This window comes from Momordica charantia (assembly GCF_013281855.1).
Source record: "Momordica charantia cultivar OHB3-1 chromosome 9 unlocalized genomic scaffold, Mcharantia_2.0 BLBB01000009.1, whole genome shotgun sequence".
In the NCBI taxonomy this organism is placed as follows: Eukaryota; Viridiplantae; Streptophyta; class Magnoliopsida; order Cucurbitales; family Cucurbitaceae; genus Momordica; species Momordica charantia.
In genome coordinates, this window is record NW_028275167.1 from 24,023,579 (window position 1) to 24,095,667 (window position 72,089).

Consider the following 72,089-nt stretch of genomic DNA (forward strand, 5'->3'; position numbering starts at 1 on the left):
AAGGACCATGGCCATCTCATTAGCTTTCCGTGGTGCGTTTACGACAAACTCGTCCGTATCAAGAAGCAAAAAATCAGTGCTAGAAACGCTCGCCGTCGGTGAACTCTTTCTATCTTGAATCTTTCAACAAGTTTAAGTAGAAATCTAGAAATTTAGAAGTTATATATGAATTGGAGAAAGCCATTCCTTTGGTTTCTCCAAGAATGTACATAGAGCACTGAGTTGTGAACTACAATCAACCTTGGTAGATTAGATTAGTGATAAAGATCTGGTTGATTTTTCTTTATCACTTTAAGTCATTCCCCGTCAACTGTAGAGGGGGTTTGATTTCTGTTATACGCTATGTGGCAAAAAAGACTGGTTCAACGATGTATGCCTTACTTGTATCGAAATTTCAAGCTTGTCATCTGCTTTTAAGAAATGTATTACTAAGTTGGATCATTCAATATTGAAATTTCTTGTACATTTTAAAAAAAGATTGAACATGTGGGAGGATCCGAACGAATTCTGCTTACTCTGCCGCATAAGATCTTCGAACCTACCACGACCCCCCTTGCTAAAGGCCGATCTCTCGTCTTGAAGGCAAGTTGAATGGCGGTGGCTGGTGGAGCACTCGTCTTGACCAGCGAAGGACCCTCTAGTAGCAAAGGAAAAGGGAAGGTGTATTTGTCGTCAAATTGAGATTATTTCGTGATCTATGTATAAAAGATTAAGACTCAGACTTGTTAAATAGGGAGAGTTAATTAGTCTGAAGTTGTTAATTTATATTCAAGTTGTAAAGTTTTTTAATCTGGGGTAAATCTGTGTTGTGTTCAAACTGCAGCATTATTATATCTTGAGTTGTGTAAATTGGATTTATGTTAGCTTTTTCTTTTCTCTTTTGTTAAAATTACCATTAGAGTTAGATTTTAATAAATTTTTATTTAAAATTTGTTTATGTTAATTTTAAAATTTAAATGTTAAAGTTATATTATTTTATGATAATTTTTTAAAATTAAATGGATTATGATTACAATTATATATTGTTTATTTCATTTATTTCTATGGCATGTAATCTTAAATTTTTATTTAAGCAATGATAAAATAACTTTATTTTTTCATACTTCTTGTTATTTTAATTTTATTACCTTGAAAATAAAAGAGATTTTCTAACTCTTTTAAATTCACATTATTAAAAATAAAATCATATATATTTATATTATTTTAATAGCTGAAAATGAATATCATACATCTATATTTGTTATTTTGATTATGCTTAAAAATTAAACATTTTTTTAATAAGTTAAAATACAATACAATTTATTTTGTTATTTTAAAAATTTCTAGTTTTAAAAATAAATATTTTATTTTATTTTAATATTTATTTTCTAGAAATTAAGTATCTTTATAAATTCAAAATAAATTATTATTCATATTTTAAGGCACTTGTTTAAAATTATATATTTTTACAAACAATAATTATTTAAACATGTACCAGAAAGAAAATGAATTAAGATTATCTAAGTAACTTCATATTTTAAGGCACTTATTTAAAATTATATATTTTTACAAACTATAATTATTTAAACATGTACAAGAAAGAAAATGAATTAAGATTATTTAAGTAACTTAATTAATTTGATTTCATCAAATGTTTAAATTTAATTATTTAAATTTGACATTTTAAAATTTCTTTTATATCAATACATAACTACATATACATATTTTTAAAAAATGACGTATACAAAAAATTGAATTTTAATTCATATAATTTATAATAATTGAAAATTATATATATCTATGAATTAAAAAATATATTTGCATTACAATTTAGAAAACTTTAATATGTGTAATGTATGGAGGGGAGTGAAATCGAAGCAATCAAATTGTTAAAAAAAATTAATAATTGGAAATTAGAATAAGAAAAATGAAAGAAAGTAATGGCAGTAAAAAAAATCTAGTAAATAGAAATGGTATAACCCATCAAAATTTAAAAAATGAAAAAAGAAATGGTGGGACCCACCAAATTTGAGATGATGTAGCCATATCGTGCGAAGAGAGATAAGAAAAAAAATGTATGATTTGATGTAGACTACTAACGAAATAGAAAATAGATAGAATAAAATAAAGTAAGGAGAATAATAATTTGAGAAATTTGAATAGCAAGTTGGATGACATAAATATTAGAGGAGTTGAATAGTAATTTACTTCAAATTTGGAATGTTTTTAAATCTTCACTTGAATAAGGAATGGAATTTCTTACTCAACTTTATTTTTAAAGGCCTTAGCGTGTGAATTTGTTATTTTAAATTTGAAAAAACAAGCTATGTTTGGTAAATTAGTACTAAATTTAGTATAAGATAATCGTAGACTCTCAAATTTGTCCGGTATTCAATTCATCATTCTTTTTTATTTGATTTGTAGTAGTTTTCTTGTAAAACTTTTGTTTTTATTTTATGGTCAATATTTTCACTTTTTTGTGTGTTTTATAAAAAAAATAATATAACAAAAAGTATTTGATTTCAATATTGATTTACTTTTGAAAATCAAATCATTTAAATAAAATAAAATAAGTAATAAAATCAAAAGGATTTTTTTGGATTAAAGGTGAATTTCCATATTTTCTCAAAATAAAATCTTTCAATAAAAATGAAATAAAATCTTACTATTTAGCATCATTTGGGTAAAAATCAAAATTTGAAATAAAATCATAAGATTTGATTGATGGTATATTGAATGAAAATATATTTTCCATTTGTAAATTAGGATTTTGAAACACTAGAGCTAAGTGACTAGGTTGAGGAGGAGGAGAAACACATCACAAGCTACTACTCTCATTTTTTGCTCTCTCTCAAGGTTTGCTTCTTTTTTTTTTCTTTACTTTATCATTCTCTCAAATTCTCTCTCACCACTTCCTACTCGTTTCTATCACACGGTATCTCACTTGCTCTTTACTTTTTCTTCTTTTTCTCTTCTACTCACCTAACTTTTTATCTTCTTCCATTCCATTTGGTTACTTTTGTTTTATTTTCTTCATTTTTTGTCTCCTTATTCATTTTATCATTATTTTCACCACAATTTTCCTCTTCATCATTTGACTCGCGATAAGAAGGCAAAAACTGGAGTTTTGTTCTCGGTAATTAGTTTTCCATGTTTAAAGTAGATTGATAAACTTCCTCATATATTGTTTTGCCAACCTATGTTCCAAGTGCAAGTTTAATTTGACATTATTTTCAGGATATGTTTCTTCCCTTATTTTATTTCGCCTTGTTCTTAATATTGTACATAAATGTTATTTTTCTTAATTTTATTAAATATCTTCAACTAAAAATTTGGTAAACGAAAACCCAACGATGGAACCTTGAAATGTTTGGGAGCCGATGTTCTCAAATTCTTGAGGAAAAAGATCAATATCTATGTGTAATTTTAATCAATATAGTTTAAAAAAAACATTTATCTGAGAATATCTTTTATAAATGCATCTCCTCAAGCCCGAGACTTTTAAAAGTATTTATGATGTTTCTAAAAAATGACAAATAAAATCTTTGTCATTAATATTTTTCCTAAAATTGAGGAATTCGAAAGGTCGATTCCTAATGATGAATCTATTTTGGGAGGCCGAATTAAATTCAAATAAACAAAATTTTCTTAATGACTTTAGGCCACCCATAATTATTGTCCGCAATTTTCTTGAAAATAATATGAAAATAAATTATTGTTGATTGAAGGAGTGTTGTGGGGTGCTAATACCTTCCTCATATACAAAAGACCCCCGAACCGGTGGCGACTCTATTTTTCTCGGACAATAACTATCCAAAATTTTATACAATTTAAACTATAAGTTATATTTTCTTCGTCTTTAATCTAATAAAGATTACGAATAACAATTTTTTTTAATAAAACCTGTGGGACTTGACAATCGAACTCACAACCTCTTGAAATTACCGCTAAATTATTACCGCTTTGATTATTAAAAATAGTAAAAAGTATAACACAAGGTATCAAACAAAATAAACAAAGAAAGGTGTTGCAATTAGTCCTAAAAGGGCAACAAAACGAAGCTTCTTCTCTCTCTTTTTCCAATTCTTTTTTATTTTGACTGTATAAATAATTTTAAAAAATAATTATTTAATTAAAATAAATTAATAAATAATATACTTAATTAGATTTTACGGATAATAATTTACTAAATGAATGTAATTACCTATTTAATGAAATTGTTAATTAATTAATTTAATATATCTTAAATATATGTAATTAATTTATTTAAATTAGCCAAACTAATTTTGGTATAAACCATTGGTTTTCAATAATTTTATTTAATTATTTATAGATTATCTATAATTAATTAATTTATATATATTTTTAAGATCAATTTTGATTCATTCATTAATTGATAAATCATAAACATAATAAATTTTGAGATTAATTTCATAAATATACATAAACACTATTTATCCTCATTGAAGTCTGACAACATTTCTATGCATAACCAAGCACAATAATCTTTGATTTTCAACAATTTGATCCTATTTTGTTGGGGGGAAAAATATTACTTGTCACCTAGATAGCTAGGAACAATCGGTATGCTAGAAAACAATCAGTATGCTAGATCTTTCCCCATGATAATCTTGAAAATACAATGTGGGTTGACCTTTAAAGCTCAACCAACTATGACGTGAAAGCTCAGTAAAACACTCGTTGGTTGAAGGCAACACCATGACACTAATAAGAGGATTACCACTCTAACTTCAGGTACTTCTTCAACTTGAGACCTAAGATCAACTTCTTACTGACTTGAGCATATTGCTTTATTTGTGTAGGTATTTCCTTACCAAGTTCACTCCAAAAACTCAATCATATACGATACTTATCAGTTCTCAAATCAGATCAAAATTTTACTATAAATATTTGATGCCGTCGATAGGAAGACTAGAAATTAAGTCATATATCTTGCCGCAACTATGACTCGCACTAGGTTCACATCCTCCTCCATGTGTTGTACTAGATATTAGATGCCATGCTCAACAAGTATTAAGGATGAGTATGCATTTTAGAAAATTATATTACTATGCACTAAACCTAACAAGTCTGATGAGAAATCATTCTTACCTTAACCCACTCATCAAACAATTATTTCTCATGCTCAATTCATTTGAATTCCTCTGAACCCACCACAAGATGGCCTATCATCTTGGCAATTGCATTGTACTGTTTCTTCCAATTCTTTACACTCTACAATCTATTTGCATTATTGCTTTAATTATACGGTTTGCCAATATAAGTTCTCAGTGATAATTAGCACCTATTTCTGACTAAGATGTTATGAGTTCGAATCTCTTACCTCCACTTATTGTACTAAGAGAAGAAGAGACTGTACAATCCGATATTTTCTCATGTGCCATTATCTCCTCTCCTCCAATATACATACCAATTACAATTTAATAACCTATAATAATAATAATGATTAAGTTATAATTTGATACAAAATTTTAATCAAACTTACAAGTTTAGTCCATCAACCTAATTGGATGTAATAGGCTTTTGAACTATTAAAAGTGTTGTCAAAGCGAGCATAACTCATCGATAATTGGCATATATTTCCAACCAAGAGATTGTGAGTTCAATCACCCACTCCTACTACTCAAAAAAAGAAAAAAAAAACTATTAAGAGTGTTCCTTGAAATTAAAATTCTGCACAATAGATACTTTTTAGAATTCATTGATGAAGTATTTGACACAATCCTAAAATTTTAAGGACTAAACTCATTAGAAAAATAAAAAAAAAAAGATAAAGTGAAGTTTGAATAATATGGTCCCAAGGATCCCTTGGGGAATATCATTGAAGTCTTGAGTTCAAGTCACATAGAACGCAACTCTACCCAAAAATAATCGTTTGAATAATTTACAATTATTGAATTATTTACACAAAAAATGGCCAACATATTTGTTGCAGCTTGTTTTTCCCTTTTGATTATCGAATCATATACCAATGTAAGGTAAAAACGAGTTCACCATCATATCTAGTCAAATAAACCCCTTCTTGTTTGGCACTCCAAATACAGACTGAGACATCGTTTGATTCATGGATGGGGTCTTTGCCACAATAGTTAGTTATGAAATCAGCATTGTTATAAAATGCATCAAAATCTATAAATCCTCTTTCCCACTCCAATCTACAATGGAAATCCGTTGTCCCAATCCAATTCCCTTTGAACGACCAATCTTGTTTATCGTCCGGGAACAACACGTGCAACCCTAAATCATCGCCTTTCGAGTAGCAATGGCTATCCAACAAATACATATGTAACTCGTTGTGAATCTCAACGCGAAATTTTTTGAAGGCGACCAGGGATTCGTGTGGTTCCGGTAGGTGACTCCTTCCTAGTTTGTACTTTTTTTTGGCGCTGACCATTGATATGTTGGAGAAGGCGACGAGCAAGAGCGCTAGCAATAATATACGTCGATTCATCGCCATTACCGAACTCAATACGGAATTACTTGGGGAAAAAGTGGATCTTGTACAGATCCTATAAAGGGATTTGTACCTGTTTGTGTTTTATTTTTCTTTTTTTGTGAGGGCTTTTGTAATGGATAGAGTGTTGGATTAGTATTAGCTATTTGAATAATTCGAGGTTGTGTTTTATTTTTCTTTTTTTGTGAGGGCTTTTGTAATGGATAGAGTGTTGGATTAGTATTAGCTATTTGAATAATTCGAGGTTGTAAGAGGAATGCCAAAAATGGTAGTGTTTGAATTTGTCGAAGTGTTCGATGGTCGCAGGTTTTTTTAGAGAAAATCAAGAATGAATTTACGATGATAGGTTTGTGTCCTCATTATTGGTCATATATCATTTAATAATGTGTTAAATTGTAAATAGAAGTAAGTATACCATCTAGTACTACAAATTTTCTTGTGTTTTATGAAGGATTTTTTTTTTCTTTTCTTTTTATGAAGTTATCAACAAGGCTGAAAATAAGTGGTCAATTATTATTAATTTGTTGTTCTTTTAAAACATTATGTATTTGGTTATGTTAGTGATATGAAATCCTAGAAAATTGCACATAAAAACCCTTCCACTTGAGTAGGATCTCTAACTGTCGATTCTTAAAATCCCAAATCAAATATCACAATCCCAATGAAAGATTAGACGAAGGATTACCTTGATGATCGAAGACGAAGAGGTAAGGAGAAATGGTTTCCTACCCAACCTTAAATACTCCACAAGAAGATTGATCAAACAGATTGATCAAACCTAGCTTGAATATTTCAGGCTTGCAACCTAGATCAATAATTGCAAAGTTGATCAACCCTTAGTCATCACGCTAAAACACCCCAAAATGATCATTCTATCCCTGATTCTTTTGTTCACAAGATTAAATCCCTAATCTCAAAAGGAGGCTAAAAGACTATACTACACCGAATAAAGTGACATAGTTAATTTTAAAAAACACCTAAAATTAATAAATTCAATGTCACATCATTGGCTAAAAATATAAAGGCCTAAAATAAGATAAACAACAATTTTAAAAATAATTAACTTTGCTAATACAAAGTTTCTTCATCTTCTTCTCGTACCTTCATTTGGCACAATGAATAAAGTTTTTTCTCATCTTTATCCTCTTGATGTCCATTAGTGGAGCTCACTACTCTTTGAATGTAAGAATCAAATGCTAGCGGCAACTGTTTGGCCCTTGAACGAGTGATTGGTCCTAGTGGCAAGGCTAAAGCATCTTGGTTCATATCAGTTAGTCTTTGGAATATTTAATTTGTGACTTACAAGGTTAAATTAAAAGTATAGTGTGCTTGTCGGGTATCTATTTAGTGTATGTAATTTTAAAAAGTATTGAATGGATTTTTGTTGAGACTACAATAAAAGTCTCGTATTTGCTAGATAGGGGAAGATCGGGCAAGATTCTTGTTCAAATTTGATTAACAACGATGATGAGAGTAAATGAAAAAGATGGAATTACGTACAAAAATAGCACAAAAAGAATATGTATTTATACATTTTAAAAAAACAAAAAGTAATGATATTTATTGGAATAGAAGTAAGAATTTAGATCAAAATGATTGTTGTGTCGTGGATGAACCACTACCTTGAAAGAAATTTCGACACGACTACGGTGGTAAATCGTATATGCACCCATTACTCCCTAAGGTTAACACAACTTCAAACTCAAGCATGCACTTGTCGGAGCCAAATAGAATCGAAAAAACATACTCATGAAATTGTGTCCAAAGTTTTTCATCTTCTATCTCTTAAAAGAATAAGACTCGATTTGGTTTTAAAAGGTAAACCTGAAAAAAAAAAAACTTTTACCTGAATTAATTAATTAAAACATTACAAAATAAAATAATTTAATTAATTATAATGTTAAATAATTAATTCAGTAATGTTTATATAAACTATTAAAACATAAATAAAACGTTTTCATTAAAACTTTAAAATGTAAGTAATAGTAAAAATATTACTTATTTTCCTCTCTTCCCAACAATATTTTTATAAATACTTTTTTTAGTACAACATGTGGAGGTTGGGGATATATATTAATAGCTATGCTCGTTTTGGCTTTATAAATTTATAAAGAATTTTATTTTTTGGTGACGGAACTTTTGTCGACGCATTGAAATTTCGTCGTAGGGTACTTTTAGCAATGAAATGTAATTCTGTCGTCGCCGAAAGTACCCTATGGCAACAGAATTTCTATTCGTCGCCAAAAGTTCCATCTAATTTGAAATTTTTATGGCTACATTAAAAGGGGTGAGTTTGTGACATTGTATCGTATTTTTGCCACTAAAATAACAATTTAGGTTGTTTAAGTTCAATTGGGGGGAAGTTGTGTGTTTTGAGATCATTTTGGATTCTTTGGCATTACCTATGCATTACGCTTCAAGTTAATTTTTTATTTACTTTACTGCTAGCTTGTTTAAAGTTATGTTTTTTTTTTTAACATTGTTTAAAGTTAAGTTTGTTTAGCTAAAATGTAGTGGAATGAGTTAAAATATATACAACTCTTTGTTCACATCGGTTTATTTTTCCTTTATTGTTTCAGGTTATTTTGATTGTTCTCTCGGAAGCTTTGAAAATTAGAGAAGGTTATATAAAGCCAAAAGAAGATGGACTTTCTATAATAAGTTTAGATTTATGTTCTAATCGAAATTTAGCTTATATTGTGTTTGACCTGTATTAGACTATGGTAAAATCACTTTTTGTTTAATATAAATCTAAGTTTATATGATAATTTTGAATACGTGTTTATGGTGTTTCATTTAAATTTGAAGAAATATTTAGGTAACAAGATTATAATAGAGAAAAGAGAAAGAAAAAGAAAAAAGATGTGTATGAAGATTTTAGACAAAATTGAACCTTTGGCGACGAAATTTCATCATAGATCTTCGGTGACAAAAATCATAGTTAGTCGCCAAAGACGTTTCGCGACGGGGCTATAGCGACAATATTGACGACGATTTATTTCGTCGACAAATCTAAAAATTATTGTAGTAAATATAAATTTATTTTATGTCATTTAATATAATATCCTATAAAATAACTCCCCTTTGACAAATAATTATGGAGAAAATATATTTTTGTTTCCAAGAGGTCAAAATCAAGAAAAACATAAAATAACCATATAAATTGATGGTTTATGATAGGAGTTATGCATAGATATGACCAAATCTTGAAGTTGTTATTATTTTTTTAAGGAAGATAATAGCTTCTCACAAATTAGGCACTAAGGTGGATCATGGAATATTGAATTTAATTAATTCTTTGTCTGTTCTTGTTGTTAGCCAAGAGTATATTCATTCTGGTTAGTAGGGTGTTAGTCGGTTTGAGTTATGGTGGTATTTTTAACCAATCCAAAAATTTGAGTTTGATCAGTTCATGTACCGGATGGAACCAAAGCTAATGGCCAACTTAATCCAACCCAACCCAATAATTTTTAGTTGGATTGGGTTGGATCACCCGATTGGAAACGACCTATGATGACATTCGATCTGTGGCGACGGACAATGACCTTACGACCTGCAGTGACAAGCGAACCTGCGACTTGCAGCGACGAGCGAATATATACGATGACCTACGACCTGTAGTAACGGATGATAAGTGACAGCCTATGACAAACGTCGAAGGGCGTATATTGAGAGACGAGATTGAGAGAGACGTTTGATGATGGTAAAGATATGAGATGGAAGTAGATGAGATGGAGCAAGGGAGAAAAGAAATAGGAAACCTAAACTTAAAAGTGATAACCCGTTTTGTGAAATTGATTTTTATATAGTTATTTTAACGTTTGGTGATATATTTTTCCAAATAATTTTTATATAATTAAAAGTGATGTTGAATGAGGACCGATATTTGATGTTTGAAGAGCCCATTTGACAAAAAAAATTTAGAGAGAGAAAATTTAGAAAGGAAAAAAAAATGAGAGAAATTTTAAAGATTGAGAGACAAACATTTTAAACATACAAATAAATTTAGAAAATAGATGAAACTATAAAATTTAGAGAGATATTATAAAAATTTTAGAGAAAAAAAATCAGAGAGAATAAACCAAATTAAAGATCAAAAAAATTAGAAATGAAAAAAAAAATGGCACAATAACTATTTTAAAAACTTTCTTTTTACCAAAAATCACTTAAACTAATTTTGGATTTTTCCAAAACCACTTAGAATTGTTGTCAAACATGTCATTTTAAAATGGTAATGATTTTAACATTGGTCATGCTAAAATCACTCTGAAACATGTCATAATTATTTAAAATTAACTCAGGTAAATTAATTGTCGGAAGTTAATTTTGATTAACGATAATGCTCTATAATTAACTAATAGCAATTAATAATTTATTCCTATGAAATTCTGATAACATTCTCGTATATAATCGAACTCAGCTATCTTTGATTTTCACCTATTTTATTTTCAAATATCTTATTCTCAACCATCTTATTTCCAAGGATATCAAACCTTAAACCAAACGATCCAAAAGAGTTAAAACTTTTCTCTAATAACTTTTAACCCCTCCAAAATCAGCTCTAGAAGAGAGCAAAAATATACGATAGATCAAGCCTATGAAAATATCAATATCTAATAACTTTGTCCATTGAGATGTTAATGTCTTGAAAATATTAAAATCGATAGAATGTTGATGTTGTTGAAAAATTAAAAATATAAAAAATCCGTAGTAAATATTTAAATTAACAAATAAACTTTTCAAAGTAGGTTAAAAATTATTAATATTAACATTATGTTTATATTAGTGTTATTATATTGATTTCTTTTATATTTTATTTTTTACAATATTATAGAAATGTTGATTCACCCTCGTAGCAATTTCAAAACTCATCGGGACACCATGTGCTTCATCTCCATCTTTCCCTTTCTTCCTCTTTATGGGACACCTACTACTTTCAACTTTTGTTTTTATACGTCTCCTTCATGTGTGACAAGAACATAACATATTATTTTATAAGTGCTTGATTTTATCCCTTTGTTAATGAGCTTTGCTTCTTTGTGAAGTGAGACATAGGAAGATTCTCAAACCACTATGTTTTTTTTTTTTTTTATGTTATGTGTACGTTGAGTTTTCATTGTCATATTGCATTAACTCATTTTGGGGTATGCAACTATAGAATAATATTTCTATAAATATGTAACTATAGAATAGTGTTGAATTTACCAAATTATTCCTGAGCTACAAGGATTGTTATAATTGTAATTTTGAACTTTCTACCCCTTTAAACAGATTGATAATATAGGGCCTAAGACCAGGTTTTTCTTTTATGGGCCTAAGATAATTGAATTTTATATACACACACACACAGTTGATTTTAAGTATAATTTAATTAATTTTAGCTTTGAATTTTTTTAGATATTGTTAATTTTACTAGTATTTTATAATCACTGTACAATGAATTATTGTTAAAAATATTTCATAAGCTAGAGAAAAAAAAGGAGAAAGTTTTATGTAACCGAGGAATGATTCCTCGAGTCAAAAGTGTAGCATAATTTTTTTTAGTAATACAAGTTTTTATCATTGAATTTATCGGACATATATAAAATATTAATGTTTAAATCTCATTTAGTCTACGTACTTTTAACTCTCTATTTTGGTTTCTTTTGGAAATGGATCAATTTAGTCCATGTTTACAAAATTCTAACACAAACTTCGTAGACAAAAACTGAAGAATCCCTTAAACACAAAGCTATGACAAAGATAATGATAAATAATTTACCAACCGACAAAAGTTGAAACTACATCGACCACAAAAAACTCATACACATTCTACACCTTATCAGAAATGTGTAAGAACAAAATAGCAACAATCCTTTCCCAGATTCACAAGCATGTTCATTTCCTAATAACTAACAAGCTCTCATATCAGCAATATTTACATCTCACTTGCTGCAAACAGGAGCCAAAACTAGAAGTAATCACATTTCGGAACTTAGTTCAGCACTTCAAACTTCAAAGAACAGGAACAAGAATATTCACAAAAACTAGAAATAAGATGTTAAAAATATAGTTCTTCAATGTCCAAGATTCAATGCATTCCTGAATCTGCTGTCAAGAGCTGCTAGTCTCGAAGCTCTCTGTTTTCTCCTCACATTATTCTCCTTAATCTGCATCAGCTTGTCATAAACACACCATGGAAAGCTCAGATAATGATCACGGTTCATATCCTCATTATAGCTTCCCCAATAACTCGGATGATAAGTGACATGGTACCAGGCTGAAGCTTTGGCAAATAAATCATCCAAGCCCGAAACTGAATCTGAATCGGGACCGCTTTCTCTCTCATTGAACCAAGTCCTAGCCTCCTTTCTCAGAGACCTGATAGCCAAGTTGATGGCTTCTGCATCTCTTTTTTTGGTGAAAGACTTGGACATAGTCATTATATTTCCACTAAGGATCTCAGCCTCAGACTTGATCCCGTAATAATCGAGCAAATTCCCCAACTTATAATCATAATTGTTTTTATGATAGATGGCATCATCGACGTAATCTTCATAGCCTTCAATTTCCATATCAGAATCGTAACACTGCCTTGCTACCTCTCGAGTAAACAAACTGATATGGCTTGTTGTTGGTGCAATGTCTTTCACTGCCCGAAAAAGCTTTCCGATCACATTCTTCGATTCGTAGGAGGGTTTGTCGGGCTTCTCCATGAAGTCGGGAAACTCTTTGACATATAACTCGGGAGGTATTATAGCTGGTACTCCAGTTTTTGGGAAGTCCACAGCAATGGAAAAGAGCTTTGCAAGGTTTATACAAGGAGAACTTCTTGCTTTAAAGAGCTCTTTATCAGCAAAGGCAGTGTGGGCATTGGCAATGATGCCAAGACTGTCGTTAACCATGTAGTTCACAAAATATTCTTGCACATCCTGGTGTTAAAGAGGAGCAGAGTTTCAAATTAGGACAAACAACATACAAACATGAGTGGTTTCTCTTCTAGTCAGACATAACGTACAAAGTGAATATATTCTTTCTTTTTTTTATATCCGTGAGTGTCTGGGACAGTTTGCATACATCTCGATGCATACATCTCGACTATTCTCACGGGACAACTGCCTGAACTACTACATTTGGTTGCCAAAGTAACTAGTGAGATATTTAATCCGATGTAGGTGGCTACCATGATTTGAACTCATTCCCTCTACTAAGACTTTACTATAAACATTTGCTCTTATTGACTACTGGACCAAAATCATAATGGTTTACAAAGTGAATATATTCTTTACAGTAGGCATTGAGGTAAAACACTGAAAAAAGAAAAGGAAATCCGAATGGGTTTTCAAGTTATCGAAACATGCCATTGGTTTGAGAGGAAATACCTCGATTGTGACGTCGCGATCCAACTGAGTAGGTGGTGCAGGAGTATAATCCATCGGTGGAATTTGTCGAGGCGGGATCAGCTCAGTGTCCCAACAGACAAAGTATATATCCCCATCCAAATCACTACCCGAGCATTCATTCGGATGAGGTCTAGATTAACAATGCAACATCTGGTTAGTAATGTATATTGGCAAGGAAAATCTTTGTAACAAAACTATGCCAAAAAATTAGTTTTTCTTGCATTTAAAGTTGAAAACAGATGTTATTTTTCAAATAAAAAAAGAACTAGTATAGATGAATATGCTAACCTTGATCCTTTTTGTGGAAAAACTACACAATCAACCATATGATACAACCGAGGCACATTCACAGCCTTTAATACACGAACGTCCCCAGGGTGCAGGCACGGATTTTTTGCAACAACTACATTTCCCTCGATGGCGACACGCTGTTCCGAACTACTTATATTGAATGCGGAGGTCGTGACGGATAAAATGCTTTGCTTAGCGCCTGAGACTTGCACAAATACTTGTCCATATTCCAAGCTCCCAGTCTCGTCAAGACATCCCATCATCGCTCTCCCATTTGGAATAAACATTCTTGATTTGGTGCGTAAATCTAGCAACTTTGATGCCCGAAAAGCCTGTAACATCATTGATAGATAAGGCTCAACATTAGGCTTATAGCCACATTTGAGCATTTCCTTAAGGACATTAGTATTCTCTCCCGGAGCCATCAACTCTAAAGCTTCTTGTGCCTTCAAAGGATCAGTTAATATCGCGTCCAATTGTTCAACAGCTTCGCGTTGCTTTTTCTCAAAAACTTCATCTCTAACACCTAGAGTAGACAAAAGAGTAATCAATTGACGATTAAGGAAGCACGGTTGATATTTGCTATATCCTAAAACGTCAAGTTTCGTGTTGTCTGATTCAAATTTGCACATGCTCTTCCTCAAAGATAATTTTTTTGATGAGTATGGATCAACAGCAACAACACCCTTATAACCGCCATAACGAATCTGAAAAGCAGATGGGGTGAATGCTTTCAAACCACATTTTGCAGATACTTTTTTGGCAAAATCGCTTGATATCTTTCCAATTCCATCAGAAAACACATACTTTACTTCCCCATGTTGAACCTCTATGTCAGGAATAATTTCCCTTTCATGTCTAGCAACCGAAAGTGTCTCGGTCGATGAGCCAAATGATTGGCCCAATCTAGCAGCATACTTTGCTGGATTCTTGATCTGTCTAAAATCTCCCATCCACGCTCGAATATCTTCTGCGTCGAGGCCAGGTCTGGTAGCAAACATCCACAAAGAATTATCTCTTAACTGACTTGATGAGAATGCAAGAAACTTAAACATTTTACCACCAATGACTATGCCATTTTTAAGAACAGAGAGAATTCTCTTGTAGATTTCAGTTTTACGATCCTTAATCGTAGAAGATGTTCGTGGCAACAAATCTATCGAACGCATTTTATCCCACTCCTCATCGACAAAAGATACCCGAAGAAAATTATCGATATCTCGAGAAAAGTGGCGCAACACCCGATTCGAGACATTGACTTCAGGACCACAAAAGTACACCTTACAAGGTGTTATTTGGACCCTGCGAACATATACCAATCCAGCATCCAAAGATATGGCAGGAGAATTTGGAGGACGCCTTAAATACTTCTTGTACTGCTCAGTAAGCCAACTATATGGCTTATACTCGCATTCCTTTAAATGGAATAGTCTATCCAAGGCATGTTCTACAAATTCAATCTTTATTCTACGCGGATCGACCAAATGATAGAAACTAGTATCAAGTGCTGGCCCTGAAATGCAACCATGTTGAACCAATGCGTTTATTTTAAAGATAATCTTATATGGCAGAAAAATATCAGGACGAGAATCAACCATGGGAACAAGATCTGCAGAGCACGAAAAACCGTTGCCTCCATCAACCAACCGAAATTCATCTTCAGTTTCTTTGTAATAAGCAAAATTCTGTCCAAAATTTGGAAGTTCACGACAGTTATGTAGCTTCAAACATAACGAAGAAGATTGTCCTATACAGGATGATGGAGTAAAATCAGTACTTCTAACCCATTGATCATCAGGTACTTCTTTGAAGTAGTTCAAAAGAGGATCGTCAAAAACCTGTCTACTCCCACTAGAAGATTCAACTTTTTTATATATCCAAGGAGCTCCATATAACTGAGAAAAAAAAACACATAACAATTATTTGATGAACTGCAGACATCAAATTCAAGCAATGAAACAAAATTTTCAGCATACATGTCATTCATCAAAAGGCCATCAAATGTCATTGTGAACAAACAGTTTGGTTTTCATATATATTGATACAAACCTTCCACATTAGTTCATGAATAACCAAGAGAATTCAACATTCAAGAATGTAAATGAACAATGACAATTAGAATGCAAGTGGGGAAATCTAGAGTCATACAGTAATATCTTGGAAGATGGCAAATAATATGCAAGTGAATAAATCTAGATGCGCTGCCTGGTCGTTCCATCAACCTAAATATCATTCAATAAAGTACTCTTATTCCAACAATTAAGAGGGATAGCAACACTTTTTCAACGAGGATAAAACGTTATGATGTTCAAATTGCTAATGTAATAGTTGAAACAATGCTTAAACAGAAGTAGCAACATTTTTCAACTTTAAGAGAGGATAATAATACTTTTCAACATTAGCATAGCATGAGACAACTTTGGAAAGGAATTTGACCCCAGAACCTGGATCACAAGATACTTCATGGACTGATGCCGCGAATGATGGAGTTCTATCCGCCAAATGTTCTCGTACGAAAGCTCGAACCTGTACTCTACAAAGTTATGAGACAAACGAAAGTTCATTTTTCGCATTCCAAATCCAAAAGTCACCAAAACATCCCTTCCTTCCCACAGGACACAAAACTTTTCACTTGAGACCTGACAACCAAAGCACAATGTCAAATCTTCCAAGGTATGCATGTACGTCCTAGGCTTCGGTATAATATCAACATCCGCTTCTCGAGCCTTGAGATACGAAGTTCCATACCACAGGCGTTGAATCCGTTGATTAGCCAATGAAATGATCAACTCAGCTTCTCTAGAGCCAGTGAATTGAACAAAAGCATATAATCTACTTCCCCCCTTTTTGGGTTCTCTAATCTTAAGAGCATAGACAGTTCCAACACCCGTACGACCCTCCAAATAACTCCTAACGGCATCTGCCGTGACGCCTGCAGGAAATCCACTAATATGAACTGTTTTTCCCATAAGATCCCAAAGAACCAAGTATGGCTATGGCACTTGCAATGGTAAATTTGTATGCCCTACAAAGAAATAAACACCAACACAAGTCTTACATTAGAATAAAATGCACAAAGAAATTCAGTTTTGATACAGGCCAAGAAAAATTCAGTCAACAGAAATCCATCAAACAAAATTATGTCCAAGAAAATGAAGAGAAAGAGAGAAGGTAGAGGAACTAACCCAGAGAAAAACTTTGGATGATTGAGTTCCAAAATTGAGTGGTGTGCACAGAGATCAAACCCCAACTAAAAAGAATCAAAAAAGAGAAATATAAGAGATCATTCAATAAGCATAACAACAGCACTTGGTGATGGAGAAAATAGAAAAAGTAAAAGTACAAACTGATGAACCCAGATGCAAAAACTTAATCTTGAAGGGAATTCATGCTCCAACAGGTACAAATTGATGGGCTTGAGAGTGTAGAAGGGACATCAAAGAACAGAGAAAAAAGAGAGAGACAACAGTCAACTGTAAGCTCAGTCTCTAATATGGGGAATGTGAATGGACAAGGAAGGCAGAGGAAGCGACCATTGCCGCCATAAACCATAACTCTAAAATTAGATTACCCTTTTCCGTTTCCTTATCGTGGACCACTCTCTACGTGATCACAATCTCTCCTAACTTTTTTTTTTTTTTTCGTATGGATTTAAATACTATTTTGATTCCTTTTATCTCCCCTTGTGATAATTTTGTTATTTTGATTTTTAGACTTTTAATTTTAGATATTTTAATCTTTCTAATTTGAAAATGTTATTTTGGATGTTGTACTTTTAAAAATAGTTATCACGTTGCCTTTTATAAAATTTTAACACAAATTTTAAGCATAACATAAATCTTTTAATATAAAATAATATTTATAATTTTTTTAAAAATATATCTTTTGATATAATGAGATTAAAAATAAAATTAATGGACCAAAATAGTCACTCTTTGAAAAGTGCAAAGACCAATGAATATTTTAAAAGTAAACTAAAATAAACTAAAATTGTTTGAAAGTACAGGCATCAAAATAAATGGAGATTAAACTAATAATTTTTTCTTTTCGATTACCTCTGTTAACATCAAGAAAGTTTAAGAAATGATTTTAAATTCCGTTATTTAAAATCTAATAAATGATTTTAAATTCCTTATCTTGTTTGGAATAAGGAAGATTTGAAACGAAATAAATTAAATTTCTTTGTTTGGATGTTGGCGGGAAATGAGTAAGAAAATAAAATTTTTTCTAATTTAGATTTTTAATCTAAATTTATTATTTAAAAATTAAAATATGACAAGGTTAAATTTGTAATTTATTTTAAAATTCTATGGAATCCTTCCCAATCCGACCATTTTGATCTAAAAAATTTTTTACATTTCAAATCAGTCAAAATCATGCACCGTCAAATAATGGAATTCATTTGAAATCGATCATAATTTTGAAATCAATCAAAATTTACGATACCAAATAGGGTCTTAGTAGTTTCTCAATTTAATTATTAAATTTAAGAGAAAAAATGGTAAGTTTATCTAGTGATCTCAAAATATAAATCAAAAAAAAAGGGAATTAGTATTTTGAGTGTTTTCGAATTCTGTTAACAGATTTAGAAATTAAATCTCAATTTCAAAAACTCTGCAAGTTTGGGTTTAATATATTTATGGTAGTAACAAATTGTATATTTGGTTGAATATAAAATATTATTAATTAATTTATTAACATATATAATGTTATGAATTTTGTACCATTATTAATTTTCAATCCTATATAATTTACCACATAATATATTTTGCATTTTTTTTTATTTTAACAAAAATAATATGAATTTATCCCCTGAAATAATATATTTTTCAAATTTTATTTTTTTTAATGTAATTTTGTTTTAAAATTTTAAATTTAAAATCTTAAAACATAAAGTTTTCAAACTTTCTAGAATCACAACAATAAAAATAGTTCTAAAAAAAATAAATGATTATCAACCCTATTTCTATTTCTTTTTTCAAAAACAAAAAATAAAAATAGTTATCAAACTTAGTTCTATATTTTCTTATTGAAAAAAAAATAACAAAACCAGAAACTAGAAACAAAATATAGAAATAAAAAAAGTAAAAAACAATAATATTATCAAACCAGGTCTAAACTACTTTTTGGTTACATTAGGTTTAATTTCGAAGTTTAATAAACAAAAAAAAAGTTAAAGTTCATTCTTCTCTTTATTTATGGAAAAAACTTCTCTCCTGAAGATTAAGAGGAATTGTTCCTGAATTCTAGATAAATATTTATTTTAATTTTACATAATTCTGATGTGATCCACTTATCTATATATCGCTGAACGTAGGAATTGAGGATTGAAGTATTATCTTTGTTTAATGACAAAAGCAAAAGAAAGAATAATTGTACTAAAAGTGAAACTTGGCCACGAAGTTTTTCTTTGGCCTTTGCCCATTTGGTCAAGTCAAGTCAAGGCTTTTGGAAAATGAAGCCTATAATTTAAACCAATTCTTCCACATTCACACTTGAGTAGCCCATTCTTTTATGCCCCACAAATAATGCTCTTTTTTCCTTTTCTTTTTCCAATTCTTTTATGTGTTCTAAATATTTTAAAAGTATTACTTTAACTAACTTATTTTAAGTTATTCTTACTTGAGAATAAATTTTATCTAAAGTAATAAAACACTAATATTTAATCCAAATCCTATTATTAGTAGGATGTCAAGCTATCTACTCCTTTGAAGTCAAAGGTTTAATTCTACACTTCAACATACCTCTTAAATTTTGACATATTAATTTTAATTCTAATCTTTCTAATTTTTAAAAGATAAAAAAATATTGTTTTAACCTCCTGAGGGATAATAAAAACCGTTTAAGTAAATTCAAATTTAAATTTTCAGAAACGATAACGATTAAATTCTCCAAAATAAAGATTTTTTGTTTAAATTATAAATTTAGTCACGAAGTTGTGCCTATTTAGTTTTTAAACTTTAGCCTTAATTCTACCATTTTTTATTTTGATTTTAATAAGTTTTTGTTGTTAACATTGGCTGAAGAGAGGAATACATATTTAACCAATCATATTTACACAAAATTGAAAGTATTATGGATGAGAAAATCTCCATTCAAATTTCCTTTATTTAAGAAATTCAAAAGGCAAGATATCTTGATGACTTATGATTCAGATATCCTATATTCAAAATGAGAAGATATCTTGATTGCCTCAAGATTCTCCCCCGATTCAGATAATCAGATTTCCTAGATGTATGAAGATTCGAATTCCACAATCTTAAATTATCGATTCAACTCCTATAAATAGAGAAGTAAGTCAAATCCTAAAGGTATGCTCACAACACTCTACACTTTATACTCACCTAGAGCCGCCTGTGTGGCAAGAGCCACACCAATCTTTAATGTTGTTCTGTTTTGCAGGTTTCGTCGATCTCTTTTATTATAGAAGATTGGTGCGAATTTGGCGGAATCCCAAGAGGCTGAATTTCTGCATCAACAATTGGCGCCGTCTGTGGGGACGAATAGAGATTATAGACTTGTCGACATAAGTTCGGAAAAGAGTCCACAACATTCTGATGAAGAATTCCGTCACAGGAAGAAAGTTCATAGGGGTACACCTTCGCCCGAGACAGTTGAAGGAGAGACTGACCGACCAGTTCTCTGGCCGAAGGATACCGACCGACCAGACGATTGACAGAAGGATACTAGTCGACCAGTTCTCGAACAGAAAGGCAAACAGATTGAAGTTTCAGATCAATAGGGTGACGAGATCCGATCAGATGACGAACAGAGGGATACTGGCCGACCAGTTCTCGGGCTGAAAGACAAACCGATTGAAGGTCCGGATCAACAGGGTGACAAGATGGCCGCCTTAGAAGAGAGGGTAGAGGGAATGCACCGAAGTATGTCCCTGCTTCTGCAAAAACTCGAGCAACATGAGGTGGAACAACCAGAGCTTGTTCGAGATCCACGAAAGGGTAAAGCTCTGATAATTGAAGGAGTTGGGGAGACAACCAGTCATGCACGGAGCAAGCTGAAGATAGGAGGAAACGACAAACCTCGAGCCAACGTCCTTGGCCAGACAGGCCGGCAAGCAGCTGTACGACAACAGAGGTCTGTCGTGCCCAACGAAAGTAAGAGCAACCCAGTTGACCAAGCCGGCCTCAGGCATACTACCGTTGACGGAAGAAGGGCATTTTATCAAACCGTGCGATCGAGATACAATCAGGAGGACACCAAGACAAGAAATTTGGTCTCAAGGAACTCGAACTGGGACAGACCTAGGAGTAGGCCGATAAGAAAAAAGTCAGTCAGTGAAACCAGGGAAGAGAATCTCGAGGTGCTGAAAAAGGCATGCGTACAGGCACAGCAAGATTAAAATAGAAAACAAGCAAGCCTAACCAATCAATGAAACTCACGGGTAAAAAACCATGTGGCAAAAGTCAAAATAGGTTAGAAATCTGAGGGTGTTGATTTAACTTGGAGTAAAAAACCAACAGAAGCCAAATATATTAAAAACCCAATGGTGCCTACTAAACTCAGGGTATAAAAGTCATTGGTGTTGTCCACTAATTGTGCTACCAATTCTTATATGTGCAAGTGTACATAATCGTCGCAGCAAGTAATAAAAGTTCGAATCCACAGAAACTAAATGCTTAAACACTCAATATTTACTCAAGGAAACAATGCAATAAGCCAAGAGGTTTTTCTTTCACTAATAACTAAAATATATTGAGGTAAAAACTATTTAAAACGATTATCTTAAATCAAACACAAGGGTAAAGTCTGCCAGTGTACCACACATCCACAATCACTCAATAAGACCGTATAAAAATAAGGGTGATCGACTCTTCTGGGCCACTCTAACTATGTTGTAGCATTAATGGAGTAGTTGCAGTGGTCAAACAGACAAGGTGTTCTTCCAAACACCCCAGATTTTCTACTACTCACATTTATAGACAAACATCAATAGCATATACGCACAATTTTTGCGACCAAGCCTAGGTGATGCTTATCCTCAAGTCACCACACGCTAAACTCAGTAGACTCTAGCCCAAGATGAAGGGTTTCGCTCCTTAATACATTTTTTCAAACATTATCAAAGAGGTATTTCAAAATGGTGATCAAGCACATTGAAAATAGAGTGATAAAACAACTTCAACTCAAAACAAACTTTCATTAAAGCAAACAGCAAGATTACAGTCCAGAAAATAAGTCTAGAACATCTCCCCCTTACACAAGTTGGTTAGCTATACAAAGCCATAAGGAGAGTCAAACAAAATGTAGGAATGAAAATAATACAAAGATGAGAAAATGAAGAGACAGCTCCCAAATGCCACTGAAGAGTCTTCTTCTTCTCTTGACTTTCTCTAACGGTTTGGGGAGGTTTTCTTGGAGTGAGGGTGGATTCCTTCCATAATGAACAAGGGGAATGTTTCTTGGGGTTTTTTTTTTTTTTTTTTGTTGGAGGCTTCTCCTCTTGTTTGCATTTATACCCCCTTTAGATATTAGGGCAACAACACGAGCCTTGAGGGACCTAGCTCTCACTTTTGGGTAAAATCTCCAATTACTATGGTAAATTCCGCTAAGAAGCCAGTTCACTGTTAGCTTGCTGCTTTTTGTTTTTTGTCTTAATCTGGAACCGATGTTGTAGCATCATCAAAGCTGCAGCAAAAATGCTCAGAATCAGATCATTTAATTTAGTGCTAACATCAACTCTTAGTAATGTGAGATATTGATTTATCTTTTAATTCAAGCACACTCACTGAATAAATAGGGCTAGAATAGACTAATTTTAGCTATTTCATGTAATTTATAAGCACAATTAACTCTGTTTAAGAGAGTTCAATTGGCAAAAGCCAAATGGGTGAGAAACTCGAGAGTAAACTCTAAGATATAAAACATGGGCAAAAGTCGAAGAGGTTAGAAACTCAAAGGAAGTACTACTGGCCCGTTGAAAGTTAGATTCTAAGGCCAAAATTTAATGGTAAAAACTAACTGTATAGCAGTGCTTAAGAGACTTGATTGCAGCCAACTACAACCAAAGAAAATTGGGGCTATGACAGCCAGCCCATAAAACGACAACCGACAACAACAAAAGGTAAAACCATTGGCAAAAGCCAAGTAGGTTGGAAACCTAAGAGTAAACCAAGAGACTTAACTACAGCAAACTACGAGAAAAGGGTATGGGGACTATAACAAGCCAACCCATAAAAACGACAACTGATAACAACAAAATACTCTCAACACTAAGGGACTCAATTGCAGCCAACTACAACAAAAGAAAATGGGGCTATGACAGTCAGCCCATAAAAAGCGACAACTGAAAAGTTCTCTCAATGCTAAGAGACTTCATGATAGCCAACTACAACAAAAGAGAATGGGGGATAGGAAAGTCAGCATAATTAAGACGACAATCAATAATGACCAAAACGAGGCTATTCCACAAAAATAGTCAACCCATGAACGACAAAATACTCTCAAAGCAGAACTTTGACAATCTTCAACTTTGAGAGTAGGGGCTATTGTTATGGATGAGAAAATCCCAATTTTCTACAATTCAAATCTTTTAAGGAATTCAAAAGGGAAGATATCTTGATGGCCTTATAATTCAAATATCCTATATTCAAAAAATATCCATCCTACAGGATTCAACTCCTATTAGGGAAGGAAGCCAAATCCTAAAGGTATGTTCACAACACTCCACACTTTATACTCAACTACTCCGATTCTGACTTAAGGATCGGAGCCTGTGTGGCAAAGAGCCACACTGGTGTGGTGTTTAATGTTGTTCTGTTTTGCAGGTTTCGTCGATCCCTTTTATAATAGAAGATTGGTACGAATTTGGCGGAATCCCAAGTGGTCGAATTTCTTCATCAACAGAAAGCATACAAATTTTTAAATAATTATCTCTCTAAAAATTTGGACATTAAAAAATTTAAAAGAAGATAATAAAACAATGCAAATTTTAATAATAGGACTATTTTAGTCGTTGTAAATTTTCAATATATATATATATATTTATTTATTTATTTATTAGTAAAAATTTAGAAATTATATAAAAAAACAATAAAAATTTTAATAATATGACCATTTTATTCGTTATAGAATTAAGTTTTTAAGATTAAAAAATGTCTTAATGAAATTTTTTTATAATTTATTACGAAATATATGCATATATTTCTTCATTCATTTCAAACTTTTAGTTTTTCTTTCTCCAATAATCTCCAACAACTTTAACTATTAACCATACCAAAAAAATTTTACTAAAATTAATTATATATTTTATTTAATAAATTTATATATGAAACCTTTAAAATATTTAAGAATTTGAGAAAACTACATATATTTAACTATTAACTATAAATTGCTGAGCATCAATCATCCAAAAAAGTTGAAGAAGAGAGGAAAGAGTGATTGCGGAAGCATAGCAATTTCGAGTAGTTATGAACGTTCTTGTAATCTTTATAGGTTAGATTTCAATTGCGTTATGCTACTTTCTATCACAATCTAATTTGCTTATTAAACGATAAGAAAAAAAAACTTGTTTGTTAAAATACTGTTTTACAGTATTTACTAAAAAGAAAATTACATATTCATAACGTTTATACATTGTGCATATAAAAGAACAAATAAATAATTAATAATTTTAGAATAACTTTTGTTTAATAATCGAAATAAAATAATAAAATTAGCTACATTACTTTGTGTCTGAGTGGTGGGTAAAATGTTGTTTTATTTTTTCTAATAAAACAATTAGCTTGAGAGGTTTTGAGGAATGATTGCAGATAAAAGATCGAAATTGAATGGTCATACTTCAAAATAAATTGTTCTTTTTATTCCTCTCATTGTAATTTAATATACAAATTAGTTATCGAAAATTTTATTAAAGAAATGAATGACAAATATAAAAAGGGAAAAAAACCCCCCAAAAATATGTGTTTGGAGTTGTGATTTATAATGAAATGTGTTGCCGCATTTTTTGCAATAGTTATTTATAATTTGAACTGCATCTGCCATAACGATTTTGAAAAGTAGATGAAGTGATTACTTTCAAACCACATTTTGCATATACTTTCTTATCGAAATCACTTGATATTTTTTCAATTCCCATTGGAAAACATCTACTTTACTCCCCACGTTGAACCTAGGTCGAGAATATTTATGTCTAGCAACCGAAAGAGTCTTATATGCATGAGCCAATTAATGATTGGACCTTGCTAATTATTGTGTCTAAAATCACCCATCCATGATAGTATTTGATGCGTCTAGGCTTTAACTTTTTGGAATGTTTATGTTCTCGCAATTTTCTTGATAGTAGTTAGCCTTTCTCGTGCAATTTAAGGATTTGAGGCATGCTATTTAAGAAATCCACTCTTAGTACTATAAATATGGACGAGAGGACTTCCATTTTGATATCTAAAAATGAATCAATTTCATTTCAACATTTTCTAAGAATGAGGAATGAGAAGCAATCACAATTACCAAACTTTTTTGTTTCTAAAATTTGAAAACGAGAACCAAAAAATAAGAAACGAAGATGTTGCCAAACGAACTCTTAGTTAACGAGTAATTGGTAAGTATTATTAAAAAATTACTTTATTGTTGCTTTAGATTGTTTGTTTATTTATTTATTTATTTTTAATACAGTTTTAGTCTTAGAAATGTCAAGAAGCAACTTTGGAGACATGCAAGCCTCCTTCAATAGAAGAATCCTAATAATGCATATCAAAGTAATTAGCATGTAAAATAATCACCACAGGTTATTTCAATTTAAAACATTATTCAATAACAATTAATAAGATTAATAATTATTAAATACTACATTTACAAGTTTAGTCACCAATGATTCTTTCAACCAAGGAAGAATCTCAAATCTACCAACAAATAACATCAATGTTTTAGAAATTGTTTCAATAATGGTTTCAATATTTTCGCAACAGTTCACCAAACAAGTTCGACAAATTTTTTTAAACTGCGAACATTTTCGCTATTATAATACAAAAAATCAAGCTACCAAGATACTGTGGTACCCTGCCAGCAAAATAGTCAGCTTCAGTGTTTATATTCAGTAGGCCCACAAGAATTTTGATCAAAATGCTTAGACAAAGCTAATGAATCAATCTTATTACATCCATGGCAGGCAAAGTAAGAGAAAAAAGAATACTAACTGTTAGTCAATCTTTATGTTCAGAGAGATACAATACAAATTCTGTAGTATGAAGAGAGAGGGAAACTTCTTTCACAATATTCACCTTGAAGAAGAAGATGGCAGAGAATGAAATGAGAATCCATTGTCATTCCAAAATTAATGCAGCTTTTGGCTCATTCTTTCTATTTGCTGCCCCTAAAAGCTGATAGAGAAAAGAAAGACCTGCCTACTGCCACATGAGTAAAGGAAAATGGAAAAAAAGAGAGTTAAAATCTTAGTATTGATAGATGTGCCCAAAGGAAAAAAAAGAACAGAGATGGTGGGAAATGCAAATCATACATGTCTCTAACCTTTAGTTGAAGAAACTGCAGCATGATCATGGCTTTCCTGGAACTTGGGATTAAAATTTTGTGCACCATATGTACCTACATATGTTCGAGTTGCATGTTAAAAATATATTATATGAGAGATTAAAGATACTCTATTCTATCAGAACAAGAGGTCCTGTGATCCAACCTCTCCGATGTTCATTTTCTTTTTATCAATATTAGAGGTTCAAGTATTGAGTTCTATGAATCAAATGAATATTCGAGCCCACACGTGGAGAGGAAGGTTGGAAATATATATAAAAGATTACATATATCACCGAATTATCAATTTAAACTTTTGGATCGAGCAGTGAGTAACTTTGCATTCATATATCATGTTATTGAATCCGCATTCATATATCATGTTATTGAATCAAAAATCATATGCTGGGGCAGTTTAAAATGCAACAATGACAAGGAAGGAGAAAATCATACCTGAGTATAGTTTTTCAGGGTCAAAGCTTTTATCGAAAGAAGCCTTTACAAGACCAGAGTTGTGTGTAGCTTTCATCAATAGATTGTCCGACTTTTTCGAGTTCAGAGCTTTAGATTCTTCAGAATCATCCTCCCCCTCGGAAACCACGGAAGGGCTTGACCAACCAGCTAGGTTTGCTTCTCCCTTGCTTTTCCTTGCAAACTTTAGGAGTCTCTTAAATCCTTTTGGTGCACCCCTTTGGTAGTTCATCATGGGAGGATTTTCTGCAATTCCCCAATCGTTGTTATCAGGTTCGCTATTTTCTTCCTGAAGCATCTGGGACAGAGAGAGACGAATGCGGGGGTTTTCACTTGGTGCAGCATTTTCAAGGGATGCAAGTTCAGATGTGTCATCACTATTGGCTGGTATCTCTTGGAACTCTTCTATTTCCTCTGTGGACTTTGATGGAATCACTGATTCTCCTTCAACTACAATTTCCAAAGAAGACTTGACTACATTTTGTAGATCATCACCATGATCAGAATCAGCTTCATCTAAAGTCTGCTTCTCACTATCTCGTTGTTCAATTACAACGGTTTCGGAATCACAGAGAGCTGGGGACAAAGCATCCCCTTTATCAGGTTGACTGTCAACCAGATCGGGAACTGTAACCTCAACTTCCTGGTCACGAACCAATTTTTTGCTGTTCTTTGAAGAGTCAGCAGACTTGGAAAGTTTTGGATTTTTCGTCTTACTAACCACTGGACTACTGTTATCTAAGCTATTTCTAGAACCTTTATGAAAGGACTTTGATTCCAGTGGCACAATGCTGCTTCTTTTCGTTACCTTGTCACGGATACTGGACTTCACATGAACAGAGGTATCTCCAGAAGGTGTAACTTTCATTTTCGTTATTTTTCCGGTCTTTGTCTGCACTGTTTCCTTCTTTTCATTCACACGCCTCAAGTCCCTTCCACTATCATTAGTTTCCTTGACATTTTTTTTTTGCACAAGGGATCTTTCTGTTTTAGTGCTCAATCGACTGAAGGATGACAGTGGTTGTGTTTTCTGACGAGTTGGATTTGTACTGGCTGGAGAAATCCCAGTGGTTTTTTCTGATGCAGAAGATGGCCATGACTTTCGTGTGGCAGCCATTGGCTTAGTTCTAGATGAAATCTTTTCGATCACGGATGGTTTCGATATTTCCTTCTTTGGTTTTTCTGATTTTGACAAGTTTGCTTGTGGAACTTCAGGCTTGCGTGTAGCACGTTTTTTCGTTACATTAACTTCGGCAGAGGCTATCTTGGATCTCCTATCATCTGCAACTTGTCGCATTCCCTTAATTTTTGCCTCTTTATTTGTATGCACTTTAGCTTCCTCTGCTCTTCGTTTTTCATCTCTCTTTGCCTTGTATTGGTCATACAATTCCCCCCTCTGGTCGGAATTGACATCTTTCTTTCTATTCGCTTGAGAATTGTTCTGTGCCACACGCTTACTTTCCATCACTTTTTTCAGCATTTGATCCAATTCTGCTTCCTTTCTTCGAGTCCATTCTGAATTTGCAGATAATTTTTTGACAACTTCATGTGGTTCACTAATGGGAGTATCTGCTTGAGCTTCTTGCGGATCAGAAGCTTTAATTTCTGAATCTTCTAATTTGACATCAACTTCAGCAGTTGTACAAGTCATATCAATCGAAGATATATTATCGCATCCCACTTCTTCATCTGTAAGCTTACTCTTCGGCTTGTCTTCAGCCAAATCACGACTGGTTGGGTCGGATTCATCACTAACAAGCCCTGGCTGGCATTTTGTAGAAGCCTCTCCCATGCCTGTACTCCATCTTCTCAATACAAATTTATTTGCACCAACGGTTATATTTGCTAACGATCTTATTTTCTGAACATCGGAAGTGTCACTTCTCTGTTTGCTTTCAAAAAGACTGATCGCATCCTGAACAGATATTCTCCCTATATTGTTATCAGCTGTTTTACTGGAAGGTTCTGATCCTTCCTCATCATCACTATTAGCTGCTACATCTCCTTGAGAAAACATGTCTCTAGTTTGCAGATGATTTAAACTCCTAATCATTATTGTGGGCGCCCGGCGGGACCCCGTTCTTCCTATCTGAACCCTTCTCATGGGTGATGCTGACCTTCTGGATAATGCAGACCGTACCATTGTTCTACTTCTTTCTACTGGTGTCCCATTTTCATTACCTGAGTCGGAAGAATCCTCACTTTCAGTTGAATCCTGTCGCTCAACCTGGGCAACTTTTGCAGGTGAAACACCATATTTTACTGGAGTAGATGGATGTGATCTTTCGGCTTTAAAACTCCCATTCATGTTAATAGCATTTTCATTGCTCGAATTTGAATTAACCGTGTGGTTATCATCATCAACAGGGTTGATGGTATTGTTCTTCTGATTTAGTTCCACATATTTGCATGTACAATTTCTGCAAAGATCAGATGAAGATGAAAATTGAGGGCATAATGAGTAAACAAATATGGTAGAAAAGAAGTTTCTTAATATTTTCGTGTTCTATAACAACAATCTGGCAACAATTTTACCAACTTCTTGAAAGCGAAAAACTTTGAATAACCTACTTCAAATTTGTAGCTCCAAAATGTTCCGCAAACTTCACTAAATGACTGATCTCTTTAGAACTGCAGGTTGAACCACAAGCCTTATCAAATGCCGCAGTTAAGTCCCTATTCAATGCTGTAAGCCTCAACTCCATAGCTCGCAACAGATCGTTTCTGGCAATTCATTTTTACATTGTTCATTGTTGTTCAACCAATTGTATATTTAGTAAAGAAACAGAACTGATAATTAAGAATTCAAATAACCTACTTCGATGCAGCTGATGAAGCAAATTCACCTCCAGACTGCCAACACATTTAAAGTTTACGTGAGGAGGAATTCAACAAAATAATGAAATGAAATAATTGAAGTGAGGAGTAACGATAAAATAAGCGCTCTACTGAATTAAAGAAACATTAGTACTCTATCTTTCGGGCTAGATCCGTCAAGGTTGCAGCCATCTGTCAAAACAGGAGATAGAAAAACTTCAAAATATGTGGAAGTATACATTGTCTAAGCAACATTAGCACTTCATAGAAGTTAGTTTAAGATTCCGAAGCACTAATTTAAGTAAAGATATTGAAACATTATCCTAAATAAAATTTTGAGAATTACCTTTTTCTTCAATCTTCGACTTCTGACCCTGAAAGAATGGTGTTTTCAATTAACTTTCATCAGAAAGGAAACATTGAGAGCAATAACTTTAAAAAATAGCATGGTCTACTACCTGGCCATATAAAGATAGATGAAATTTTTTGGTTTCTTCTAGTTGAGCCATCTCATTCATCGTTTTCATGATATTCGTTAATTCCGGTGAGCCAACTATATGGAGGAACCTGAGTAGAGAAGTAAAAGTATTAACAAAAATGCACAACTCAGCTGAAGGAATTGAAAACTGAAATAATGTAATTATAACAACCTGCTTAAAGTAGATTTTGTGAACCATGATGTACTAGCCGAAGATTGTGGCGGTTGGAGTTTAAAGCTCGCCTTTGATCCTTTGGCATTCAGCTCTCGTACTTCTGGTAAATGCGGCAACAGTGCATCCAGAATCCCATCAGCCAGTGCATCTACCTCATTGCCAGAGCAAACAAAAGCCTCATACCTATACACATATTCACAGCAAGCGGGGAGAAACAACTTTCAAAACATAAAAAAAAGAAACATATTCAACTCGCAGAATTACTTTGTCTTATAAATTTGGATTTCAAAAGCACAGAATATCAAGGAACCATGCTTCCAACTAATGCTGTTTTCTCAAACAGTAATTGATCAATAATAGATCCTATGGTACTCATTAATCATCTCAGACAGTAAACTACTGTTCATAATGCTTCAATCTCCTCAAATTATTTCTCCTCCTCCTCCATCCTACCTCCTGATCGAATCTCCTCCGTGGACTTGGAATGGAATAACGAAAGAAAACATGTTTTTGCAAGCAGAACCTCATCACAAAGAAAAGGAAAACAAAAAGAGCAACCTGTTCTCAGAAGGTATGATCTGAATCGTGGCATAATCTAAAGGCCCATCATCAGCTACTCCACCACTCATTTCAACCAGCTAAGCAGAGAAGCAGATCCTGAACTGAACACTGTAGAAGCAAGCACAATGCTCTAAGTTCAACTGGACAAGGAAACACAAACTTGAAGAACAGCTCGTCAAATTTAGCATTACAGAATCTCAGACGCATACAATCATTGATCAGACAACAAAAAAAAAAAAAATCAAACCCATCAAACAAACACACACAACCCAGAAGAAGAAGTAGCGAAAGATTCGTTTAAGAAAACCCACTTCAGCCAGATCTGGAAAATCAGTGAAAACCCCATGAATCCACCAGAAACCCCCACTAAAACGAAGCAAGAGCACATTCTCAGTGTCTTCAGATGCGTCGACAGAGATGACCCAAATGCTCAATTCTGGAATCACATTGATGAAAGGATGTGGAGAAGTGGTACCTGGGTTTACGCCGACGACGACGAGGACGACGGAGCACGGCGGAGCATAGACGGAAAGATGAATGGGGGAGAAAATGAGGGATGGGGATTGGGAAGTGAAGATTTGAGGTCCAGTAGTTGAGTTGAGTGGGAGTCCTAATCTGTGGCCCCTTCAGCTTCAACTTCAACTGGAGCTTAGCTGCTGATTTGCGAAAGAGGCTTAAATCGCAAGAATTGAATTTCTTCTTCTTTTGGGTATTAAAACTTCCAAGTTACGAAACTGACAATTCCTCTAAACGCGTGAATTTCACGCTCTTTCCTCCATTTTCTTTCTTCCTAACGACCACGCTTCCATCACCACTGCCTCTGTCGGTTTCCATTTATTATTATTATAATCATCATCATGTTTTTTTTGTTTCAAAATGTAATTTTTCTATTTTATTTAATAAGAAGTTCCTCGCTTTTTCTTTTTCTTTTTCTTCTTTTCTCTAATTTTCTTTTTCTTTTATCTCTTTTGTTATCATTGGGAAATCATAATATTTGATCATTTTGATTACATCTTATAGTATATAATATACATATATATTTCAATTAGGTTAATGTGATTTCAATTTTGGTTGAAATTAGTTTTTAATTTTTTACCTTGTTATTTAAATGTGGACGTGGTATGATACTTTTTTTTTCTTTTTCGGTCGATGAAGCTAATGACATCCGGGCTATACCAATTGGTTTGGGTGGAAGAGGGTATAGACTGATTTAGCACAATGAGAAAAACCGAAGTCTATATTGTGAAAAGTGGCTACAAGGCCAACCAAATCTCACTGACACGTCCTCTTCTATTGATTCTCTGCAGTAATGATGAGGATTTGGAAGATGGATATTACTGACAAAATTAAGGTGTTCTTTTGGCGTCTATACTTAGATAAACTCTCCACAGGAACCAACTTGCTAAAATGAGGGGGATGTTTTCTAACCTTGCTCTCGACAGTAAGGGAGGGGACAACTTCCATATTTTTTGGGATGCAAAGCTTCCAAAAGAAAATGGGTAAAATTCGAGTATGATGCTCTTATCACCGTTGATTTGAACCATAATTGCATGTGTTGATGCAAGATTTGGTCAGGTACGGAAGATGAACTCGGAGGTCGGCCTCGAGCATAGGCGGTTTTACGGGGTACCTGCAAAGAGACGACCACTCCGACGCCCAAATTAGTATTCAAGCTAAGCTCAATAGGCAAGCATCAAACAGATTTTTCATACCTGAAATCATGGACGAAGTGTGTATTTATAGTGGTAGTTGGGCAGATATACGTCCCATCGGTATAACCCGCTATTCGGGGAGGGGCTCGTTGAATAACCGCTGGTCCTTGGCAGTGACCGGTCTGATCCCCGCTCCGAAGGATGAGGTTATGCGGCCGCTTTTACTTGCCCAAACTGCCAAAGTCGACCAACCAGATCGGCTCCTCGGGTCTCGGTCGCGTCCAGGTCGACCGTGCGCGTTTGACCCCCAACAACATGCTTTTACTTTTGAGGCTAGCAAGATAAGCTAAGTTGAGCTGATTTTGGGGAGTTTGTGCAATTGGAATTTGCGAAGGTTTTTAACAAGAGAAGCTATGACACTAAGCCAGATTTTGCCAGTTGGGTTTCTAATTATATCATAGCTTTCAGATGAACAAAAGTAAAATCTTCCAACCTAATCGTGTTAGGTGGAGTCCTCCAGATGAAGGGATTTACAAACTCAATATTGATGCAACCCATTCCCTTGGGACAAGGGATTATCATCCAAAATCTGACAAAGGTCAAATTCTAGCTGTTGCAACGAAATTCCTGGAACACGCTTCGTCTATTGATGTCGCTTCGTGTGGGAAGGTTTGAAGTTGGCGATTGAGGTTGGAATCCACCCGATCCATCTTGAAGTAAATTCAAAGCGAATATTCAATTAGGAAATCAATGATCTATCTGAAAATGTTCTTATCTTATCTAATAGAGGTAAGCTTTTAGTTAGATTCACGAAGAGAGAACGAAATAGAGTCGCCCACCATCTTGCAAAGGAGAGGGATTTTGCATCATGAGCACAACATCTAGTTTGAGGACTAGCCTTCGAAGTTGTCAAGTTTTCTTGCCCTGGAATGTCTTGGCTCTTTGTTTTAGTTCTTTTTACTGTTTCCTTGAAAAAGAAAAATAAATAAATATAAATACAGTTAGTAAGTGGACAATCATTAAAAAAGAAAGTCTTCAAATCATAAACAATATAAACACTAATCGAACAAGCTCATAGGCAGCCTTATTTCCCTTTAGACCAAGCGAAACATAAGTTATTGGATTTATATAAGAGAATACAACCACACCATAAAATATGTCAAATTATAAATTTCATCTTTCAACTTTCAATTTTAATCTCTAATACGATTCTACGTTAACTACCTTAATTTTATATAGTTACACCACTTTTTTTAGCATGGATTAAAATGGATAAAATTAAAAATTAAGAATTAGTTTATAATATATTATAGGCACACCTACAAAATTTTTAAATCGACATGTCAATTTTAACCAAAAAAAAAAGAAAAAACACGACTCAACCCAAATCACTTATACTTACCATAAATTTCATGTGAGAGAGCATAAAATTTCTATACATTTTATTCATGCTTTAGTAAAATTTTAAAAATTACAAATATAATCAAATACTTATTATACAATAAATGATTATTAAAAAAAAACTTAGGTCCACTAGAGTATTAAAAATATTAGTTACTAATATTATTATAGAAAATATTATTATATTTTTAATCCTACCTTAATGTGTAATTTTATTGTGTTGATGTAAAAGAAAAAGTAATTTTATATATAAATGATTAAGGTATAAACTATCTAAATTTTTATTACAAATTTTCAAATTCAATGTTACTCAAATAACAAATCTTGGTAACAAATTCAATCCAGACCATTTTTTTTTTACAAACTTAAGACAAAATTTTGAACCGAAAGTGCGGTTAAATATTTAAAAGTTTAGAAATAAAAGCAGAGAAATTTAAGATGAAAAAAAAAAAGGATGAATGTTTGAGGCATAATTATATTTATTATATATTTAAAAATGAAATAAAGACAATAATAGAAATATGGCAGATGAAGGAAAAGAAAAGACATCATGAAAGAATTGATTGGTGGGGACGGAGGTCGACATGTCGTAAAGCGATTGCTAAATTTGCATGCATGATTGCTAATTATATATAGATATTTATTATTTATTAAATTAATATATATTTAAAGACCGTTGATTTTTGTTACATATGGACGTCGCTGGACTTGCAAGTTCAAACCCAATGTACCGTTAAAAAGTGTGCCGTTATATTTATTGTTTTTTTTGTTTAAATACTATTTCAATTTATGTGTTTTTCAATATTTTTTAAATGTTTATTTTGATGCTTGTAGTTTTACATTCCGTCTTTGTTTTTTTTTTTTATCCAGATAGTAAATTCCAACTGTTTTAGGGTGTGAATTATTTTTTTTTTCTTTTGGGAATATAATCTACCCATATCTCACTTTCCATCAAAATAGAAATTAAGAAGAACAACACACAAATTTGAAGTGGTTCGACCAAGAGAGGTCTACGTCCATTGTACAAGATCAGAGAGAGTATTTTATTCCAAGATCAAAATCAAAAAGTTACCATCACTAATTCTTTTAGAGAGAGCTTGCTGATAAAAATATTGGGTAACTCACAAAAGCCAGTTACAAAATATTTGAATGGGGTGGTTAATCGGACCTCCTTTTAGTGAGGTAATATGTGAGTCACCATGGAAAAAAAAAATTAACAAATCACTCACTTGAAGAAACATATTCCCTGGAGCTTTAAAAGATGTCAATCTCTGATCACTAATTTTGTATGAGTTAACCGATGCCAAGCTTTAGAAGATTGCACAAGTATTCTAATCTGTCACTTGGAAGCGATTTTGTTAACATATCAGCTGGGTTATGAGCAGTGTTTATCTTGGACAAACTCAATTTATTTTCATTGACAACATCTCTGATAAAATGGAACTTCACATCTATATGTTTAGTTCTGTCATGGAAAGTTTGATTTTTCGATAGTGCAAGAACACTTTGGCTGTCACAAAAGATTTTTACTTCATCGCTACCAGCATACATCTCAGAAATTAGGCCTTTTAGCCAAATTCCCTCTTTGACAAATTCTGAAAGAACAATATATTCTGCCTCAGTTGATGATAATGATACAACACATTGTAAACTCGGCCTTTTCCACATAATCACATAAAAAGGGAATCTTTTGTTACAATAGAAGCAGAAGTGATGTGGATTATTCAAGAATCGAAGTCGAGTTGCTTTATAAAAAGAAGATATCAATGAACTTCTATGAAATGGTTTCACGGGATTTAGCCAATTGTCTTGATCGTGGGATATCATTGAGAAATAGGAATCCGTATTATCAAAGGATTTCCTGCGATTATTTCTAGTATGGAATGAGTCAGATCTCCAACTCATCAGATTCCCAAATAATGTGAAAACATAACTTGTCAGTGATCTTCTTCGGTCCAAATCTGCTGCATAATCAGAATCAACATATCCCACAATGTTTTATGAGAACTCATCACATTTAGTGTAAATCAAACCTTTATTTTGAGTTCCCTTAATATATGTGAGAACCCATTTAGAGGCTTCCCAATGTGTCTTTCCAGGATTGCTCATAAATCTGCTTATGACGCTCATGGAATGAGCTAATTCCGGTCTACTGCAAATCATACCATACATTAGACTTCCCACTAAGCTTGCATACGGTACAGATTTCATCTCATTTAGTTGTTCAACTGTTAAAGGAGATTGAGAGGAAGATAGTCTAAAATGTTGGGCTAAGGGTGTCTTCACTGACTTTGCATTTTCCATGTGAAATTTCTTCACAATTTTGTTTAAGTCATCTCTCCGTGAAATATGTAAGAAATGTCTCTAGCAATCTCTATACAATGTCATCCCCAAAATCTTTTTGGCATTACCCAAATCCTTCATTTCAAATTCATTTCCCAACTCTCCTTTTAGTTTTTCAATCTGCTACTTGTCTTGAGAGGATATCAAAATGTCATCCACATATGACAGTAGTACAATATAAACATCTTTTCTAATTGTTTTCTTATATACACAGCAGTCAAATGAGTTTTTCACAAAGCCTTTAAAAGTTATGAAGGCATCAAAGCGTTTGTTCCATTGTCTTGGAGACTTCGCTTAAGTCCATAGAGAGACCTTTTTAGATGACAAACCAAGTTTTCTTCTCCATATTTGATGAATCGAATAGGTTGACGCATGTATATGTTTTCCTCTAAAGATCCATACAAAAAAGCTATTGTTATGTCCATCTGTTCAAGTTCTAGATCAAAATGAGCAACTAACGACAATATAACTCTTATAGACGTATGTCTCACTATTGGAGAAAATATCTCAGTGTAATCCACTCCTTCCTCTTGAGTAAACCTCTTTGCTACAAGCCTTGCTTTGAATCTTGGTTGCTCAAAACCTTTGATTCCTGATTTTAGCTTGAAAATCCACTTGCAGTCAATTAACTTCTAATTCAAAGGTCTCTTAACCATCTCCCAAGTGTTAACATTTTGTTCATTTTGGTATGACACTTCACCTACTATTTTTTTAATACACCACTTACTAAATTTATTAAAATATAGTCATAAGTGTGTATTAAAAGAATTTATTGTATACAAAATTTGTGTTAACATTTTGTAAATATATATCAAACTTTGTCATTTTTTTAAAGTACTGCGACTAAAATAGACGTTTTAAAAGTACAGTAACTAGAATAACAAAAATTAAAAGTTCAGGGATGTTGATGCAAGATTCTATCGAGCTGCCGACGTAGCAACTGGCCAAGTTGACAAGGTACGAACTCATGCAAGGTAGGACATGCAAAAAGAAAGTAAACACTCCGACGCTCAAGTCAGTATAGGTGCGACCTCAAATAGGTCATTCTAGAAGTAGAATTGCATACCTGATTAAGAGGAATGAAGATCATTTTGTAGGCAGAGCGAAAGGACACATCTGATATGGCCGTTACGACGAGACGGTTAGATGTCGGGCCATAGGTCGACAATGATTGAGGTCGGTTATGGATGAACTCAAGCTCGACCATAGGTGAGCTTAGGAGCTTGGCAATAGGTGAGCTAAAGAGCTCAATCATAGATGAGCTTAGGAGCTCAGCCATATGTGAGTTTAATTAGGAGCTCGACCATAGGTGAGCTAAGGAGCTCAGCAATAGGTGAGCTTATGAGTTCGGTCATAGGGGAGCTAAGGAGCTCGATGGTAACTTGGCCATATCTCGTCATGTGGTACGTCATATTTTTGCCTCAAGGGACAAAAATTAAAAACTTCAAAAATTATTCACAAGCAACAAGGTGAAGACTTCGCATCAAACTACAATCCAAATATTCATCAAGTTAGAAGCTAGAAACTAGAGAACTTTATTAAATTATAAGTCAGAATAATTCTCCATAAATTACAAACCCGACTGTTTTTTGGATTCTCCCCAAGTTACAAACCCAAGACTGTTTTTTTTTTTTTTTTTTTTTGAGGAAAGAGACCAAAATAGTATTTAAAGTAAGAAAACTGTTTTCAACCAAACTGATGAATTCGATTTTCTTTGATTTTAAACTCGTTGGACTTTATTTCAAGACACTCATTATGAATTTTTTAGCCCATGGATTTTGGGCCTAAAGTTTTGGACATTTTCTAATTTGTTTTGTTTCATTTCTTAGTTTGAACAATCTTTTGCATGTAAACAGGACTTCATATGTTAAATGGAAATGGAAGCGATTTGAGAGTAAAATGATTCTAGCTGTGCTCAAGGTTTTCTTTTTTCTTTTCTTTTTTTTAACAGAATGTAATTTTGTAATAATTCATAAGTAATTTTAAAAAATATCCAAAAATGATTTTAACTAAAAAAAATTAATAGAAAATTAATTTTTAAAATGGTTATTGTTCTAGTTTTTAAAATTTTCTTTCTATTCCCATTATCTTCACCCTCCATTTTGAGAAATTTTTTTCTACTTTCTAAAATTTTTTGTCATTCTCTAACTTTATTTATCTTTTATTATGTTTATTCTCTCTCATTTTTTTTTCTCTAAAATTGTTTTAATCTTTCTCTAAATTTTTAGTTCTCATATCTTTTCTAAATTTATTTCTCTGTCTAAAAGTTTTTGTTGCATTCTTTTTCAATTAAATGGTACTAGATTAACGTAATAATCTATGTAGAGTTTGGATTGATTGACTTAATATTCATTTTCTGCCATGAGCCCATGAGCCGGATTTCATTTTTTAGAAACCCAATTGAAAAGCCCAAAAGAAATGTTGAAGATATGCAGATGGGGCAACTGCAGGGTCAAAATTAATGGATTTTTTTTTTAAAATAATTACTTTTTAAAAACAAATGACAAAGGTAGACTAGGATCAAAACTAATTCCAAAAATAGGGTAGGTAAATCGTAGCCGTGGCTGCGATTTCACGAAATCGCGGTCGTCGACTGCGATTTAGGATGGACGAAATCACGGTCTTAGGCCACGATTTCACTGCGGCTGCGACTTCAGTTTGACGTGGCTCCACGTGTAGCCAACGGCTGCGACTTCAACGAAAAAAAAAGGAAAATATGTGGAAGTCGCGTGCGTTGCATGCGACTTCAATCGCCTTCCGTTTGGAAGTCCCATACATCTCCTGCGACTTCCAACGGAAGTCGCGTCCATCGTACGAGACTTCCACGTAAACGACAACCCACCCGCCACATAGACAATACACGTTGCACAGAAGTAGCGTCCATTGTATTCGAGTTTTGACCCCTCCTTTGACCTAACCTATTTTTATCAATAGTTTCAAAAACCTAAGTTACTTTTGTATTTATTTATTTAATTTACATTTATTTAGTTATTATTTTTAAATTAACATTATTTTTGTAATTTCTTTTTAAAATGTCATTATTTTAAAACTTAACCCCAAAATTAATACGTGTTTTAAAAAATTGCCAGATTTATGAAATATTGTAATAATAACTAAGTGACTTTTTTTTTTAATACCGAATTTTTTTTTTTAAGACAAATATACAATTCTAACCCATTAGGTATATATATGCATAATTTTAAGGATTTTTAATGAATAGAAAAAACAACAGGCTAATGTTAAAGAATCAAATATATATAATAAAAAATCAATTAAATTAAAATAATTATCTTAAATCTAATTTAAAATCGATAATCAAAATTTTAAAATAGATTTAAGAAAAAATTGATAAAATGTATGGGAGAAGATTTTGAAATTTAACCTCTATGAGAGGGTAAATATGATTATTACTGGATAAAATAGAAAATTTAGATTTAGATCCTACCTTTTGACTTGAATTTAAAAAAAAGGTTATGTTTTAGGATCCCACCTTCTCCCCCGTCTTCCTTGCTTCACGTGCCCCACCACTCCACCCCATCTACAGTGACCTCCTCTCCAACCCTTCATTTTCAACCGAGCAGAATATCATCTCTGCCGCGTCCTGCCAACGATGATCACTGCACGCCACCAGTTTTGTTCTCCCGCAGTCGCTCTCCCATCGCACATCGTCCTGTCCCAACCAAGATTCACTCGTCCGGGCGCCACGTTGCCTAGTCCGATCCTGTCGTCGCACCGTCCAGTCCCAACCTAGATCGGGTTGTCCCACCACCACGTCGTTCTGTTTGAACCCAGATCCGGCCCTCCCCGCCGCCGCACCATCCCGTCCCAACCAAGATCCAGTCGTCCTGCTGCCGAGGTCTGGCCGTCCCATTCTTTTTTCCACTCGTTGGTGTTCTGATACTACCGCCACCACAGACCAGAACCGGCCGTCGTTGCCCACCACTCCGATCTGTTTTCGATCGGCTTCCCAGCTACCGTAGACTCTTTGTTTTGATTTTGCATAGAAAACTTACTTTAAAAAGATATTTTTGGTCTTCCTAAATGGATCAACCACATGAGTGTTTTGTTAATAATCAAAATCTGAGGAGTATACGTGCCAACAGACTTGCTATATTTAAATAAATTTAAAACTAAATAGAATCTGTAGATATGGTAAAAGTTAGAGGAGGAACATCTCGACGATCAAGTGAACGATTAAAAGTTCTTGGAATAACAGAAGGTTTAAGGGAATCATGCACCATCACCTTAGAAAGCGAAGAAGATATATAATGCAATAGTTTATATATGTCAAGAGTGGGGGAGACTTAGTCGGAGGTAAGACAAAACAGAAGGAAAGGGGTTTCAAGATAGTTGAGGAAGAACGTGTTGTTGTATTAACTTTCTTATTTTGCTATATCTTAAATTGACATATACATGTATTGACTTTCATGTTTTGTTAAATCTTGAATTAGTATATACATGTATTAACCTTTTAATTTTTATAATTGATCAATTGCATGGTGATATATACGTCTATTGAATCATAATCTTGAGTTGGTATATGCCCATTAAAGCTGAGTTATGCTTGCTTTGATAATTCTTCTAATGTTTTAAAGGATGATGAAGAGAATGAAAAAGTGAATAGTGAATTAAAATAGTTAATTAAAATCCCTTGAAGGTAGGAAACACGATTTGAATTCAAACGAAGTTTGTTAGATGGTTAGATATAACGAGAAATCCAAAAAACATGGAAAATGACATCGTCAAAAAATCACAATATTTTGTAAAACTTCTAAAATTTCCTTTAGTCATTTTTGCAAAATTAAAAGCAAATTGACATTTTTAAAAATTTGCCACCACCTAAATTATTCTATGCAGATCCAACTTAGCATATGTTTAGTAACGTTGAGAAATTTGAAGGGTCTAGGAGTTCTTAAATATTCATCTTACAAGCAAGCTAAAATAATGTAGGGGTAGTTTTAATGGTGGCAGAAACATTTGTCATATTTACGTTAGTTTGCAAATATGACAAAGATTTTAAAATAAGATTTTTGGGTTTTCTTTAATTTTAATTATGCTTTTATTATTTTCGAAAATTGATAAACATAATATGAAGTATATCACTGTTATACTTGATATTCGGTATATTTGTTATATAACCGATATATCAGATACTAAGTATATCACTAATATATAATTGATGTACATAATGTTATCAGATAAAATTGAGATGCCATGTGTCAAAGTCTCGCCCAACCACATGTGACGAGTTAGGGAAAAAACTATATGTGATCGAGCGCACCAAGCCGACTCTCAAGAGCACCGTCTACAAGGCCGAATGCACCTGAACACCCCATTATAGAGGACAGCCAGCGGGCAAGATGTTGATACTTTGTACCCAAACTGCGATACACCTCAGGGGACCACCTAAGATGCCAGCATTCCCCCTATTGGTGATAGGGAGGGAAGCAGAGGATGTCATGGTCCCCATAGACCCCGAGCGAGGCATACCGCTGCCCTGTGAACGCCTTACGCAAGGGAAAACCTCTCTCTCACTCTCTCTCTCTCTTTCCAAATATGAGGGAAGGGACAATCTTAATGGAGGTAAGTCGTATTTTTTCTACACAACTCCTTGTGAGGATTCAGCACACATCCTCAAGTATACTCTCACCCTCACCCTCGAGATTACTGCCCTCTCACTCTTTCTGCTCCATATAACCCATTTGCTCCATACTTGGGTTCTAACTTAAGTATCAGAGTGCATTCGGCAGAGCACCACATCAGTGCTAGATTTGTGTGATCAGACATTGAGACCTTGAAGATGAAAGACATACATGGCACCTCCGTGGTGTCTTGGGCATGCTTGTCTAGGGTGTATTTGCCCATCATATCCAAATCATCCTCACCACATGTTTCATTGTAATGTACATACTTTATTTTCACGTCTTTAAGCTTTCTAGTGTGTATGTTGCTTGTATCAGGTTTTTAGGGTTTCAGGAGGAATTTGGTCGACTGACTTTGGAATTAGGTGTGTATGAATAAGTTATGTAAGCACGCCAAATTTCAAGTCAATCGCAGTTCACACGTGGCCTATAGGCCATTGAGTGACTCCTCGCCACTTTGCACGTTTACTCCTGCTGTACCAAAAATGCCTTAGAATGTACCTTAGGGAGAACCATGTAGTCATCAAAGCCCTCCTGACCAAGCATTGTATACTTTCTTGCAATCACATTTTTTGGCACCCAATGTGTACAATACTTGTTTTAAAGATGTGTAAACTGTTTTCTATCTCACGTTTTATAAAACCTTTTTGTCTAAAAACTTGAGCGGAGGCTAGACTATAGATCAAGACTGTCCGCGATTTTCAATTTTTATCCACTGACTTGCTTTATTTGAGCTAAAGCAAGTGTCGCACAATCAATTGGCCCATTCAAAGAAGTGAGATTGTGACACGTGGCACCTATGTCGACCTTTATTTAGAAATCAACATCAACCCCTAATATAAAATATATCAGCCACACTAAATATATGAATGTTGTACTTTATATTAGATACATCATTGATAAATTTTCTTCGTGTTGAAGATTTTGGTTAAAGTATATTAGTAATATACTTGATATTAGGTATATTTATAATACAACCGATATATAGAATATAAAATATATAAATGATATACATTTAGTATGAAGTATATATTAGTCACAGTAAAATATATGTATGATATACTTCATATTAAATATATTATTGATAAATTTCATTTGGGTTGAAGATTTTTGCTTAATTAATATTGTAAGTTCTGTGTTGATATATCAAGAATATCAGTGATATACTTTATTTTATGCATACCAATTATATAATTGATATAAATACTAACTATATAATTGATATATCGAATATGAAGTATGTCAGTCTTAATAAACATATTAATTGATTTACTTCATATTAGATATTAGATATATTATTGATCTTCTTTAAGTTGAAAATACATTGATTAATGTACCATGTTCGGTTGTGCTTTGGTACAACATTATATAAAGCTAGATTTTTGTGCTTTAAAAATAAGATTGCTTGAAAATTTATTTTTACAGAAACATTGAGATGATTAAAAAAAAATTAAAATTAACGTTCTTTTATAGTTTCAATACTTGAAAGATATTACTCATTAAAAAAGTGTGGACACAAAGAGCTCGAACCTGGAGTTTGGGTGTTGACACCCCAAGTCTCTTGCCACTACGCCAACATCCGAGGCTACCTAAAAAAAACTTAAATAAAAAGATAACACCAAACTCACGTTAGGCAAAATTTTGGTGCATTGGAGTATAAATATACTTTCATTGTTGTTGGAGATGGAGAAAATCACCTTGCGACATCGAGGACAAAGAAAGCTCCAAGTAGACCAGGTCTAACTCAAGAACTGCCTCAGACAGGTTTGACTTGCTATACTTCGTCAAAGAACGCTGCGGAGATGCCTCCCAAGACGTGACCATCGCCTGAATTTGAGCTCAGACATCCGTTATGTTCGACCTTCGGATCAACACATATAACTACATGTCGAATGACTTGTTGGACCCCCAATCTATAAATAGAGAGTCTATTTCCACATCAGGTATCGTCTTCTATCTCAAACTCCATATCAAGTCCAAACTTAAACTTACTTTGATCAAAGTAAGTTTAAGCTTGGATTTGATATGAGTCTCGGAGTGTTTATCTCTCTTGTGTAGGTTATTCCTTGTGTGAGCATTCAAGATATCCCCTATCATACCTTGAACAGGTTTGACCAATCCGAATTTTGTTACGCGAATAATTGTAAATATATTAAAAGAAAAGGAAAGAAAAAAACAATAACCAGCCTTTGGCAACTTTTGTACTCTTTTGGCAAACATATAACATACATTACCTTAATCAAATGAAATTCTTGCAAATGTTATGAATAGCCATTTATTTAAGTAGTTGAATACTTCTCCTCAATGAGAAATTAAGATCCATAATATTTTTCTTAATTGACCATAATCTCTAAGACTTGTTTTACACTAATTTTTCTTAATTCATACTATCTATTCTGAAATCCATTTGGATTCATCAAGAAGTTCATTAAAGGGATGGCTATAAAGAAGTTTGAATGAGAGCCAAACACATTACTCTCAGAGAAACACCAACAAAGATTGAATTTACTATCTAACTTAATTTCCCCAAAATTCTACCCCAAAAGGAGCCTTGAAGAAGAAAAAAAACGTGGTTTTGATCTACAAGTCTGGTAAAGATAGACCAACTTGGAGATAAAAGATCAAAATTTTAAATGTCGATGTAGATGGAAATACTAATAGTATCTCAATTTTATGAAAATATCGATAGAAATATTTCTGAAAAAATCATAAAAATTAAGAAATTCATAAAATATGTTTAAATTGACTAATCAACATTTTGCTCTCTCTAAATCAGTTAAAATTATTATTTTTTTATATTATCTCTACATTCGTAATATTTTATTGATATTTTTTATCCAATATAATGAAAATGTCAATTTATTCCTTATGTCTACGTCGAATCCACGAATAAAAATAGAAATAGCAATATATGAACAAAATAAGATCTCTGAACGGAGTAATATTAACCCCCAATTTCATTTTTTTTTCTTCTTCTTGTTTCTTTTTTTTCTCTATATTTTAAAAATGAAAAGCAAAATATGTCGGGTAGTTCTTTTCTTATAATTTCTTGCCTTTTTTTTTGTTATTATTAGAAAAAGAAACAAAAATGTGTTCTTGTAACTTCTTCCTGTTTCGGTTCCAAGAACTTATTAAAAAAGATAGAAAGTTTTACTTGAAAAACATTTTTTAATTAAAATATTTAAAATTATTGTGTCATTTGATAAATTAAAAGAATATTAAATTTATAGTACTTTTATTTATGCTTTCTAAATACTAAAATCAAGAAAGAAAAAAAAATCAAAAATTTATATATGCAAAATGAAATACGGACCGTCACTAAATACATATATTTCTAAAAAGCTAGAGAAAAAAATAATGAAAAATAGAAATGTTACCATCACACACATCATTTCATTATATATACAGCGAATCGTTGATACAAGCATTTTCAATCAATTCAAATTGACGTAACATGAAACTTGTTAGTCCCGAAAGTAGCATGGAGATAAACATATTGTCTTACCCTCGTTGTTAATAGCTAAAACTATTATCCGTAAGTAAAAGATTTATTTCTGTCCACCACATAATTTGCTAAAATTTCTGGAAGGATTATGGGTTTCAAAACCCTTTAATTTAATTATCTTCAAAAGGCAGCTGTGATTTAACAAAGAAGTCAAGTGCCACAAGATTTTACCATTTTGTAGGAGCTTGGAAAACCCATAAGCAAGGATTATTTCCCAATGAAACCCAATAATAATCCTTCCAAAGCAAAGTTCTAAATGCTTGAATTTGTTCCATTTTTGGATTTGAAGGCTAAACTTGCCAACTTGGTAACTATGAAGAGTATTCAACTAAGATTAGTGATCATAAATCTAATTAAAGCCTAACCTTCTTTTTTGCTTTGTAAAATAATATCAAATCTCACTTCTCATCCCAAAACTCCAAATTGGAATGAAGTTCAATCATATTCTTCTATTAGATTAAAAGTTTGATATATTTTTTTTCTCAAAATTCTATTGGTATAAGATCCTTCGGTAGACAATATTAATTGTGAAAAGAAACTAGATGTAAAGGTGTATGAAATCAATGGTAATTGGTTTTTTTTTCTTTATTTGTTTACATATAAAAACTTTATATCTATTGAACTTCTAAAAGTATAGACAAAATTCGTTACTTTTTAGTTTGAATAAGGGATGAGATGAGGATTCCAACTTTTAATATGAGAATTTAAACTTAAAACTCCAAAATATAATTTAAATTAAAGATCAACTGATAACCTAATAACAAAAAAAAAAGAAAGAAATAGTTTGGACAAAAAATATTAACAACAAAAATTAAGGTTTTAAATGTACATATTTCAATTTTATGGGATGTGGATGAAAATATCAATAAAAATATCGTTTGTCAGACATATTTCTAAACAAAATTATGAAGACAAAAATTCATAACAAATAAGTATTTCACCCTTGTTAAGTTAAAATTTATTAATACTAATATATTATGTTCATCTTAGTGATATTTTGTTGCTCTGATCCAATCCATCAACGAACCCAATCGAAAGGAAATGACAATACAAATATTTATTAATGATTTATCAAAACAAGAGGTGTTATATTCGAACTCCTGTATTTTTATGTTCTTTCGATTTAATATTGATTTCCAGTTGTAAGTTGTTGGGTGATAACAAACAACATGGCATGTGGACTAGTAAGAACTACCTCGACATAAGAGATACCTTGGTCATAGGTACCTCAACCATAAGAGGTACCTCAGCTATAAGAGATAGCTTGGCACGGAGTACCTGAGCCAAAAGGATATAGCTCAGCCAACAAGAATGAATTATATTATAAAACACTCAACCATCTTTCTGACAATACATCCTGATTTATGGGACGGTCGTAAACGTTCTTCAACCACTATCGAAAGTTCAACACTTATAAATAGAACCGCACACCTCACTTTTCAAATACGTAAAATTGTTCTCTCTAGAGCAATAGATCGAATCGAGATTGATTGAGCATCGAAACTTTTTACTTTCTCTATGCAATTTCTTGCATACGTTGGCCACTAAGTCTGGGTTTCACAAAGTTGGTTGTTTTCATGATCAAAGATAAGTGACGGAATAGTAATTTGACTTTTACATTAAACTAAATAAATTTAAGAATATTATATATATCTAAGTTTAATCTTATCGTTTATAAAGCCAATGGTTCAAAAAAAGTGGCTCATGGTTTGAGTGGCAGCAAGTGGTCACGTGACAGTACCACGTTTCTGGCCTTCTGGGAGAGAAGGACGGGCAGCGGTCACTGGTCAGCGGTCGCATTTAATACCAATCCTTACGTAGTTGGTAAATATTTCCCTATTAAAAGGGTAAAATATAGGAAAAATTACTATTTTTTTCATTTTCCATTCAATTTTCAACCATAGTCTCATTAACGTTCTCCTTTCTTATTTCTAATTTGAACTTCAACATTTTACTACTAGTTATATTTTTTTTATTATCTCTTTTTTTAAAAAAAAAATTCTCAAAATTATATAGAAATTTTATGAACAACTCAGACTAGTTTTTTCTTTTTTGTTTTCGTTTACGATTTGTTTCAAAATATAAATAAAAAGATTGTTTTATTCTAATTGAATTCATGGATGTTGGGCCGTGAAATTCATTTTTCTTTATTAAAAATAAAAAAACAAAAACGTTTTACTAAACGAGCCCTTCATTTTTTAAATCATGTATTTTTTCCCTTAAATTTTTAGAAATAGGTTTAAATGGTTGATTCACTAACATATATGTTAAATATTTGACAAAAGAAGATAATCGGGCTTTAGAGTGGATGATGTGGCAAATTTGAGTTGGAAAATAAGTGAGATTGCGATATAAATTAATTTACCCTAAATTCTATTGTGAGCGAAATCAATGGATGTTTTTTAGTTTAACAGTTTTGATCGTAAATGAAAAAAATCATTGTCGGTACATTTTAAACATGAAACGGCTCGTGTAGCTCAAAATGTTATTCGATGTGTGCTAGTCACAACCCGAGCAGGTGACTAGCACACATCAAAGAAATAGATCCCAAGCTAAAGTAATCATCGACTAATAACTTGAACGATCCTAAGCCAAGCACTACATCTGAAGTACACTCCACCATGGATCATAGCGCTTCACTCTCGAAAAGTGAGAAAGGATCGAAGTGATCAAAAGGGTACTTTTTCCTAATATAAATATCAAAGAGTCGAGTCAAGGTCAAGAAGGTACTTTTTCCTAACATAAATATCGAGATATCAATTTTATAAATGATAAATTATAAATTTAATCTATAATACAATTCATTGATTCATTGATGCATTAGTACTTTTCTAAATCCAAACTCGCATCCCATATTTGAATTGTAATATTAAAAAAATATTAAATTCTAAGTTTGGTTCTTAAAATTTAAAGATTGTGTTGGTAATATAATTTCAATGTTTGTCTGCTGACGTGCCACCAAATCATTTAGTTAACTGTAAAAATTTCGTATATAGGAATCATGGAAGTTGAGTAAATAGATACAATCATTAAATTAAAGTAAATCTATACTTATTTAACCTAATAACCTCTTCTAAAACATTGACATCAATAAAATATTCTTTTAAAATTAAATAAATTATTTAAAAATATCATTTCCCTTAATTGAGTCTCTTATTACATTTAAGATACCATATATTCCTCCATCTCTTATATAAATACTAATATCTTGATCAATTGAACCGTTGTGAGAATTGAGTTCAAGTATTTCTCGGGTTGAGTTTAATTAGGTAATTTGCTAATATATAATTTATTTATTATTTCATTCCCAATTTTCCAATTCGATCCTATAAGAAATTATTAAATTAAAAAAACACGTCAAAATACCTTTTTTTTTCTTTTCCAATAAACGCATTAAAAGATGGATTGACTTCCACTATCAATATCAGAAACTCCACCGACTTAATACGGTTCAAACGTAAATATATAGTAGGTCGGATCTTTATCTACACATTCAAAATATAATATTAATCTAAAAATAATATGAAAGTACCGATATAGATATCGACACGTCAACGAATATTTTAATATAAAACTCGAGCAATTGTTACCCATTGGGATATTGGATTAGGAGGCAGGTGGAACACCACTGACACACGTCCCCTACTTCAGCTGTCCTCATCGTACAAACTGTATGTGGATGTACTAAAATCCCATCTTATCAAAATTTTGGTGTTCAAAATCTCAACATTTGTTCTTTTCCTTCTCCTTTTAACTCAAAACAAGAACCGACTACTTTAGCGCTCGGTGTTAGGGATGTTCAAAAAATTCGATCAATTTAATTAGTAAGTTATTAAAGACTTGTTTGATAACGTTTCTGTTTCTTGTTTTCAATTTCGTAGTTTCATACTCTTTATTTTTTGTTTATCGTTTCTTCACTTTTTAATAAAAAGAAAGCAGAATTGTGTCTGTTAACCATTTCTCATTTTTTTTTTATTGAAAAAAGAAAACATAGATGTTTATTAAAAAAAAGAAAGTAAAAGTTTATATAAAATTAACTATTTAATTAAATATTCAAAAAAATTTACGTTTTAATTATATTTTAAAAATATTTTATTGTTTATTTTATAAGTTAAAAATAATAAAATAATACTTTTATTTATATATTTTTTAAGAAATGAGTGGTGAATAAAAACAATGAACTTCATTTTGTTGTTTAAAAAAATTATGCACAATTTTAAAAAAGTTTAAATGAGAAACAAGAAAATGAACGATTAATAAACATTTATGTTTCTAAGAAAAAAGGAAACAAAAAACTAGAACATTACGAGCCTTCAACTATAATATGTCGAGATCTCAATTTTATGAAAATGTCAATGGAAATATTCGATAAAATATTTGATACAGATAGATATTTATTGAAAATAATAAAAATCAATAAATTTATAAAAAATATTTAAATGAACAAATAAACTTTTCACCCACATCAGAGTAAGTTTGGTATATCCATTTTTTTACGAGTAATCATGTCTCATGTACGAAATTGAAAGAGTGTCAATCACTTTAAAATAATTTTATTGGATAATTATCTTTCAAAGTGTTTGTTTTTAAAAGCAAATTGAAATTTTTAAATATTTTTCTTTTATTTCAAAACCTTGTAGATATTTTTCAGACACTTTTAGTGATCTAAAATAACTTAAAAAACTATACTGAACAAGCTATAAACTAGTAATTTTTATAAACGCGTTGGTAGAAAAAATTGCTATATTTAAAAAAATACTTTCTTCAAATATCATCCCAAATACACTATTAAAATAAAGCAATCTTAGTCATTTTTTTTAGTACAACAAATGTGGGATTAGAGAATTGAACCTCCGACCTCTTGAGGAGTAAGGCGCTTTAACCGTTGAGCTAAGTTCATACTGGCAACGTCAGTGATATTTTATTCATACTTTTTTGTATTTCGTTGTTTTTTGATTATAATAAGGAGTCAAACTCATGGATACATAAAACTGTTGATATATCAATAGAAATTTACTATATTGTTTTTAGTAGAATAAGTGGGGTGGGAGATTCGAACTTATGGCCTCTTGGTTATAGACGATATATGTCAATTACCACTAAGTTAAGCTCGTATTAGCACTGTACTGAATTTTAAAAGCACTCCAAACATGGTTTGTATAAGTTATGTTGATTGATATGAACAGATTGAATCTGAAACTTATTATTAATTTTTAAAATATATTTTTTTAACTTCTTTTAAATGAATATAATTTTACTTGCAATAAAATGACATTTGTATGCATCTTTAGAGTTTATTTTCTCATAAAAGTAAAAATAATTGAGATTGATAAACTAATTCAAATCAATGTTTGAAAATAAGTTAATTGGACCTTAAGGGACCAATACTTCTAATATTCTTTAACAAAAAATTTGAATAATTATACCAAGTAACTCCAATCAATCTAATCAATTCATAGTTGAGTTGATTTGGATTGAATCCATCCCATAGATAAAGTAATTTGGGTTAAATAAGATCCAACAATCAAATCCCATCTACCAACACTCTACTTGGCTGAAAGAAAGTTGTAAGTACGGCTTTTTTTTTTTAACTACAAGTTTAGTTCATGTCTCTTTTTTTTCACCTAATAGATTCATGAACTTTAAAAATATCTAATAATTCAAGTTTTTTTTGGTCGGAAAGGAACCTAACTTATTAGATATATATATTTTAAATTTACGAACTCAGACATTGAATTGTATGGTCATGATCACGTTAAACACAAAATTAAAAGTTTATGATATATTAAATTTTTAGAATTTAGGTATATTATTAGAAAAAAAGACTAAACTTGTAACTTTTTTCTGATTGGACAGTGTTCTCAACATAAATACTATATATATATATATTTTGGTTCTCAACATAAATACTAACTCTAAAGGGCCAAAGATAATTCAAAAGAATTTAGGGAGAATTCAAACTCTACAATAACCACCTACTTAGAGATTAATTTTTTATATGTTTATTTAACCAAATGAAGAAAAATAAGACGATCGTGAGATTAGTCGAGGTACACACAAATTGGCCCGAATCCTCGACTAGAAAAAAAAGAAAAAGAAAAAAAAGAATAACCTACTAACTTAAAGGGATAGTAGCTGTCAAAACAAAAAAAAAAAAAAAACTTGAGGGGATAATTTACATGACAACCAATATAAAGGTTTAAAAAACCAAAATTTCCCACTGAAATGTGAATATTTATAAAAATGCCAAAGAAACCCTTAAAGTAGTTGCCAGCCACGTGTGATCTGTTTATAGGAGAATAATATAGCGAAAGAAATATTTGGGTCAACCCCAAGGCCCTTCAACGTTGACTGCAATTTTGTTATAATTATTATTTTACAATATTATAGTTCATAATAGATTTTGTTTGGTATATTTTAATTTTTACAAAAATAAAATGAATTTATAAAAGGAAATAATATATATATATATGAAAGTTTACATCTTTTTTTAATAAAATTTTTTATTTTCAAATTTAAAATTTAAAATTTGAATCAACAATTTTATTATTTGGATCGCTAATTTAAAAATGGTTTTTAAGATTAAATTGCTAAAGAGATATTCAGTAAATTCATTTAATACAAATCAATATAGAAAAGGAAAAAAAAAAAAAAAGAATCCAAGGCACACTCAACATGTCTTAAATTTTGATTTTAAATCTGTCCTAAGCAGTATTCAAAATGTCGATGTCGATGAAAATGTCGAGGTCCCGATTTTACGGACATGTCGATGTCGTTGGATATTTCGGAAAAAATAATGGAAATTGTGGAAATTGATGGAAATTTTTTCAATTAACAAATAAAACTTGAATTGCAGCTTAATTAGCTTATAATTGATCACCTTTAACCATTAAATGTAATAATATGACCATTTTACTTATGAAAATGTTGATGTTGATGGAAATATCAAAAAATGCTTTTTTTCTTTAATGAAGATTGGTGGAAATTATAAACTTTAATTGTAAACTTTTGACTACTTCTTTAGTGTTTTTCATAATAGGATTCATTCGGAAATGAGATAATTACCGACTTGGTTTCCAAACACATTTCTAAATTCTAATTAACTCATACCTGTTTACTTTTTACCTACTTCTCATTTCAAATTTGAATTTACACATTTTTCAAACACATTTTCAAATCAATCATCAATCCAACTTTTCAATCAAATTTACACAATTTCCAGACACCTCAACCTCGTGATTGTGTCATTCATCTAAATTATCCACCAATGGAATCCATATGTATTTCATATTCTACTCATTTGAGCAACTACCTTCAAAACTTTCAGTCTAGGATGACCTCGGAGAACTATTGTAATTTATATCAAAGTTATCAAGATAGTGTACTAGATCCTCCGAGATCATCTTTTTGGTATTTATTAAGTTATCTATTCTACTTCATGTTTCACCACTATTTATATATAATAATATTTTATTTTTTAAAAATTCTAAGATTATTTCAATTTTTATATATGTCAATATTTTACATATATTGTTCAATTGTGTAACTAAGGACTAGATTGAATTAGAAATTATCAATAAAGCAAATTCCAAATCTTATTAGTTATACTTTGTACAGTATTAAAATGCGAATGTTTCATTGAACAGACTAAGATTATAATCATCGAGGTTGTGAGAAATTATAGACTGTAATGACATAGTAGGAAAATGATTAAGATAAAATAACCTTAAAAGAGAAGAGGAAAAAAAATAACATGTCGATATTTGAGTCGACATGGGGGAAAATCGATTTTTTTCCCCTATATCGATGTCAAGCATGTCAACATATCTCTCAACCTTTTAAACCCTGGTCCTAAGTCCTAATTTTCCTATAGTCAAATTATTTAAGAACAGTTCATAGTAGGAATAAATGTGTACATAAATTCTGTTGACGGTGGAGGATTCCTTTTTAAACACACACAAAAAAATCTATTATAAAATTATAGAAGATTAAAAAAAAACAACAATAATATATAATCCTTTGTACTTCTTAAATTTTTTAAAACTGTTTTACTCATTTATTTTAAAGTTTCGGTATAAGAGTGCTAAAAAACACACGTATACAACCAATATGAGCGTAGCTTAATTGATTAAAGTATTTAGGTATTTATCTTTAATCAAAAAGTCGTGAATTCAAATTTCCAGATTTACCTACTGTAAAAAAAATACAGTTATATATTTTAACAAATATAAAAATAATTTTCTCTCAGATTAACTACTCATATGCAAAAGCTATTCATATAAAATGTACTAAAAATAGTATTCATATGCGAGTTCGTTTATTATTTGAAAGTCAGGTTAAAATCAGTTCGAGTGTCATGGTTATCTATATTACAATAAAAATTAAAATTCAAAAATATAATTGAAGCATACTCTATATAATTTAGGGATGAGATTTGGTGTACATCTATAAATAATTTCTGAAAACAAAATTTATTAAAAAATATGTCCAAATACCTTCTAGTGATTTGATCAAATTAGACACTAAGACCCACGTGGATCAAATATCGATATAAAATTCTCTCTCTAAAAAATCTTTTTATATTACACCATTTGAAGTCCATCATCCATGTGATATAACATAATATACATAATTTTAATGAAGCAAAGTTTGACGTGTAGACTCTTAAGTATTTGTAATTACAAAAAAAAACTAAATAGTTTTAATTTAATTTCACTCTTATTTTATTCTCTAAGCCTACTTAAATAAAATTTCAATCATAAGTTCTTAAATATTTTATTTAAGTTACTCGTTTTTTTATAAAAAATTATTTTAGTCATTGTGTTAATTTTTCGTTGGTACTTAGACAAACTACACATATGAATTTAAAAATATACAAACAACTATTCATCATGTAAATAAAAAGACTTTGCTTTAGGTTTTACAATGAAAGGGACAAAATTGTTTTTCATGCAAAGCGCGTAAGCTAATTAAAATAAACTATTTGAAATTTAAAAGTTCATTTTAAAACGTTCTCGTTCTTGTTTCTGTTTCCTCTTTTTTTTTTTAATAACGAAAAATAAAATTGCATAGCCTCCAACACATTCAAGAATTGATATGTTTTGGGACCAATTAGAAATCGGAACTAATAAAAAACTTATTTTTGTTGTTTCCAAATTACTATACAATTCTGAGAATGTTTCTAAAAAGAAAGAAACAAGAAACATAAATAGTTGTCAAATGCTTAGATTTATTTCTTAATAAAATTGGAAACGAGAAACAAGAAGCATAAACATTAGGGCTCGTTTGATATCGTTCCTATTTCTTGTTTTACGTTTCTAACCTTTTTGTTTCTCATATTTTTTTTTTAAGAAACAATCTCAAAATTGTATAGAAATTTTGGAAACAATAAAAATAAGTGTACTGTTTCTCATTCCAATATAAATAAAGATTTTGTTTTATTAACTCAATGAATGTTGGAGGTCATGCAATTCTATTTTTCTTTATTAAAAAATTAAAAACATAAAAAAAACAAGAACATCATTAAATATGCCATTAACAAACAGGCCATAAGGAACCAAACTAATGTGAAAGATTGCCATAATAAAATTCAATAAAGTAAATATATCAGTCTAAACTTGATGAAATCGAAATTGAGACCATCACGTAATAGGTAAACTTGACTAAGGTATCCACGTGGACATGTATGTGAGCCACATAGATCAAGTGACACGATCCCATGACGGGTAAAGATAGACGACTCTCATGGACTAAAATAAGTATTATTTTGAAGAGTAGAAAAACAATATTAAAATAGAAGAGAGAGAGAAAAGGAATAAAGAGTATGAAAGGGAAGGGAGGTGATGGTTCAATGAATATAATAAAAATGTATTATGTATATTATATGTGTTGGATTTGAAAAGGGATGGGGTATTGAGAGTGATGTGTGGTACATTAAATATTGGGTGTGGAGTTGTTAGAGTTGTACAGCTATATGGGCCTATACTATACTAGAACTTCCCAGAAATCAGTACTAAAGCTAGATAAGATTGGATTTTGGAGCTAATTTTTTAATTGCTACCTTTTCTTTCCAAAATTCTTTCGAATTATTTTTAACACAATATAATTTTTTGTTTATTTTAGGTAGGTTTGTTTTTTATTATTTCATTTTCATTTTCTTTGAATTCCTAGTTTTAGCGCGGCTTTTCACTTACTAAGGATCGTTTGGTGACGTTCCTGTTTTTTTTTTTCTAGTTTCTAATTTTTTTTAAGAAATATAAGCATTTTGCAATTAACTATGTTCTTATTTCTCATTTTTTTTTAAAAAAAATATTCTCAAAATTGTATAGAAAGTTTGGAAACAACAAAAACAAGTCTTTTTTCTTGTTTCTATTTCCAATTTTGTACCAAAACGTAAATAAAAACATTGTTTTATCATATTTGAATTCACGGATGTTGGGACCATGCAATTCATTTTTCTTTATTAAAATGAAGAAACGGGAACGAGAAACAAAAACGTTATCAAACGAGCCCTAAATTTTCTTGAAATATCGTCATAAATTTGTAATGAAGATATGTTTACGTTGTGTATAAAATTTGTGTTAAAGTTCTACAAATAGGGACCAAATTGATCCCTTTTTAAACCGCACATGGACTGAAATAGACGTTTCGAAATACAGAAAAACTAAAATAAACAAAATTTGAAATTACAGGGATCAAAATAGACATTGTCGAAATTACATGAACCAAAATGAACAAAGTCGAAACTATATCAACCAAAATAGTATTTAAATATTTTTGGCTGTCTCTAAATTTTTAGAGTTGAGTCCGTTTTTTTTTTAATATAACACGTAGGGATGAAGATTCAAATACATGAACATTTAGTTAGAGTATCTTAACCAGTTGAGTTATGTTTAGATTGTCTAGAATTTGTCTATTTAGTTCATAGGTCTTTTAATTTTTTATATTTTATTATTTTTATTTAATAGTATCCTAAGAATTTGAAATTTTTTTTGTTAATGATATATGTCTTGCTCTCGACCACACGAACTTATTATATTTGCAATTATTTTCTAAAATTTCTATATATTTAATATTATTTTTATTTAAATTACGGAAACATTAGCGAAGAGTGTGGTCCCAATCCAATCCTTGCCCCAATGGGAAACGTAGTCAACATCTCAACTTCACTGCCTCCCTAATTCAATTCAATATACTTCTGCAAAAAGAAAAAAAAATAATAAATAAATAAATATAATAATGATAATGATAAAGAGATTGAATTCAATAAACATATGCCTTTGGATTCTGCATCTCGAAGTTCGAGTATTTACATGGAGGTGTCAATTTTATAGTAATATTGATAGAAACATTTATAAAATACTAATATTTAATAATATCTGTGAAAAAATATTAATAAATAAATATTTTACGCTTTCTATTTATTTTAAAAATCTTTGTTACCAGTATTATGTATTAGCGATATTTTTTCTCGTTTACATCTTGTAAATATTTTTACAGTATAATCAATTTATGTCGATGGAAATATTGATACGTTAACACTATTTAGTACCCCTGTTCATCCCTCACCCCTCCCACCCAATTTCCCCTCATTCATTACTTTTCATTCCCACCTCAACCTTTTTACCTACAATAATATTAATTTTAAAGTTAAATATGGGTTTCGGTCCTTAATGATTTGAATTTGGTTTTATTTTTATTCTTGTGGTATAAAATTTTCGTGGCGTATGTATATATTAATAATTTTCTATATTCATGTTTGATGAATTGATATTTGATATAACATATATGAGAAAGATTATAAATTAAGTGATTTTATTAGAGTTCAAATTGAATGAAAAATAGAGGAAATTAGGTTGTATAATTATCCCAAAATCGTTAATTTATATTGAAGACTTGCTTGTCACCCTCCTTGTCACATCTATAGAAAACATGACATGTGGAAAGCTACAACATTCATCAATAATAAGAATATATATATATATATATATATTTTTTTTTTTTTTTTTTCGAACCTGAATATAATTCAATTTATAAAAATTGCTTTAATTTTATTTTTCTTTTTAAGTAAAAAGCTTCAATTCATTAAATGCATATGTGGTGCCTATCATGCTCAGGTTTATTACTTTGGAGTATGGACACACATACCCCTTCACTTTCTAGTTTTCATTTCTTTCAACCATTCATTCCCCTTCTTAAGTATTCTCACAAATTTAAATGATTGCTCATCATCTCCCTTAGGCATATGTTTGGTCACAATCTTAATAAATGTGAGTTTGGTAAGTGAGAGTGATTGTAAATTTAGCATAGTTCAGATAAAATAGTGCACATAAACGAAATTATAAATATAGTAAAAATAAATGAAAAGTAGGTAGAATTCATAACGACTAATATCATATTGTAGTCAAGTTTAATCATGATTGATCTATATCATCAATTATTTATGCACGTAAATTATTTACTTTTTAGAATGTAATATTATAAATATGAGTGTAGCGATTCATCTGAATCTTTGATCATATAAAAGAAGATTGACAATCCGAACATGTATCTTAGTAAAGAAGGTACCTTTAAACATCGCTCAATCTCGCACCAATAATTGTTGAACTAAAAAAATATTTATATGAGAAGCTTAACCATGTTTAGACTAACCCATTACTCCTATAAAAAGATATCTAACTAGTGTAAAAAGTATTTATTAGTTTAAATTTATGTTATCCATGTGATTGGGTGTATCAATAAAATGAACAAACTCAAATACCAAAAATCAATTAAACTTTAATTTTAAATGGTGAACCAAACACTCTACAAATGATTGGCTTTAAATCCCATTTTGGAATTTCAAGAGAAAAATAAACTTTCAAATTTATTTTATTTGTCAATGAATTTTCAAAATGTTTATTTTAATTTCTAAAATTTCAAAAGTTTATTTTATTTTTAGACTCCAAACTTTTAAGAGGTCTTATTTTAGTTCCCAAATTGAAAAAGAAAAATCATTTTATTTCTTACTATTATTTTGTCTATTATATTTAATTAGAGATATGGATAATATGACTTTGAATATGTGACTTGGAGATATATAAATTTTGGTTAGATATATGAGATAGCTAAAAATTATAATAAGGACTAAAATAGTTATTTTTGAAATTTCAATGATAAAAGTTTAAAAACTAAAATAATTCAAAGTCAGAAACAACATATTTTAAAGAAAAATCCCGACTCAACATCGAAGTGGTCTCGTGCGCGGCCATCATGTTGTCGGGTTTGAACTGCCTGCGGTTACAGAATCGCTGCTCGTTTTTCCTTCCCCGCGAGTATAGCATGATGAACCCAAGTTACGGCAGTTCCGGATGAAAGGAGAATAGGGGTTAAGTAGAATTACGACACAAAACACTACTGAAACAGAAAGGTGAAAAATCCGCCGTACTCTTTCCCAACGAGACCATTCACAGCGGAACAAGAAGAATCACAGTCGGCTCCTGGTGAGAACTGAAATTCTGGTTGGTGCAAACTGAGATCTTAAAGCGTCTCTCTGACCCGATAACTAGTATCGCCTCCCCGCCCAACTCTATGAGCAGGCCTCAAATAAATTAATTTTGAAGGGGAAAAAAAAGTTTGCAGCTTAAATAAAATTTCATGATAGGGTACTTTTTTGGTAATTAATGACAAAAATATGGTGGTTTTACCATGTCAGAGATCAGCCTAAACAAGATTTTAATGCTTATCCGCAGTTGTCACATGTGGTAATTCTTATGCAATTTGACTACGCAAATAATAGTTTTCCATTGCTTCCCTCGTAATATTTGGACATGATTTATATATAAACCCTACATTGTTTCAAGTTGTTAACCGATACGTAGCTGTATTAGTTAACGTACTCATTTCTGACTAAAAGAGTTGTGAGTTCGAATCCTCATCCTCACATATGAATTTCTCTCTCTCTCCTTCATGCAATACAGTGCTTAGCGTTGTTAATTTTTCCATGATGACACAGAGACGAGGAAAACATCTCTGACCCCACCTTGTCTCATTGTCATCTCTAAAGATGTCTCTCACATATACAAGATAACATGGAAGGTTCCCTCTCACTCTTATGAACAACAATTTATCACTCTCTTTCCTTCATGCAATGTTCCGATCTCTCACATTACAAGCTAGACATAAAGTTACACCATCTCTTTCATGCAACGCCACCTTTCTCTCATTTTGACAAAAAGAAAATACAGGTCAAATCCTGACTGAAAACCACCCTTATGACCATACTTATAAATCGTACTTTAGAAGTGTGATCATCTTATAAATATATACAAAACCCACCATTTTTTCTTTTAATCACAATATTGCTAGCTTAATTAAACTCTACCCTATTCTAATTTTGTCATTTGAAAAGAAAAAAAGGGTAAAAAGAATCTTTGAAAAACCTTCCTCATTTTCCCCTTTATTGCTTTACTTTCTTCAATTAGAATAATATCAAAATTATAATACTCTCTCTCTCCCCCTTAAAAAGAGAAAAATACAAATTTATATACTCATAAGTCATAATAAAGTAGGGGTGTTCAAGGAACCCGACAACCCGACGAATCCAACCCAATCCATAAGGGTTGGGTACGGGTTGAATCTAACATTGGGTTGGGTTGGGTTGGAAAAATCTCACCCCGACTGGGTTGGGTCGGTATCGGGTTGACCCTTGAAAATCTCGGGTCAAACCGACCCGACCCGAGATTAAAAGTTTTTTTTTTTCATTAAATCTAAACCATTGATTTAGGTCTCAATTCAATCCTCTCCCTTTTGAATTTTTGATTCTCTCTCTTTTCTAACATTTTCAATTTCATCATCTTCTCCCCCATCTCTCTCTATAATAAGGTGTAAGATTTGAATATTGCTGAATTATGGCTTACATGTTGGGTTTCAATTTTGGATTTGGACTTTAGATAAACTTTGGATAATGTAAAATTTTAAAATTTGTATTAAATTAGGACTTACATGTTGGTTTCAATTAGGATTTGAATTGATGCTTAAATTAAGATTTTGATTTTTTTTGTCCATGTTATAAACAAAATAAAAGTAAATTAATTGATAAATTAAAAAGAAAAAAAGAACCCGACCCAATCCGAATTTATTGGGTTGGGTTGGCCATCGTTTTACAACCCGACGGTTCCCACAAATTCCCAATCCAAAATTTTCTGGGTGATCCAAAAATTACCCCCAACCCAAACCGTGAACAACCCTATAAACAAAGTCTCTCAATTTGCACATGTCAAGTGGGTCCCATCTCTCTCTCTCTTCCGTCCAACGCTAATCCTTCCCCTCCCACGTACTTTTCACTTCCTCTGCATCACATTCATCTCTTTTCTCTCTCTCTTACGTCATCGGACTAAAATTATGTCTAATAAATTTTAAAATTTTTAAAAATTTAATACTGATCTCTAAACTTTTAAAAGTACATTAGTTTATTAGACGATTTTTAAACTTTAAGAATAAAATTTTAATATCGATCTCTAAATTTTTAGAAGTGCAATAGTTTATTAGACGCCGTTTGATATGTTTTTGTGAGCATAGCTCAACGGTAATTGACATATATAAATTTGAAAGTTGAAATAGAATTTTACTGTTTCATTTTAACTGAAGATTAGTTTTTCAGAATTTTTTATTTGTTATTTATTTTATATGTCAAAAATGATAATTTTATCCTTGAAAATAGGAACAAGAGATAAAGAAATTATGTCATTGTTGGTAAAATTTCAACAGTTTTGAAAACATTTCTTCGAAATAAAATAATAAACAAAAACAGTTACCAAAGGTCTATATTTTTAAAAAGTTAGAAACTAGAAACAAGATACCAAAAATTAACAACGTTATCAAACGAGTTCTCAATCGCCTCATCCACATTTTTTACAATTTATGACCTATTAGATACATCAATGAAATTTTAGTATCTTGTAATTTAATTTACAATATTCAAAGCCTCCCATTTGACTTTTTTTTATATACACACACCCCATACGAGAGAGACTCTCACTCTGACTTTGTACAATAATTGTCGAGAGAAATAAACCCAAAAAAAAAGGGTGCGATGGAGGTGGTTGCCGGAGTTTCTTTGAGGTGGATTTTTCCGGCGGCGGTGGCGGTGTTGGTCCATTATTTGTACTACACGGTGTGGAGGAAGACCGCGGAGGTGAGGCGGAAGCTCCGGGCGCAAGGCGTGTGGGGGCCTCCGCCGTCGGTTCTGTACGGGAACTTGCCCGAGATGCAGAAGATCCAGCTGCAGGCGGCGGTGGCGGCGCCGCCCAATCAGGCGTCGGCGATTGTGGCTCACGATTATACCTCCACTCTCTTCCCCTATTTCGTCAAGTGGACCAAAGAATACGGTAAATAAATTCCACCTTTGGGCTTATCTCTTTTAATCTAATTTCCAGTTAAATTATAAATTTAGTTTCGAGTTAGTTCTTAAATTTTATAAAAAAAATTTCAATTATATTTTTCAAGTTTGTATTTCGATTCTACGGAATTTATATCGTTGAAATGATAAATAATTACTATATAAGTATTGGTCGATTTGATATATCAATCGACCCATCGTTTGGTTGATGTCAAATTTCATATAAAATTGTTTTAAAGCATATTGATTTTTTTTTATTTTATGAATTGATAGAGGCACACCTAAATTAGGGATTAATTTTACAACAACCAAAAATATAAGAGTTTTTGGCGAACTTATTGTTAGTGTTTATGTTGAAAAAAGAAGTAGAGATATATGGAGATATATGGCCGTTTTTAAAATATAATAATTTTCGTGATTATTGTTAAAAGAAACATTTGTTCAACCTTTGAACACTGTTCATTAAAAAAAGCCGTCCACTCAACAAATGATTTCTTCTATAATAAGGAAAAAAAATTATAAATTATAAATATAGTCTATACATGAAACTTTTAAAGTTGTGTTTAGCACGTCTCTAGATTTTCAACTTTGAGTCTGCTAGGTCCTAAATTTTAAAAGCTCTTTTAATATGTCTTTAAGGGTTTGTTTGTTCATGTTCCCATTTCTTTTTTCTTATTTTCAATTTTGATAACAAATCTAAACATTTGACAATTATTTATATTTTTTATTTCTCATTTTTCATAAACATGTTCAAAATTGTATAAAAATTTTAAAAACAACAAAAACAATTTCTTCATTTTGGAAAAGATGGTCGTACAATTCTATTTTTTTTAATAAAAAATGGAGAAACAAAAATAAGAAACACGAATCCTAAACTTTGAACTTTGTGTCCATATACCTATCCAATATTTTTTTAAAATTTACAAATTTTTCGGGGCCGACTTAGGCACAAGATTGAAAATTGAAAATTGAGAGAGAATTTCTGAGCCCATGAATTGAATTGGGCTGGAATTGGAAGTGCAGGCCCATTGTACACGTACACGACGGGGGGGAGGCAGCATCTGTACGCGAACAAGGTGGAGATGGTGAAGGATTTGAATCTGAGCGGGAATCTGGAGTTGGGAAAGCCCTGCTTCGTGACCAAGAAGCTCGCCCCGATCCTCGGCGACAGCATCGTCCGCTCCAACGGCGCCGTTTGGGCGCAGCAGCGCAAGATCATGGCGCCCGAGTTTTTCATGGACCGGGTCCGGGCCATGGCGGCGCTCATGGCGGGCGCGGCGGAGCCGGTGCTGGAGCGGTGGGAGGGGAGGATCGACGGCGGAGGAGGGGCGGCGGAGATCGACGTGGATGAGGATCTGAGGGGGTTCTCGGCGGACGTGATTTCTAGGGCTTGCTTCGGGAGCTCCTACGCCAAGGGGAAGGAGATCTTCTCCAAGCTTAGGGATCTTCAGAAGTTGGTTAGCGAAGGAAATTTCTCCTTTGGTCACATTTCCTTCAGGTTCCTCTCTCTCTCTCTTCACCTTTTAATCCAAAACTAATTACAAACTGAACATTTCTCATTTCGGGTCATTCCATCAAAATCTAAAATTTACAGAAACTTCTTTGGATTATTCTTCGCTAAAATAATTTAGCTTTTTCTCCTTTTTAAAAAGGATATCTTAGTCCACGTTTCTTTACTTAGTCATGTTTTTGAGATTCTACCCTATCAATTTTTCGTTCAAATTTGTGTTCAAACGGTATTTCTAAAACCTTTGTAAAAGGTCCAGGATAGTATTTAAACTTTTAAATGATATGAATATTTTTTTAGACATATAACAAAGTTTAGGAGTATTTTCTGTAATTTAGTCGTGTGTGAAGTTAAATTATAATGTTAGCCCCTAAACTTGAAGAATTATCTAATAAGTATCCCCAAATTTTCAATTCGGAGTTTCGAATGAATCAACGACTACTTAATACAAAATAAAAAATTTAGGAAATTGTTAGACACAAATTTAAAAACCTAGGACCCGTTGGATACTCTTTAAAATTTAAGGATTTATTATACACCATTTAAAATTTAAAAGATTATTAGAAGCAAACTTGAAAAATTGAAGAATAAACTTATAATTCAGCTCATTAATATATATGAGAGTATAAATGTGGTTATGAGATTTTAAAGGAGACCTTACTTATATTTAGGTTGGCAAAATCGAAAAATGTGCAATATATTGGCTACATCAATGAGTAAAATTTCCTTTCAATTGTCTTTTAAGAAAATATCTTTTGAGGTTTTTTTAGTATATATATTAGATTGATTGAGTGTTTTTTTTTATTATTATTATTTGTTTAGTAGATGAGTTTTTTTAAGTTTTTTTTTTTTAATTTCAAAATTTATTAGAAATTTTTTTTCTTTTTCACATTGAAGTATATTTTTAAAAAATATTCAATCAAACAAGTATCCTACATTAAAATACTATTTTCTATTTTTAATTCAAACTAAGACATCCAAACCGACCCCTAGTTAAAAAAAAAATTGTTTTTAGTTTTTAAAATTCATATAAGATTTATAAAATAAAAGATAATTAACTAAAGCACAAATTTAATTCTTAAGAGTAGATAATTAAGAACAAAGTCCTTTTCTTTTGACAAAATATTACAAAGTACTGACTTCCAGACGTTAGCTTTATCTCAATAGTTTATTTTCTATTGAATTTTAAATAAATTCTACTCACTAAAAAAAGCCAATTATGGCCCTATCGTTTCTATTTATTGTTCTTTAATAAATAAAAAAATAATTATGTTTGGTAATTATTTTTTATTTCTTGTTTTTTTAAAAAAAGATGTTTGGTAAGTATTTTGTTTTTGTTTTCGCTAAACTTTCAAATTAAAAAATAAATTAAATTAAATATTCAAAATTTGTATGTTATATTTATTTTTAAAATTTATCATATATTTTATAAGTAAAAAAATGATAAAATGATATTCTTATTTATGATTTTTTCAAAACATTAAAAGATGAACAAGAAAAAAACATATTTTTTCCCAATTTCTACCCTTTAGAAACATTTTTTTATAAGGAGAAACAAGACTGTTTGAGTTCGAAATTGATTGAGCTCGGACACGATTTAGATCGGTGTGCTCAGGACGAGCTATAGCCAATAGTCCCGCATCTCCCTTGAACAGTTGCTGAGACCTGCAAAACAAAGTTAGCACTCCGTCGAGCAAGTTAGTTCTAGTCCGAGCTAACTTGCCGAGTCTACTTAAGATTGCGTACCTTGCATTTAAGGCAAGGGTTTCTATTTATAGAAACTGGGCTCGGCAGGGATTCTGACACACCCTGAAATCACGGCGTGCTGTCGGGCACGGAAGGGACACTGTTACGGACTCTGCATCAGCTCAGCTCGGCACTATTGGTCCTACCCTGACTGCCGACCTGAGTATTTTGGAGTCGCTTTCTTCACTTCGCCTGCGTGTTTAACCAGCCCACCTTTTCGATCGTGACACGTGGCAAGCCAGGATTCGCCTCCGATCTGCTTGGCGAACATCATGTTGACCATCCGCTGGTAGGTCGCCTTGGCATTCTTCAGACCGAACGACATGACATTGTAGCAATACAACCCTTGGTCGGTAACGAAGGCGGTATGCTCTTGGTCGGGCACATGCATCCGAACCTGATTGTACCCGGAGTAGGCATCCATGAAGGAGAGGAGTTCATACCCTGCCGTTGCGTCGACGAGCTGATCTATCCGAGGCAAGGGAAAACTGTCTTTCGGACACGCCTTGTTGAGGCTCGTGAAGTCAATACAGACGCGCCACTTGCCGTTGGACTTTTTAACTAAAACTACATTAGATAGCCACGCGGGGTAATGAACTTCTCTTATGAATTTAGCTCGTAGCAACTGCTCGACTTCTTTACAAATTACATTGCTTCGCTCGGCGTCGACAGGCCGACGCTTTTGCCTCACAGGCCTATAGCTAGGATTTCAATTAAGTCTATGCACCATTACACTGGGGTCTATGCCCGGCATGTCGTCATGAGACCATGCGAACACATCAGCGTTTGCTTTTAGAAAACCGACAAGCTCCTCTCTCACCTCGGCCCCGAGTCTGCTGTCGATGCTGACCTGCCTTTCCGGCCCCAGTAGGGGGACAAGTTCTAGTTCTTCAGCTGGGGTGCCACGGCTCGGCTCTGGTTCGTCGTCACACGGCTTGGGCGCGCTCATAACCACCGCACAAGTGGTTGTTCCCTTCATCGCAGCGGCGTAGCATTCTCTGGACGTCTTCTGCTCACCCCGGACTGTCGCAACTCCAGCCGAGGTGGGATACTTCAAGACCTGGTGGTAAGTAGACGGGACTGCCCTGAGATCATGAATCAAGGGCCGACCAATTATGGCGTTGTACGCGGAGCTCCAATCTATCACAACAAATTTTGCGACTTTAGTTATTTGTTGATCTCCCTCGCCGATGGTAACAGGGAGCGAGACACATCCTTCCGCACTCACCGACTCCCCCGCGAAGCCGACCAATGGCGTCGGGCTGAGCTTCAAGTGCTTTTTCTCCCACCCTAAGGCCGTGTAGGTCGAGAACCATAAGATGTTGGTCGACGCTCCACCGTCGATGAAAACTCTTCTCACCTTCACGTGATCTATGAGTGGGGCGATTACTAGGGCGTCGTTATGGGGCATGTGCACTCCTTCGCCGTCTTGGTCGTCGAATAAGATCGGCATCCCAGGCTCCTTGGGGTACGAGGTACAGACCTCGTGTGCTGCTTCCCGAGCCAGAGCTTTTCTCTTCTGCCCCGACTGTCCCCCACTTGGGCCCCCATGGATGGTATTTATAACGGTGGGTCGATCTTCCTTCCGTCTTGGCGGGGGTGATTTCTCTTGCTTGTCCTCTTGAGCCGACCCCCCTGGCTCCGCCCTTTCACGCCTGCCGACGTATTTTTTCAGATAGCCCCTCCGGATCAGATCCTCAACCTGCTCCTTCAAGTGGAAACAGCGTGAAGTGTCGTGGCCATGATCCTTGTGGAATCGACAGTAGAGCCGCTTGTCTCGCTTCCCTGGAGGTCGGCGAAAGCTTTTCCGGGGCTGCGAAAAGTGCCTCCAGGTCGGTGTCTTCGGCTGCCGCGTAGATCTCCGCGATTGAGGCATTCAACGGAGTGAACTTGTCGAACTTCAGCCACCGACGGTCTGAAGGGGCTTTCTCGTCCCGATGGCTTCTACTCTTACTGTCGTCGGCCCGTCGAGACGAGCTCCAGCCGCCGCTGCGCTGCTTCTTGGGAAGAGGGGACTTTTGGTCCTGATCTTTACCACGGTTGCTCCGCCGAGCTCCATTGGCTTTCCACAACTCCAAGCCGTCGATGTACTGGCGAGCTCTAGCGAGCATCTCGTTCAGGGAGGCCGGTGGTCGACTTCCGAACTCTATCGCCAGGTTCCTGTCGTTCAAGCCCGTGGTGAAGTACATCATGGCGATGTCATCGGTGCAACTTACCACTTTGACATGCTCGTCCATGTATCGAGCGATGTACTCTATCAAGGACTCGATGTCCCGTTGCTTTACTGTTCCGAGGTGAGAGGGTGGCAATTTCAACAACTGCCGAGCTGAGAACTGATTGATGAACAACCTCCTCAGCTGTTGGTAACTGTCGATGGACTGGGGCTTTAACTGTCGGTACCACAATCTTGCCGAGCCTTCCAAGGCTATTTGAAATGCTCGGCACTTCATTGCGTCGCTTGCTGCCAGGAAATCCATCTTCCCCTCGAACACCTCTACGTAGGAGATCGGATCTCCAGATCCGTCGTAAGAATTCATGATTAGAGCCTTGAACCTCGGTGGGATAGGCGCATCCAGGATTGCTTGGGAGAAAGGCGGTTCCTCTTGCTCGGCCACGCGATGCAGATCCACAGGCCTACACTGTCGCTTGAGATCTTCTATCTCCTTCTGAAACTGATCCCGGAGGAGGTCCACTTCAGACCGGAACGAACGGTCAGCGTGGGAGGACCTCTCTTGAACGTCGACCACTGGGCTTTCCTCCTCATCGTCAACCGAATACTCCCGATCTCCGGGTGCCACTACTCGTCGCCTCGGCGTCTTGGCACCTCGGCCCTGATGGGCGTTGGAGTTATCGAAAAATGCCAAGGGAGTCCGAATTGGTCGAATCCTCGAGCGCCGGCCCTCGACCCGATCGTCCTGCCGAGGGCGGTCGTGAATCTGTGCTTCCAGGGGACTGCCTGTCCTCACTCGTTGTGGCTTTTGCGAGGGTGCTCCAGCTCGGGCCTCCCTGCGGGGTCGGAACTGATACTCCGTTCTTTGGGTAGGATGCATCGGTCCCTTTCCTCGCATGGGATCCCTGGAGACAGAAGAGCCGGACACCTCGCTGCCTCTCTCGACCGCCTTAAGCCTTGCTTTGACTTCCTTGAGCTCGGCGATCACGTCGGCTACCATGACGGGGTCCACGCCCGCATCAGCACTTGCCCCGAAACGTGCACCTGTGTTTCCCCAACGGCGCAGGCGAGGTGCGCGGGGTGGCAACCCGTTTCTCTGAGGTTGCAGTGGCGGGAACTGATCTGAGGCGAGGTGGAAATCCCGGACTGCTACTGGATCGGATGTGGCCGGCCGACCTCCATTCTCCTTGACCGCCCCCGCGTGGGGTCGTTGTTTGACGACGGGAGTTCCTGCCACCTGAGAATACGTGAGTCGAGGATGGGCTCGGGAGGTGACCGCATCCCTCATTGGAGAGCGGGTGGGCGAAAGTTGAGATCGTGACTGTTGGGAGCGGGTTTGGGCCATTGGCTCAGATTGCAAAAGGTGAGGCTGACTTCTAGATATGTCTTCCCCACAGACGGCGCCAGATATTTGAGCCCGAAATTGATTGAGCTCGGACACGATTTAGATCGGTGTGCTCAGGACGAGCTATAGCCAATAGTCCCGCACCTCCCTTGAATAGTTGCTGAGACCTGCAAAACAAAGTTAGCACTCCGACGAGCAAGTTAGTTCTAGTCCGAGCTAACTTGCCGAGTCTACTTAAGATTGCGTACCTTGCATTTAAGGCAAGAGTTTTTATTTATAGAAACTGGGCCCGGCAGGGATTCTGACACACCCTGAAATCACGACGTGCTGTCGGGCACGGAAGGGACACTGTTACGGACTCTGCATCAGCTCAGCTCGGCACTATTGGTCCTACCCTGACTGCCGACCTGAGTATTTTGGAGCCGCTTTCTTCACTTCGCCTGCGTGTTTAACCAGCCCACCTTTTCGATCGTGACACGTGGCAGGCCAGGATTCGCCTCCGACATTGACAATTACCAATAATCAAATGCTTTTGTTTCTTAAAACTTGATCTAACAAACGAATTACTAACGGATCCTTAATATTAGTATAAGTTCTTAAGTTATATGACCAGCGTGTAGTTAATTTGAGTCTAATTGATATGTATCTCCGTCAAAATGTCACATTATCAAACTAGTTTTGATGATCAAACTTATAATTTAATTATTTGTTAATTTTATGAACCAACATTTGCTAACGTTGGCCACAAACAAAAACAAATACAACTGTTTTCAGCGACAGATTTTTTCAACCAAGCAAGCACAGAAGAATAAAAAAGCTGGAGAAGGAGATCGAGTCATTAATATGGGAGACTGTTCAGCAGCGGCAACAAGAATGCGCCAAAACGAAGTCGTCGTCAGAGAAGGATCTCTTGCAGCTGATCATGGAGGCTGCCATGAGCGACCCGACCGTAGGAGGCTGCAGCGACTCCTCGAAAAAGTTCATCGTCGACAACTGCAAGAGCATCTACTTCGCTGGCCATGAGTCCACCGCCGTTGCTGCCACCTGGTCCTTGATGCTCCTCGCCCTCCACCCCAAGTGGCAAGATCGTATCCGCTCCGAGCTCGCGCAAGCTTGCCCCGATGGCCACCCCGACACAGCTGCGATCTCTCAACTCAAATCGGTAACATCTTTCTCTAAAACACGTCAAATTGATTTTAGAGGATTAAAATTGATTTTAGAGGACTAAAAGTGTTTTAGTTCAAAATTTGTAATGATTTAGTCATTATTGTGAAAAATTTCTATAATGTAAGAGTCACCTATGCTTAAATTCTAGGTACACAAACAAAAGTCATATGTATGCACAAAAGTAAAATCACACGTTGGGAAGATCTAACCAAAGAGTTTTCAACCCAAGATTCAATCGTTGGACTAAATTGTTATTATAAAAAAAAAGTTTAAGAGACTAAATCATTACAAAATTTAAACACTTTAAGTGATCAATAATTTTATAATGGTCTGAAATGTGGGAGTAGGTTGGAATGGTGGTTCAAGAAACACTGCGACTGTACCCACCGGCGGCATTCGTGGCAAGGGAGGCATTCGTCGATACTCGGCTTGGCGACGTGGTGGTTCCAAAGGGTGTCTGCATATGGACATTGATTCCAATGCTGCACAGAGATGCCGAAATATGGGGCGGGGATGCGAACGAGTTCAAGCCAGAGAGGTTCGTGAACGGCATAGCGAAGGCCTGCAAGTACCCTCAGGCGTACCTGCCATTTGGGGCAGGTCCTAGACTGTGCTTAGGGAAGAACTTCGCCTTGGTTCAGTTGAAGATCATCGTTTCCATGGTAGTTTCAAAGTTTAGATTCTCACTGTCTCCTGATTATCGCCATTGTCCTTCTTATAGAATGATTGTGGAGCCTGCAGATGGTGTGAAGATTGTCTTCCAAAGGGTTTGAGTATAATTTAGAGTACTTTAGGGGCTATGTTTTGGTTCTGTTTTTGTAAATGAGAGGTTAATGAGTTTAGATTTCTGTTGGGATGTTTCGAGTTACGGTTATGCTCGAGCATGTTCAGGTTGAGAAGGTCGGAATGGTGTGTTTGGTATGTGTGTTTGTTTATCTTGATCAAATGGTACAAGTTTGTTAAGCTTTATACAAGCTACATAAACATATAGGTTATAGAAACTCACTTTTATAAAATCAACAACTGACATTTTGTACCTTTGTCGATCTTCGAATAGGTTCGAGTTACGGGTTATGCTTGAGTATGTTCGGGTTAAGAAGGTCGGATTGGTGTGTTTGGTACGTGTGTTTGTTTATCTCGATCAAATGGTACAAATTTGTTAAGTTTTATACAAGCTACATAAACATAGGTTATAGAAACTCACTTTTATAAAATCGACAACCTACGTTTTGTACCTTTGTTGATCTTTGAATAGGTTGCTTTCAATTTTTGTTAGGAGACGTGGTTACGTCACATGTTTGTGTAACTTGGGCATTTATGAGTTGGGTGGAATTAGATCTTAGACTTAGATAAGTATTTCGAATGAGATGTTGGTTTAAAGGAATAGATGTTTGTTTAAAGGAATATTCCAAAGAAATTGATATTTTCTTTTTTATTATAGAAGAACCATATATAATTAACACATATTTAAGTATTTAATTTATATCTTTTTAAACGATATTTATTTCCACGGCAGAATAAAAAATAGTAGGTCATCGTATACTGCCTATAGTTGACAATTTTTAAATACTAAACATTTGTTGTTAAAAATGTTCTAGTATTGACTTTTAGTATTTAGTAAAAAAATGATTTGATATTTGATCTACATTTATAAGAAATCCGATTAAATCGTTACAAATCTTAAATTATATGGACTAAATGATTGCTTATAGAAAAGTACAAAATTAAATATATTTTTCAATATTTTTTGTCACATTTTTTTACAAATAATAAATAATATACTATTAAAGTGTGCAATATTTTTCAGTTTAAATATTATTTTTGTCTTTAAATTTTTGAAATGTCTATGTCAATGCATAGATATTAAAAAAAATAATAATAATATTTTTTTTCAGTTTAATGAATGTTATTTGTCTTAACCATTATGATTTTCAGTTTTATTCTACTACTTGTTGTTTTACTATTTTATTTTAAAAATAATTGTTTCAATGAATAATGTTGTGGTTTAGAATGTGAGCTTGTATTGGAGGTACAAAGTTGATTGAGGTACTACTGAATAATGATATTAATAACAATTAAAGAAACAAAAATGATTGTATTTTTAAAAATTAATTAGCGATT

At 33.2% G+C, this 72,089-nt stretch overlaps 4 protein-coding genes and 1 long non-coding RNA gene across 10 annotated transcripts in view; 2 read left to right on the forward strand and 3 right to left on the reverse strand.

Annotated features, from left to right (window-relative positions):
* Positions 1 to 454, forward strand: part of LOC111015912 (RNA-dependent RNA polymerase 1) — a 5,519-nt gene extending 5,065 nt beyond the window's left edge. The window contains exon 5 of the mRNA XM_022291098.2: positions 1 to 454. This exon is cut by the window's left edge and continues 690 nt beyond it. Within this exon, the coding sequence (XP_022146790.2) occupies positions 1 to 102 (102 nt within the window). The 3' untranslated portion in view covers positions 103 to 454.
* Positions 455 to 12,186: 11,732 nt separating this feature from the next.
* LOC111015923 (putative RNA-dependent RNA polymerase 1) lies at positions 12,187 to 17,706 on the reverse strand. Of its 2 annotated transcripts, XM_022291114.2 has the most exons (7): positions 17,475 to 17,706; positions 17,313 to 17,377; positions 16,572 to 17,152; positions 15,912 to 16,022; positions 14,125 to 15,812; positions 13,816 to 13,966; positions 12,187 to 13,365 (listed from the first exon to the last, which is right to left on the reverse strand). In XM_022291114.2, exons 3-7 carry the CDS (start codon positions 17,094 to 17,096, stop codon positions 12,511 to 12,513), a joined length of 3,330 nt encoding a protein of 1,109 aa, XP_022146806.1. In that variant the 5' UTR covers positions 17,097 to 17,152; positions 17,313 to 17,377; positions 17,475 to 17,706; the 3' UTR covers positions 12,187 to 12,510. The 2 variants fall into 2 exon arrangements, with proteins under 2 accessions (XP_022146806.1, XP_022146805.1); XM_022291113.2 differs by having other exon boundaries at positions 14,125 to 16,022.
* Positions 17,707 to 26,194: 8,488 nt separating this feature from the next.
* Positions 26,195 to 31,908, reverse strand: LOC111015906 (uncharacterized). Of its 5 annotated transcripts, XM_088117488.1 has the most exons (12): positions 31,588 to 31,907; positions 31,424 to 31,478; positions 31,110 to 31,220; positions 30,549 to 30,734; positions 30,357 to 30,465; positions 30,245 to 30,272; positions 30,053 to 30,090; positions 29,900 to 29,934; positions 29,653 to 29,805; positions 27,064 to 29,501; positions 26,611 to 26,685; positions 26,195 to 26,489 (listed from the first exon to the last, which is right to left on the reverse strand). In XM_088117488.1, exons 3-12 carry the CDS (start codon positions 31,178 to 31,180, stop codon positions 26,443 to 26,445), a joined length of 3,180 nt encoding a protein of 1,059 aa, XP_087973614.1. In that variant the 5' UTR covers positions 31,181 to 31,220; positions 31,424 to 31,478; positions 31,588 to 31,907; the 3' UTR covers positions 26,195 to 26,442. The 5 variants fall into 5 exon arrangements, with proteins under 5 accessions (XP_087973614.1, XP_022146784.1, XP_087973615.1 ...); XM_022291092.2 differs by lacking the exon at positions 31,424 to 31,478 and having other exon boundaries at positions 26,195 to 26,486; positions 31,588 to 31,908; XM_088117489.1 differs by lacking the exon at positions 31,424 to 31,478 and having other exon boundaries at positions 26,195 to 26,486; positions 26,600 to 26,685; positions 31,588 to 31,908.
* A 3,105-nt stretch (positions 31,909 to 35,013) lies between these two features.
* Positions 35,014 to 41,035, reverse strand: LOC148209237 (uncharacterized). The gene is made up of 2 exons (XR_015787203.1): positions 39,999 to 41,035; positions 35,014 to 37,996 (listed from the first exon to the last, which is right to left on the reverse strand). It is a non-coding gene; the product is annotated as an uncharacterized LOC148209237 (long non-coding RNA).
* A 20,628-nt stretch (positions 41,036 to 61,663) lies between these two features.
* Positions 61,664 to 71,006, forward strand: LOC111015899 (cytochrome P450 714A1). Its single transcript, XM_088117312.1, has 4 exons — positions 61,664 to 62,022; positions 63,057 to 63,531; positions 69,576 to 69,963; positions 70,316 to 71,006. The coding sequence occupies exons 1-4, from the start codon at positions 61,728 to 61,730 to the stop codon at positions 70,739 to 70,741; spliced, it is 1,584 nt and encodes a 527-aa protein (XP_087973438.1). The 5' UTR covers positions 61,664 to 61,727; the 3' UTR covers positions 70,742 to 71,006.
* The last annotated feature ends 1,083 nt before the right edge of the window (positions 71,007 to 72,089 follow it).

Coding starts and splice junctions, on each gene's coding strand:
- LOC111015923 (XM_022291113.2), bottom strand. CDS start 17,096: ATGGGAAAAACAGTTCATATTAGTGGATTTCCTGCAGGCGTCACGGCA. Junction 16,023..16,571: donor TGAAGTATCTTGTGATCCAG/GTTCTGGGGTCA, acceptor TTTTTTTCTCAG/TTATATGGAGCTCCTTGGAT. Junction 13,366..13,815: donor ATCGCGACGTCACAATCGAG/GTATTTCCTCTC, acceptor CTTTAACACCAG/GATGTGCAAGAATATTTTGT.
- LOC111015906 (XM_088117488.1), bottom strand. CDS start 31,180: ATGAGTGGTGGAGTAGCTGATGATGGGCCTTTAGATTATGCCACGATT. Junction 29,806..29,899: donor GCTTCATCAGCTGCATCGAA/GTAGGTTATTTG, acceptor ATGAATTGCCAG/AAACGATCTGTTGCGAGCTA. Junction 26,490..26,610: donor TGCAGTTTCTTCAACTAAAG/GTTAGAGACATG, acceptor CTCATGTGGCAG/TAGGCAGGTCTTTCTTTTCT.
- LOC111015899 (XM_088117312.1), top strand. CDS start 61,728: ATGGAGGTGGTTGCCGGAGTTTCTTTGAGGTGGATTTTTCCGGCGGCG. Junction 62,023..63,056: donor CAAGTGGACCAAAGAATACG/GTAAATAAATTC, acceptor TTGGAAGTGCAG/GCCCATTGTACACGTACACG. Junction 69,964..70,315: donor CGATCTCTCAACTCAAATCG/GTAACATCTTTC, acceptor ATGTGGGAGTAG/GTTGGAATGGTGGTTCAAGA.